This window comes from Alnus glutinosa, chromosome 2 (assembly GCF_958979055.1).
Source record: "Alnus glutinosa chromosome 2, dhAlnGlut1.1, whole genome shotgun sequence".
NCBI classification, from domain to species: Eukaryota; Viridiplantae; Streptophyta; class Magnoliopsida; order Fagales; family Betulaceae; genus Alnus; species Alnus glutinosa.
The window spans coordinates 19,991,819-20,063,907 of NC_084887.1; the positions used below are offsets into that span (position 1 = coordinate 19,991,819).

Sequence of the window (72,089 nt, forward strand, 5' to 3'; positions counted from 1 at the left end):
CCTATAAATAGAGGCCCCTGTGCTTGAGAATTGCAAGAATTCGGTATTGAATTCCACTATTGCTTAGAGAGTTATTTTGTGAGGTTATTGAGCTGAATTGTTCTCTCTAAAGCCGTTGATGTGTGTGATGTTGCTGCGCTTAAACTGAAGTCTATCTTAGGGGTCGGCCGTAAGGTAAAGGATTCCATTGAAGACCTCTTCAGGTAGGAGACCTGGTTGGGAGGCGTTCGTGTTAGGCTACACGTTATAGTGCAAGGTACGACCACTGCATCAGAGGTATGTGAGTGCTACTATCTTATAACTAGTCTTGTCTTCTAAATAGTGGATATCTTGGGTTTGGCTGCCCCGGAGTGGTTTTTCTCATCTTGAGTTTCCACTTCATTAACAAAAATTCTTGTGTTATTTATTTTTCCGCATTGTAACTTTGTGCACACACTTGCCTTTATTTTAGAAGTCAATTTCATTTTTCAGAATAGTTTAATAAAAGCTAGAATAGATCGATCGACATAATAATCGATCGATTTTCTCATAGTCTTAATTAATCTTCAAAGTCGATCGAGCGACTTTATGCATATATCAGATTCTCATCTGAATACCTATATTTTGATATTTATCAAATATAATCATCATTTCATTTGATGATTCATAGTCCAGCTCCACATTTCTATAGGCATTGATCAATTCTTGATCAATCTTAGTCATTAAAACTTAATCACAAAGGATTTGGTTAGAAAACTATTTGATTTAGTTAGATGGAGATAAAGGATATTTTACGAGTAATGATTATTATTCATTTTGGATAAGAGATGAGTCACTCTTAGCTATAATTAATATTCCTTTTAGATGGGTGACTCACCTATGTTAAGTGAAGCCCTCTCCTACGCACATAACTCACTTCCTTTTATCTTCCTTTATCTTTTCTTGTGATGAGTCATAGATTAATCATTGATATTCCTTGAAGATAAGATGATATATTATCAAAACAATGATGATTATTCCTTGAGATAAGATGAGTCATCAAGGTTCAACCCCTCTTTTACGTTTCTCTTCTCTTCCTCTCACTATTGATTAATGACTCACCAAAATAGCTTATCTACTATCAACTTGTTCTCCAAGGTTGATTTACAGCCCTTGGATCAGTTTTGATCCAAGAGATCTTGACCATCCAATTCAGTATAAAAGGAGCAGCCTTCATTCATATGTACATTTCTTCTTCTCCTTTGTTTTCTCTCTGCTTCTCTCTTATTTTTGCAACATTCTCTTCTTCTCTTTTGGTTCGGTTCCATCAAGAGAAATGAAGAAGCTCTCTAGCTCTTCCTCTAGTCCTCTTTAATTGGAATTACAAAAAGCAGTTCTCCCTCTGATTTTCGCAGCAGAACTCGCTGGTTTCGTGACCTTGGTTGTCTCTAGCAAGAGAGGAACCCTAGAGGGGGTTAGAGGAGTCATTTTACATGGGTTTCTAACCCTAATTTCCTTCTATAAAGCCATAGTCATGCTTCCTTGTTGGGGAGAGTTCTAAGAGCAGTAACTAGGTTTAATTTTGTGCATTTTGTAGTTTATTTCAGTAGATCTTTTCTTTAGACATTTGTCTTTGTAAAGCTTTTCTTCCATTTTCATGTTTGTTCTTCAAGTTTTTGTGGTGTTCTTAGTCATTGGAGGCTAGAACTCTCAACTAAGGTTGAGGATGAAACCTCTCCATTGATGACACTCACACTCTTGTAGTCCTACTTGCACATTTAATGCTATATCATTATGTTGTTCAAGTTCCATTCATTTAATGCTTTATCTTTTGCAATGAATGTGGTTGGTGGTAGAAATAGGACATTTAATGTGTTTCAACCGATGGATACATTGTTTTATCGGTTTGAAAGATGATATCCATTGTGATTTATTCTTTGAATGGATACAATGGATGATTTGATTTCAAATGGGTACTCTTTGTGATCTATCTTTGAGTTGGATTCATTTAATGGTTCTAAGGTTTATAGTTGAGAAACTTAAATGACACCCTAAGCTTAATGTTCTTTGGGTGTTCAAGTGGAAACCAAGAGTGTGAGTTGTTGGATTTGGTTTGGTGAATTCCTTAGCCTTAGTCCCTTTTTACATATTTCATTTCTTCCTCTTTAACTTAGCATTTTTGGTGCATGTTTAACCCTCAAACTCTTGGAACTAGGTTAGAATGAGGTTGATTAAGCAAAACACTAACTTTTGACCATTTTCCTGTGGATTCGACTTCGCACTTGCATAACGCTATATTGCAAACGATTTGTGCGCTTGCGAGTACTCTTTAAAACTCACAACAAACCACAAGAAGAATAAGTTCATTTCTTCTCCCTCTTGGTTTGTATGTGACAGCAGGGAAGGATCAATCTTCCTCTCTTTGTGCTTTTGGTTGTTTAAATCTCTTCCTAACTCCCTCTTTTCTCTCTCATGTGTTTGTGTGTTCAGTGGGGTTGAAGAAAGGAAGGAAAACATGAAATAGGATCCTCCCCATCACATTCATCCGGATCTGGTGTGTGGGAGTGTTGTGTATTTCATAAGATATCCTAGGGATATTTGGAGGTAAGTTTCTAAAGCCCTTAAGTTGGTTTTTTATGTCATAAGTGGTAGAACGGAATAAGAAAAGATTAAGAGAAAATGAATATTGCTTTTAGTAAGTTTTACAAAATATTTCAAAAGATATTTTGAAATATTTTACAAAATATCCCAGGAGATATTTTACAAGAATATCCTAAAGATATTTTGGAAAGATTTCTATTAGTTTTAAATCTTATATTGTTATAAGGATATTAGTATTCTGATGTTTTTAAAACAGGGCTTTTCGTATGGCGTAAAAAGTTTATAAATTATGCTGTTGTAATGCCTGAATGAAAAGGAAATATTTTATTAATAAGCAGTTATGCTGCTCGAATAATTTTAAAATGTTATTAGGCATTTAATATAAATATGCCATTACTTTTCTCAATTAGACTTATTTTATAAGTGTATACTAATTGTTACATCTACTATGATGTATTATGTTTTAAAAGTGAAAAGAATCATTTTTATGGAAAATGGTATTTTGGTAATTTAATAATAAACAGAGTTATAATGCCCACATAAAATATGTGGCATTATAGTTGAAGGATTTTATATGCCGTTACTTTGTCAAAATAATAATAGGATTAAGAAATCAGAAATGAGTATAGGGTTAAAATATATGTTTAGTGAATTATACTAATTCACTATTTGCTTGTATTATATATATATGAACATTTTCTGAAGCCAGAAGAACTATTGTGAGTATGCCACTCACTGAGCACGATACTGAGTCTTTTAATATGATGATATATGGGTTTGTTTGATGATATGTGAAAAATAAATGTCTTCTAATATAAACAAGTGTGTGCAAAAATATGTGCAACAAAATATTAAAATTCGAAATTAAAGGAGACAGATATTTTATTGACGAAGTGGAAACTCAGTTAAGAGAAAAATTACTTCGGGGCAGCCAAACCCAGGATATCCATTATTCAGAAGACATGACTAGTTACAAAGTAGCAGCACTCACATAACCTTATGCAGTGGTCGTACCTTGAACTCTGACGTGTAACCCAACACGAGCGTTTCCCAACCAAGTCTCCTACTTGAAGGGATTTTCAACGGAATCATTTACCTTAGGGCCAATCCCTAAGATAGACTTCAAATCAGCACAGCAACAACACACAATGGCAATGGCTTGAGAGAGATCAACTCAGCACAACAACTTCAAAATATAACTCTCTAAGCACTACGAAATTCAATACCGAATTCTTACAATTCTCAAGCCTAGGGGCCTCTATTTATAGGTTGTAGGTTCAAATGAGCGTCTGGCTTGAAATACCTAGGCACCATCCAGACGGTAGACATAAGGCGTCCAGACGGACAACTGTGCGATTAGCTTTTCAAACTTCACATAAATTCTTTCTTGAATTGAGCCGCGTTCAGATGGTGTTGCCTTGTCTTCCGAACGGTCGCACTTTAGCTGCACTCAATTTCCATATCAAGGCTTGGCATGTCCGGACCATGACATCTGTCGACCGAACGTCTGAATTTTGAATGCGCGACTTGCCTTATGGATGAGCGCGTCCGAACGGGAATCCACATCGTTCGGACGGTTGCAGTTGTCTTCCCATATCTGTGTTTTGGAAAGAAATCCCATAGCTGATTGAACACTGAGTGGCATCCGGACATGCTGCTGAAACGTCCAGACAGATGCAAGCTAGAGCAGTTTGAAGCTTCTCGACAAAGGGGAAGGTCCAGACGGAAAGTTCTCGTCGTCCGGACGAAGATGCTTTTGACAATTGGGCATCCGGACGGTATATCACGTCGTCCGGACGGCTGCAAGGGATCAGATTTCACTGACTTGTAGACTGTGCAGAATCTTCTAGAAGAACTCGGAATAGCTGAATCCTTGTTAAAATGCATCATTACATAGAAGTGATTTTGTTCAATAGAATGTAGCCAATCACAAACTAACAATATGCAATTGTTTTGGCATATGTGTAGGTAAGTATTTTCTAGAATACTTACTAGGAACGTGGTTTGTTTGATTATGGAATGATGTTGATTATATTGTGGTTGGTATGTGATATAAATGGCATTGCATATTATATTGTCATGAGATATGAATCTGTTCATAAGAAGAATTGAAGGTTAAAGTCCTAAGGAATGAATGAAAGAATCAAAATGATGGTTGAAGTCCACGGTAACAAAAGGAGGGTTAAAGTCCACGGTAACAAAAGGAGGGTTAAAGTCCCTGGTATCAAAAGGAGGGCTAAAGTCCCCGGTGTTCGATAAAGGAAACAGGATGGTTACAGTCCACGGTATGAATATAGGAGTGATAAAAAGACTATGCATATGAATCCATCATACATCATGTTATAGTATTGTGTATTGTTAAATGTATCAATATGTCGTTATATTATGGGATGTTGACTCACTGTTTCGACAGTATGGGATTGTGGTGATAACCACGATTACATGCAAGTTTGTGCAGGTCAGGACGAAGGACGGAGTCACTAGGATTATTATGTTTAAGGATGAGACATTTGTATTATTATTAAGTGCCGCATGTGGCACATATAGTATATTTGATTGTATTTATTGTATTAGAACTAATGGTTTGTATTTTAATATAATGAGGTAATTCAGTCAGCTCTGACGTGTAATATTTCCTAAGTTTTTATAGAAAAAAAAAAATATATTCCGCTATCAATTATTTAACTCTGATGACGTGATGACGTCGTAATGACATACGAAAATCAAAATTTTCACTTACGGCTTTTTGTAAAAAGCGAGTCGTTACATTACGTTTCCGCAACATATTAATTTCAATAAGTGATTTTTACTCATACATTTGATGTGATCAATTAAGTTTGAAAAAATTTTCTCGTTATATCCATTTCACACAGGTTGATGTGGAGTGTTTGAAGTGGCTTCCGATTTCAGCCATGCTAGTCAGTGTGAAGTTGGTGTGATAAATGAATTTGAAGAGTAGCATTACTTTTTTAAGTTTTCTCTGGATTGTCTTAATAGTTAAGGAGTTACAAATGGTATCGGAGTAGAGGTTATAAGGTTTCGTAGACTCTTAGGAGCCAAAGCACTAGGTTACAATTCGATGGGAAATGAGAAGTCACATTCTAGCCTAGTAGAGTCTGTTTTACAGTCGAGTCAGAGTGTTAGGGTAGTATTCCCAAGTTTGGTTCTAAAGTGCACGATTTTGGTTGAAGATGGCACCAAACACATGTAACAACGTTGTTTGTAATAAAGCTAAGAGCTCTACCAACAACAGAATTGCAAGGAACCAAGCCTGGAACCCTGCTCGGAACCTGGAATGAAACTTGGAGGCCTTGACAACTTTAGCAACACAGCTAGTAGTAGTAGATTTACTAGCAATTGGTGCCAATGACAACCGATGTAATGGGAAGAACAATGAAAAATGAGGCTCCACGTTCGAGCAACTTAACCATCAGCACCTTTCAACGTTTGAGGGCCGACGCTATAGCGTCGAAGACTTGGATCATGAAAATGGAAAAGTTTATAGAGATGATGAAATGCTTTGATGAGGAGATGGCACGCTATGCCTTTCAAGTTAGTAGTAGAAATGGAACGTTGGTGGGTAGCTAAGAGAGATCACTTGCAACAGCCATGGGAGAAGACATTCCTATTACACAAGAGGACTTGAAGAAGGCCTTCATGGATCAGTTCTTTCCTCAATCGGTTAGGTTGTATAAGGCCCAAGAATTCACGAATCTCACCTCAAGGTCTATGTTGGTGGGGAAGCACGCCGAAAATTTGTGGAGTTATCTCGATTCACATTGTACCTTCTACCTACGGAAGAGCTAAAAGCTATAAAGTTTGAGAAAGACCTTCATCAGTGAATCATGGATCGAGTGGCGGGCTTCTAGCTAATTAATTTGGTTGACTTGATAAAAAATTCATCAGTGGTGTAAAGAACATTGAAGGTCAACACCAAATACTTCAACCAAAATAAGAGAATCGCACAGTAGGGCAACCAACATGGGGGACAACAAAACCACCCTAATAAAAAGAAGGGTAACTAACCAGCTAGTCAGAACCTAGAACCCCTACAACACAACAACTAAGGAGGCAAACAACGCCTGGTATGCCAGAGATGTGGAAGGTAGCATGTTGAGAATTGCCTGTTCAGGCAGGGAGTCTACTATAGATACGGGAAGTTGGGTCAGCTATCTCAAGATTACAGAGCACATGACAACAATAAAAATAGCGAAGGCTAACCTAAAGGACAAAGGAATACTACACTAGGCTGAGTATATACTTTGACGCCTCGATATGCTGATGTGTCCAATGAAGTGGTTACAAAAACATCTTGATTTTATCTTGTAAACCTATTGTACTGTTCAACTTGAGGGGCAACACATTCTTTTGTATCATGCTTTTTCACTTATAATTTATTGTTTTTCCTCTTGAAACAGTGTTTTCAATGCTTTCATGCCCTTTCGGAAACCTACATTAACCTTCGCGCCTTAAATGCTTCCATAAGCATTCTACTAATCATTCCCCTTTAGTTACCACATATCTTATTTGGATTTATAAAAATTACACCCAATTTCACGTTTTAATCCATGATTTTGAAAGGGGGGGGGGGGGGGTTACAATATGGTATGTACAATTTGATGTTTAAATGATGTTTTACATTAGCATGTTATAATTGTTTTGCACATTTCATATTATGGGGTATGAAATGATATATTTAATAAAGAGAACAGAAAGAAAATTAAAAGGATTTTTATATATACTTATAAACTTTTCTATGCGAGTGATTATTTTATTAGTTATAATATTTTGGTGGAAAATTCTGTTTTGGAAACTTCGTAAAACTAATAGTTGTTATTATAAACAACAGTTAGATGTATTTTTTTAAAAAGAGCTCATATTAAATAGTCAATTTGCTTGTACTTGTTGAGCCGTGGAGTCACACTTTAACCTGCAAACTTTATTTATAGTTATAGGCCAGACCAACATGAAACGACATGACATCAAAGACAATATCAAGAGCAAGATAACAATAATAAACCTAAAGATATAATTCATGATATGATTGTGAGCAAGCATTATGATGTATAGTTTATTAGTGTGATATTCATTATGTAATGCTCATAGTAATGTACATATGTTAGAGCTCTGGTAAATCATATTTCATGCAAGGTGGTTGTTAAAGTTTCAAAGAAAAGAACATATAGCATATTTCACTGTGTTATTATAAGCTAATAGTATTATTGGCGTGTGATAAGTGCGCTAGAATGCACTTATTAACTCGGGGTGATACAATAACATCCACAAATATATTAACAACACAACTATGTTACCAAAGTATTATCATCGCATCAACATCAACAACAACAACACAATTATAACACCCTCCATTAAACTTGACAACAACAAAAATGCCAACAAAACCGTTGACACATTCAAACCTCCATTTTCAATAACCCAAAGTAAACTAACACAATCAATAAACATTAAAACTCAAGCTAAACAACCCAAATATAACAATTTCAACATATCAAAATCAAGCCTTTAGAGAAAGCAAGCTCACCTTCTTCCTCTTTCTTGTCTTCAAGCTCTCTCTCTCTCTCTGACAAGGGGGAGGAAAAAACCAAATAAATGTTCCTCCACTTCGTTTTTTCCCATTTTATAGTGGCTTCTATTGCATGACATAAATCATGTTCGATTGATTGAATTCCATTTCGACTCATCGAAATGTGTTAGCTTGGATTAAATGCACGTTGAATCTCACATTCTCGCATGCTTATTCCCCTTTTTAATTGATATAACCGTACCTTGATTGATCGACATCTAACAAATATATTTACAACCATTTGATCTCACCTACCCACATGCGTGATTCTGTCACGACAATATTCCATTTTGATTGTTCGAAGCATAGGTTCAATCGATCGAAGTCACCCAAACTTGTCTTAATTAATTAAAAACAACACCCAATGTCAACCATCCTACCGTTCAAACGTCTACGGGTTCAATTTCTCATTATTGTTGACATCATGAATTCTTATTTGTTTTATTACACTATATTTTCTATATTTTATTTCTTTTTGTACTTTTCTTAAGAGAGTTTACAAAAACATTGTTACACACACACACACACATATATATATTTATATATTATTTAATAGATTTGTTGCTACAAAAGAAAATGCTAGAACTATGGATACTCATCCTCTGCCTTCACATCCTGATCCACATACTACAAGTGTGAGCATCTATAGTTTGTTTGTCCATTTGTTGTCAACATAGCTAAGTAGTGAGTATTTGTTTTTTTAGTCAAAAAGTGTTGGTGCAAGGCAAGGTAAATCTGCAGTACCATATATTGTTGCTAGTGCAAAGAGTAGGCATGTAGATGAGTCGAGCTCGGGCGAGTAGTGGTTGCTCGAGCTCGGCCCGTTTAGAATGTTCATGAGCTCAAGCTCGTGACGGTATTGAATATTGAGCTCGGCTTGGCTCGCCAAGAGTAAATTCTTGTTCGTGCTCGAGCTCGAGCTCAGTTTTTTGACGAGCCGAGTGCCTTATTGGGCACTTGGCTCGCCCGACTCGTGAGGAAATATCAAATTTTAATAATCAAAATAAAAATATCAATTATTTTAATTAAATTATCTGTTAGTTTTTTTGGCTTTATTCTGTTAACAAAATTACTATCACGTAATGTTGCTGTCTTAACAAGGATACTGTATTATTCCAGAAGTCTTCAGATATTTAGAGTTTATTTATCTAATATGGAAATGACCTTATTATGATAAGTTTTAGTGTCACAAGCTTCAAGAAGGCAATTTCAGAGTTTCAGAAAGATTCAGCAAAGTTTCTAACTCAGCAAAAGTTGGATCCCTTATTCTTGTCCAGACAATCCAGTGAAGCATTCGGACACCCTCCTCTGTCTAGAAGATTCTGACAACGCAGCGTACATCCGTCTGGACGTCAGGGCAATACCATCTGGATGCTCTTCAGTGTTTAAGAAGAATCCAGAATTCCTTTGCAGACACAGATTGGGAAAGACAACTTGCAACCGTCTAGACACTAGGGCAACATCGCCCGGACACGGCCTTAATAAGGAAACGCGTGAAGCGCGTTATGGAAAGGTGGTTGCAATGTTCACCGTATGGATGCTCTTTACCTCCGTCCTGACGTCGCCTAGAGAAATCTGAACAATGGCGATTTAGGTCTTCTAAGCCTGTAAATAGAGGCCTCTATGCATGTATTATTTACAGAATTCGGTATTGAATTCTCTAAAGCTTAGATATGGTTTATAGGTAGAAATTGTGAAGATTTGCTAGCTCTCTATGTGCTACCCGGTGTATGGTTCTTGTTCGTGTGAAGTATAGCTTAGGGAGGATCCCTAAGCTAAAGGAATCCACTGAAGACCCCTTCAGGTAGGAGACTTGGTTGGGAAGAGTTCACGTTGGGTTACGTGTCAGAGTGCAAAGTATGATCGCTACATCGGGGTATGTGAGTGTTACTGCTTTGTTACTAGCTTTGTCTTCTGAATAGTGGAATTCCTGGGTTTGGCTACCCCGTTCTGATTTTTCTCTTAATTAAGTTTCCACTTCGTTAACAAAATATCTGTCTTATTTAAATTCCGCACTTTGATATTTTGTTACACATTATTCACACACACACACCATAAATTAGAAGTCTTTATTATTTTTCATTATCTAAAAAGGAATTACAACTTACAAAACATTTTTTTACAATTACAAACAAAATTATACATAAACAAATTAAACAATCACAAATCAAATACAAATGATCAAATGCAATTACAAATCAAAATTATCAATAACTTCTCTATATTCTCTAGTTGTGCTGAATTGCTAGAGTCAGCAAGACTATCTTCAGAAACTATCCTAATGGCTAATGGTTTTAGAGTTCATAACATAAAAAATAAAAAACAACAACACCAACACCAAAAGTAGCAACATTGCAACAATTTTTAGGCCAAATGAATCTCTCATCCTGCAAATACTTTTGAGTCCTTAACGATTTTTCTTGCAAGAAGATTTCATACACCCATGAGCAGAACGGCCGTCTCTGAACCCCATCAACCAAAGAATTCAAATACTCTTCTCTAATTGTAGCTCAGGAATTTATAATAAAACTATCAGATCTTAGAGGGGTGATATAATAATCCAAACAAGTATGGGTTTCTTGTATGAAGATGTCAAAGCGAAAAAGTAAAAGAATGATGATGGTCCCATGTCCCTAGTTCAACTCCTGAATCTGAGTTCTCAATAATAACACTTCAATAGCAAATAAGATGTGAAAGTTGGAGAAATACATGAGACAAGCATTTTTGTACAATGTCTTAGCTTCTAAAACCCAGAATATGATAAAAATCTAGCAATTTGCAAAAGTAGCAAACTTCATGCTCAAAGGTGAAAATTAAAGGTGACTTCTAATTTACCAAGTGTGTGCAATAGCCTTCAACAAAATATCACAATGCAAAAATTTAAGAGACATATATTTTGTTGACAAAGTGGGAACTCAATTAAGAGAAAAACCACTCGAGGGTAGCCAAACCCAGGATATCCACTATTTAGAAGACAAAGCTAGTTACAAAGTAGTAGCACTCACATAACCTTATGTAATGGTCGTACCCTGAACTCTGACGTGTAACCCAACACGAATGCCTTACAACCAAGTCACCTACTTGAAGGGGTCTTCAATGGAATCATTTAACTTAGGGCCAACCCCTAAGATAGACTTCAGTTCAGCACAGCAACAACACTTGCCAACTGCTTGAGAGTGAGCGGATCAGCACAATAACTTCTAAATTAAAACTCTCTAAGCACTACCAAATTCTTACAAATTACATGCCTAGGAGCCTCTATTTATTGGCTACAAAAAACTAAAATCGAGTCTGATACGATTTTCCTAGGCGGCGTCCGGACGGTAGCTAAGCGCGTCCAGACGGACAACTATGCAATCATCTTTCCAAATTTGCTTGAAATTCTTTCCTAAATAGAGCCGCGTCTAAACGGTATTGCCTTAACGTCCGGACGGTTGTACTTCAGCTGCACGCAATTTCCATATTAAGGCTTGAGCGTCCGGAGCATGGAGGTTGACGTCCGGATAGTTGAACTTCTGCGGCACACTATTTCCATATTAAGGCTTGAGCGTCTGGACCATGGAGACTGACGTTCGGACGATTTGAACTTTGTATGCACGACTTACCTTATTAAGGATAGCGTCCGAATGGGAATACTCATCGTTCAGACGGTTGCAGCTGTCTCCCCATATCTGTGTTTTAATTTGGAACGAAATCCTTTTCCTTGTTGAACACTGAAAGGCGTCCGACCGTGTTGCTGAGACGTCGGGACGGATGCAACCTAGAGCAGTTCGAAGCTTCTCGACATAAAGGAAGGTCCGGACAAAAAGTTCTCGTCGTTCAGACGGATGATACTTTGACAGTTGAACATCCGGACAAAATATTACATCGTCCGAACGGATGTAAGGGATCCAATTGCTCTTACTTGGAATCTATGCAGAATCTTCTAGAAACATAGTTCTGAAATGAAGACTCTGAAATAACTGAATCGCTGATAAAAAGCATCATTACATAGAAGTGATTTTGTCTAACAGAATGCAGCCAATCTCAAACTAACAAACTCTCCTTTTGGCCATTCTGGGACAAAAATCACTTGACCGGTTTAAAATACAATCCCAGTCCAAATTAAAAAATACTCCATCTTTTTGTCTCAAAAGGACAAAGGGTAAAACAGAGTATAGGAAAGACCACAGTAATAAAATACTCCCCCTTGATGTCTCAATAGGACAAGGGTAAACAGAGTATATAAAATCCACAGACAAAAATGTTCTAAAATCCAAAACAATAGGAAAATAGAGAAGAGTCTACAAGTGGCCCAAAAGAGAGGAATAAAAATCTTCCAAGTACCAAATCCTGTTGATCCCTGAAATCAAGTAATGGAGTGAAAACTGTACAAAAGGCTGGATTTGTACTACTTTGGCTTCTAGCTTTGGAAGGCGGGAACCATGGACTGAAAAACCATCAGTCGCTTGATTTTACAAAGCCTGAACCTGGTTATCTGTAAATTGACATCCTCTAAGCAACTGATTTGCAAGATAAAAGATGAGATTCACCACTGAACCTCTAACTGATACAGATCTGAGGGAGATGCTATGGAAGGCTCTGCATGAGCGAGGGGAAGAGCTCATTTAAAACCTGAGACCTTTGGAAATATGAACATATGACTTCAACAACAGTTTATTTTTCAAAAGATCCATCTGTCAAACACTATGCTGGGAGCCGCTGGATGATATATTCCAGAACCAAGATTAAATAGAAATATCTCCAAAATATACCATTACCAAGAAAAATTAGATCTTGTTAGTTCCAAAAACCATGTGGTATTTATAACGGCCATTAAATGGATGCCAAAGAAAAATATAAGCTATGCAGCAATTCATAAGGCATAAATATATCAAGATCAACCCAACACATAGACAAAATAGGTTTTTCATGCACAATATCTCAAGAAAATATCCCAATCAACAAATATTCCAATATTCTAAAAGAACAAAAACTTAAAAGAACAAATGAAGACATAAAGAAGATCATGGAATGAAATTTAACCATACTTTATTAATATTTAAAGTTTTATCATGTTTGAAGAGAAATATCAATTTTATGTTGTCTATTCATTTAGGTTTATTATTATTGATTATAGAAATGAAAGATAGGATGCTTTCAAGAAATAATGTTTTCATAATTTAAAAGATGGCTCGTTTCATATGCTTCTTAAGAATTGATGTTTACTTATTGAGTTGTTGGCTCACCTTGTACCTGTAAATGTTATTTACAAAGAAAACAAAGAGAGGTATCCAACAACATAAGTAGAGATGGCAAGAGATTGGAATTTCAAGTTAGTGTAATAGCTAATTGTAAGTTACATGTAATTTGAAATGATATAGAACGTTTATAGTTTATATTGTATGGGAACAAAAGTATTATAAACTAATCTAAGTTATAGGTAACACTATGAGAATGGGCAGGTTGTATGTAAACAAAAATGTTATGTAATAGCTAAATGAAATTTATATGTAAGGTTTCAGTATTTATGAGAAATTTAAGAAATGCTAATTTTTATGAGAATTTAGAGGTCTTGTAGTATATTTGTATTTGTTATAATGGGAAAAAAGGCTTAAATATTCCGCTACTTTGGCTTTTGTAAATGTATATTATGGTTGTATTTATGATGCGTAGTCAAGAATTAGCATGATTAAAGATTAAATAAGCAAGTTAGTAGCGCTCCATAAGATTATATGATGTATAATTATTTAGGAGTGTTAACATTGGCATGTTGGGGGTTGTCGCAACCACCCTAAGTAGGGATGTAATCGAACTGAGCCGAGTCGAGTTTGAAGATTTCAAGACTGGCTCGTTTATGAGTCGAGCCTAAATAGTCGAGCTCGAATTCGAGCCGAGCTATAAATTTCATTTTCAAGTTCGGCTCGTTTAAAACTCAAGCAAGATCGAGTTCGTTGAAAATGACATTCGAGCTGAGTCGGATTACTCAACAAGCTCAGTTCAACTAGATCTCAAGGTAGACTATTAAATTTTTCAATGAGTGATCAAAGCAGAATTCAAGCCCAAGTTTATGAACAACCTCTATGCATTTATTAATAACATAAATATATAATATGTAACTATATAAGGCATATTATAAAATATAGTACATAATTATAGTTTATAAGTAACAAATTAATAATATGTTATTATGTATAACTAAAGAGTATAAACTATGGTGTATGTATAATGTGAACAAATAGTAAGTCTAATATATTCTATATAACTAAGTAACTATAATATAAGTATAACATATAATTATTATTAACCATGTGTGATGTGATATATGTGTTTACAATACATATACTTATATGCTAACTATTTAATATTGTTATATACTAATTATTAATAACTTAATATGTTAATTTAACATACTAAATATTGTTATCAAAGTATTATAATTAATATGCAACACTATATATATTATACTATATTTACTAATATATATGAAAGATATGAATGAGCTAACGAGTCGAACTAACGAGCCGGGCGAGCGATTCGGTCGAGTTTTAAATGAGTTGAGCTCACGAGCCCCTATCGAGTTTTGTTGAGCGAGTCGGGTATGTATCATTTACTAATTGAGCGAGTTTCTACAGTAACGATCGAGTTTCTACAGTATCGAGCTCGAGTTCGGATTGGGCTAAACCAAGTGGGTTATCGAACGGGCTGGTTTATTTACATCCCTAACCCTAAGCTATGGGGTGGTCACACCACCCCTACAAGTTCAGTTGGGGTCGCCAACCACGTCGTCCCATAGGGACATCATACCGAAAATGATGAATTATTTTTTAAGATATTGTCTTTAGAGCTATTCCATTCTTGGAGAATACCTATTCCATACATTTTTTACATAAACAACTATTATTTAACTTAAGGGAATAACTATTTTTCATTTTAAGAGAATATATATTCCTAAGGAATAATTATTTTCACAATGGTGGCACCACCAAATAACAAAATAGGTATTCTACCTATTCTAATCTCAGTCTATTACTGCATACCAAATGTGGCATAAAAATTAACATAGATGACGTGAAAAAAAAAAAAGAAAAAAAAAAGGAAAAATACATATACCCCTTTCAAACTATTAGGCAATTTGTAATGTCTCCCAAAACTTTCAATTGAAGCAATTTCCCCCTCCCAAACTACTAAAAAATTGCAATGTATCCAATTTGTACCAAAAATGACAAAAATACCCTTATAAAAATTAAGAAAAATACAAAAAAAAAAAAAAAAAAAAAAAAAAAAAAAACTAATGATCCACGGCCACTGTGGGTTTTTTGTTTTTTTTTTTTTTTGAATTTATAAGGGTATTTTTTTTTATAGAATTTTTAGGGGTATTTTTGTAGGACAAAAATGGTACATTACAATTTTTGGTAGTTTTGGGGACATTGCAAATTGTCTTGTAGTTCGAGGGGGTGTACTTTTTCAAAAATAAAAATAAGAAAAAGCTACATACCCTATTCGAACTACTACTCGATTGTCAATGTTCTCTCCAAACTAAAAATTGATTCAACGTCTTCCCCAAACCACCAAAAATGGTTAATGTCCACCAAATGACAAAAATATCCTTAATAAAAATTGTTAAATACCTTTTTGTCTCTTGGTTTTAACAACTTTATTTTTTCCCACATCGGTTTCACTTTGGATAACAAGTGATACCTCGCTTATGAGCATATACCCAAATGGTACCACCGTCCATTTACCGTCAAGAAAACTAACGAAAATCCATGTCACAGCCACACTGCCCTATAAAAAAGCAACACCTATCCTCAATGCTACGTAATTTGCTCAACTAATTGACTGCTATTACGTGTAATTTACACGACTTGGCCACGTCATTCTTTTTTATCCATGCCAGACATTAAAGCAGTAACTCATCGTCTTCATCTTTATCGATTCCCCATTTGATGCCTAAATCACATGAACCCTAGGCTCTAATTTTTTGTCTTTCTCCCAAATAGCTCGAAGATCTTGAAGCAGACAAAGTGGACTACCATCGTATAGTGATTATCATCCTAAAACTCGCACGATAGAAGGCAACCATGACAACAACAAACCATATTGTCCTCAAAACCCTAATGGTAATATATAACCAAATTATATTGAGTCACAAAATACACATAACAGGAGTAAAGCCAACATAATTCAGAATCTATATCCCTACTGAGCGGCCTTTACTTAGCTTGGTTGTGTTTTTCTTTTCATTTTGTCCAATGGTTGTGAAGCTCCAAACTGCACCAAAATCATAAACATGTGTTTAAAAGCCATTTAAGTAAACCATAAGATGACAATTATTGCCACTACACCCAAATTGAGGAACTCACCCTTGGCTGTGTGCTAGTGGGTTGCATTGGTTGTGAGACTTCTCCCTATCACGTCATATCAACATACATACACATAAGTATACTAAAAATTATATTGAGTTACAAACTTATGAAAATCATAGGAAACAATTTCAAAGTTTTGTTTACAACTCACTTGAAATTCAGTGTTTGGCTTCGTATGCATGAATCCATACCTTTTATCACTGACAAATAGTGCTGGAATTGTAATTCGTTAGCTACTCGAGCTGCACCCCACAATGCATCCTTGAAGGCCTTGCCCTTATATCCTTTGCATTGAATTTTGCATGCAAATGTTTGACACAAAATCTGTCAAATACTCTAAGGCCTCAAGTAGCCCTTGCGTAGTAATGACATTTAACAAATGTTAGCAAAAACATAAGAATATATATACTTATAAATATTGAAATATTCATACAATTGCATTAGAAAATACCTTTTGTTTATCGGACATAAATGATCACATGTGTTGTCTTGGATACCCAGTATCATCCAACAAAATACTCAAAAACTATGTCCATATTTGTAACGCCCCGCTTTTACAAAAAGCGTAAGTGAAATTTTTTTGAATTTCCACAAGACATTACTAACTTATCAGAGGTAATTATTGGCAACAAAATAAATGTAATATGAATTGGGAATAGGTTGACACCTCGGAGCTACTACTGAAATACCTCAAAATATATAATAAGTCAGTCAGCATAATTATACAAACAGTAATACCAGTCATGCCTCATAGGGCTAGATAATTATACAAGCCAAATATCTACATATAACTGGAGAATTATAAGTGCTGTCTTAAGTTAGGCTAATGAACTACAACAGGGTAGTCCCAAAAGGTAGGCTATCCAGCCTTACAAAAACTGAACTAGGAACCATCTATGTGTCGGGATAGTCCTGATAATCATCTTCTTCTTCATAGCCTAAACCATTACAAATACCATACAAAGAGAAGAAAACAACATAAACACTAAAGTGAGTCCGCTGTTTCCAATAATAATGTGAGTGCTGATTTATTTAATTAATGCAACACAATGCAATGGTCATATAATCACATGTATATACAAAATATAATCTATGATCGCGAATCATAGACATAAAGTGAACATAAACGTAATCATAAGGCAATGACAGTTTTAAGTGTAGAGTTTTAGGTATTTCCCTTTTTCCACTACTCTGTTGGCCTTGGCACGGTTAACGTGTTATTTGAAACCTTGGTTTCCTCACTTAACTTTTAATTATAATCTTTGGGAGCCTTGGCTCCTGGAAACCTTGGTTTCCCTGGTGACCTTGGTACACCAGTTTTTGTATTTATTATTCTTTTCAGGTACCTCCTCATTCACTGAGAACCTTGGAACTCATGTGAAGCCTCGCATACCCACTGTGGATCTTGATCCAACAGCTTGTTATTAGACAGGTTATTAGAAATAATAAAATATGCAAAACCACATGCGCAAACAAGTGAATAAAACAGTAAACATAATATTATAGGAAAAGTCAACCAGCTTCGTCCTTAGTAAGTATGGAGATACTTACTAGTTTCTGCTCCAAAAGTCTTTCTCTATAACTGCATAATTCCAATCATATAGTAATACTAAATTAGTGAAAAGATGCTACAATATGTTTACTATATTTATCCTTAAAGTATCATTTTAACCGTTGTCCTAATACTTCCGTTTTTTGGTTCTCTTAATCAAGATATTGAATGCCATCTTAGGTTATTGAATAATGAAACTAAGACATCCTCTTTTACTAGCCATTAACTCCAACTAGTATGTTGATATATATATAACTCCCATTTATACCCATATGTAGCCAAAATAATACTTTCTACACACACACACACATTAGCCATATACCCATATACACTTACTTACTAAGTTTATACTTTAATATTCTCATTCATGCAGGGAATTCCAGCATACAACACACACACACATTCCTTTTCATTAATCAAAACTCCTATATTTCAGCAACTCATTCCCACACAAAAGTATTAAAGCAAAGCTACTATCTTGCTTGTTTAAAGCTTCATGAGTGTAATTCTTTTAAGAGGAGAAACTAAACATGATCCTAGGGAACACATACTGAATTTTAGAGAGTAGAAAGGAAGATTTACTTACCAAAATTCACACCCAACAGGTTGGATAGAAGGAAGGGGTCTAACTCCAAAACAAAGTGCTTGAAATGAGTTGGAAGTTGCTGGTTTTTGAGCTAGAATCAGAGAGAGATTTCAGATGCTGATTTCTGGTGTTTTGTTGAGAAACAAGAGGAGATTTAAGGCTTCATTTCTAGCTATAAGTGCTGGCTTTCACAGAAGAATGAGAGAGATTTTCCATGGGAGATTCAGCACCAAAACAATGAAGGGAAGAAGAGCTTACGTGAGTGTTATGGGGAGAGCTTAGGCTGGTTTTTGATGTCCCATGCATGCTATATATAATAACTTCGAATGGCTGAGATCAATCCAGCACAAATTCTTCCAATGGTCGGATCTTTGACAGCAAGAGAGAGAAATATCCATGCAAGATCATCTAATATCCAAGATTAGATTTTCTTCCATATCTAGTGTCATGATTAAATTGTACCACCATATCTAGTTCAATTTCAACCAAACTAAGCTAACTTAGGCTAACTAAATAAGTTTCAATCATTTGGAACCGTCCATAAGCAATGGGTTCAAAATCAAAGGTAGAAAATCACTTCTCTGCTGTTTACCCGTAAGCTGCGTCGTACTGGATAAAATCGCTCGATCGAAACTTAGTCGATCGATCGACATCGACATCGACTTATAATCGCTCGATCGACCAGAAAGTCGCTCGATCGATTTCAACTTTACTGATCTATTTCTTTACATACTTAAATACATAATTTTTATTAGACTATATAGCAATTCTTAAGCCTTGTACTCATGCACATATCTTAATAACTTAAGTATGGTGTCTTTCCCGGGTATTACAATATTTCTCTAGTTTCAGCCTCACATACAACATAGGCTATTGGGAAGATGTCGTTGTTTGCATCCCGAGCAATAGCAAAATGGAGCTGGCCACCATGGGGGCCTTTCAAAAAACATGCATTTACAGAAATCACTACATCCATCCAAAAAGCCCCGCTTACAACCAATCAGTAAAACATACATCATTCAGAAGAATACTCTATCCCTTTGTATGAAAGACAATCTACCAGAGTTCCACTTCATTATTGCATTGGCGTACTCTCTTGTGTATTTGTATTGCTCATCATGTTTCCCACCCAACAAGTCCAATGCCATTTTCTTAGCACGGCGGCAACTCAACAAAGTCATATGCACGTTGTCATCCCTTCTAATCATTTCTTTTAGAGCATTAGATTTCCAATCAGGTTGGTCCCGAAAGCTTTCCAAGTATCGATTTGCGGCCCACTGGATTGTTGCTCTTTTGTTGTAGTAATGACTCACACAATTATGGACTTGATCTGGAAATGCATCTTATCAAGAGTTCACTATGCATGTACTCTCCAACCACAAATTTTCTTACAAAATGCAGATACCCACTTCTTCTTGTTGTGTATGTACTTGAAGTCAAAATAATTTTGTATGCATACAACTTAAGTGTCTCCTTAAACTGATAGGGTTCCCTAAAATTCAACCCAATACTAATTCAACCTTGTCTTTCACATGTGTTGTAATTCTTTCCACTCCAGATACCTCCTTTTAACGTGTCTGGGTGACCCTTCACCATCATCTTCACTGTCCAAGCTTACCAAGTTGTCACTGTTAACACCCTTTTCATCTGACTTTTCTGATGTAGTCTTAGGAGGATTGTCCTCACCCTTCTCCTTGTTAGAGGATGATGCTCCACCCCATGGCTGTAACCAATTGGTTATAGCCTGCCTAATAGCTCATAAAGCTTCTTCACATTTACCAATGTAAATGTCCTCTCATCACCATTTGTGACTTCAAAGTCACTCAAGGGAATCTCCTCCTCATCCTCATACTCGTCCTCAAACCCAACAGGTTGTTGTGCATGTACTTGAGGCTGCTGCTGCGGCGGAGAATGCTGATGTGCATGCTGCTAATGCTACCTAACAAGCTACTGTGGAGGCTACTGATGCTCTTGAGTAGGCTAGTGTGGAGGCTAGTGGCTACTGCAGTGCATGTTGCTGATTCTCTCGAGTAGGCTATTGTGGAGAAGGCTGCTGATGCTCTTGAGTAGGCTGTTGTTGTGCATGCTGCTTGGGCACCTCCTCTCCTTTCTCATCATGGAGTTGTGTACTCTGCACTTTATAATCATTAATTTCCACATCAGCAGGCGATTGAGGTAAATACAACAATGGAGGCATTACTTGAATCGGGAAATGTTTCAACTATCTCATCGTGTACAAATATGTGCAATTTCTTTACCCTATACTTAACCGACAAGAGCATGTGCATTGGAGGCCCAGAATCACATATTTGAGTTCTTTTGTGGCAGGGGGGGGGGAATTTGCGAGAAGACAAAAGGTTTGGATGATTATGGCGGATTTTGAAAACTTATGGCGAAATGTCACCAAGGGAAAGGAAAAAAAAAAAAGGGGAAAATCAAGGTATTTTTTTTCCCTCTCAAATTTTAATGTTTGGCGTGGATAAAAAAAATGACGTAGCCAAGTCGTGTAAATTACACGTAATACCAGTCAATTGGTGGAGCAAATTATGTGGCATCGAGGACAAATGTCGTTTTTTTATAAGGGCATCGTGGCTATGATGTAGATTTCCGCTAGTTTTCTTGACGGCAAATGAACGGAGGTACTATTTGGATATATGCCCATAAGAAAGGTATCACCAATGATCGAAAGTGAAACCGAGGTAGGAAAATATAAAGTTGTTAAAACCCAAATGGCAAAAAGGTATTTAACCCTAATAAAAATTTAAAAAAGTTATAAAAAATAAACAAAAAATTAAAAAAGAGAGGCTTATACAGGGGGTCGCCAAACCACTACGCCACCCCCTCTGGACGGCTTGGGGTGGCTGAACCACTCCTTGCCATTTGTGGGTGGTTCAGCCATTCGACTATATCTTGGCCACCCTTATATGGCCAAAGAGGATGGCCATACCACATTTTTTCTTTTCTTTTTAATATCTATTGTTAGTATTTTGGCCTCATTCTGTGTTTGGACAAAATCACTTATATGTAATGATGCTGCAAACAGGGATTCCACTGCTCAGAGTGAAGTCAGAAGAATTTCAAAGTTCCCTGTTAGCCGTTCGGACGATGTGTCATCCCGTCCGGACTCCCATCTGTCTACTGTTCCATCCGTCCGGATGACGTGTTTCTTCTGTCCGGACACCTACGTCATATCGAGAAGCTTCTGTGCCAGCTTGCTCCGTCCGGACGTTTCAGCAGCACGTCTGGACGCCTATTAGTTATCGGACGGTTCACTGATTCTTTCCAAGTTCAAGAAAGGGAAGATCAATCAACCGTCCGGACGATGTGGTATCCCTTTCGGACGCGTATCTCCGTAAGGCAAGAATCGCAGTTCAAAATGAACCGTCCAGACATCTGACAGTTGTGGTCCGGACGCTGGTGCATCGTATATGGTAACTGACGATTCGACTTCAACCGTCCGGACGTCTCCCCCTTATGGTTCGGACGCACGCGTATCAGATATGGAAATTGCGTGTTGAAGTTTAGCCGTTCGGACACTCCTGCCCCATGGTCCGGACGCGTGAAGCCTGTTATGGAAATTACTTGCAGCGGACGTGCGTCCGTCCGGACGATCGAGCCATCCCGTCTGGACGATGTTCTTATACAAGAAAGATTTCTCTGCGAAAATTTCAGAAAATCCTGTCACACAGTTGTCCGTCCGGACGGTCATGGTCCACTGTCCGGACGGCTCACAGACTTATTTTGCCTGACGCCCATTCTGACCCACAGCCTATAAATAGGGGCCTCTGGGCACTTAGAGCTGCAAGAATTCGGTGTGAATTCCATTAGAGCTCAGAGACGTGATATCTCCTCTGAAGCCGTTTTTCAAGTGTGCTGTGCTGTAAACCGAAGTCTATCTTAGAGGTCGGCTCTAAGGTAATGAGTTCCATTGAAGACCCATTCAGGTAGGTGAACCTGGTTGGGAAGCGTTCGTGTTGGGTTACACGTCAGAGATCAAGGTACGACCACTGCATCGGTACATGTGAGTGTTACTGTCTTGTATCTAGTTTTGTCTTCTGAATAGTGGAATTCCTGTGCCCCGGAGTGGTTTTTCTCTTAACTGAGTTTTCACTTCGTCAACAAAAATCTCTGTGTCATTTAATTTCCGTTGTGCTTTAATTTTTGTTGACACTTGTTGCACACACTTTAATTTTAGAAGTCATTTCAATTTTTCATATATCATTTTTAATTTTTAGTATCTTTTATTTCTTTTATTCTGTTTTTTTTTTCTTGAATTTGTAGAGGTATTTTTGTTTTGTTAGAAAAAATTTAGGATTATTTTTGTCTTTTTACTTGTATTGGGGGGACATTGATAATTTTTAAAAGTTTGAGAAGATGTTAACCTAATTTTTAGTTTAAAGAAGAGATTAACAATTGGGTAGTAAGAGCACTAGAAGTAGATACCCTAGAGCTTGTTTCATTCCCTAAATATAGGAAAAATCACAAAAAAAAAAAAACTACAAAAAGCCACCTCCACCAGATACCCTAAACCATTGGGTAGCTAGAATGCTACCCAATGTATTATGTAGTATTGTAGCTACCCAATGCTTTTTATAATCATAAAAAATAGCACGCTCTCTCACCTCTCACGCGTTCCTCACTTCCTCCAAATCTCCATGCTGTCACTTCCACTCTCCATCCACCCCTCTCCCTCATGACTTTTTTTTTTGCTTCCATTTGGTTTACCCATTGGAGTAGCAAATCAAGGGTTGGGCCTTGGATGATGGTTTGCTCACCATTTCCAAGTCACTCACATCCACGAAGGACGAGTTGGAGGAGATCGTGTGGATCCCACCATAGAGGGCACGGGAGGCCACCACATGGCCGCTGTTGCCGGCATCACCTTTGGCTGGTGCATGGTGGTAGGGGTGAAAATGCGGGCGGGTAATAACCGTTTGCATTCGCTATCTACGCTTAATTGCTATCTGTATATGCAGATGCGGTTAGCAAAAACCAATATTAGCATATGCGAATGCAGATAACAGTTTTAAGGAATGCGGATGCGGTTATTAACTGCATCCACATTCGCTTTATATATATATGTAAAATTAAATTCACAAAAACAACATTGTTTTGAATTTGGTAAGTTTAGGACCTTTACGTTATGTCTGGTTTTTTCACTATCATCTCAAAGTCATACCTCATTACATTTATATTTTATTTGGTAATCCAAATCACAATTACTCTATGAGATAATGACCCTCTATGCCTGATAATCGCGAATTGTGTAACAAGTTAAATCTTAATTTATTTAAGATTGCATATAGTAATAACTATATTATTTAATCTTGTATGTAGATTTAGATAGTAATCTAAAATGTTTATTACCTCATATGTGGATAGCGAATAATAACCGCATTAACCGCGTGGATGCGGATAGTAATTATATAATACGGATGCGGATATTTAAAAGTGATAAACACATTTTGAAGACGCGGATGTAGATATTGCTAATAATCGCATATGCATTTTTACCCTTACTTGATGGTAAATTTTTGCAGAGAGAGTGAGGGGAGAGAGTTTTTGGAGATGGTGTGAGGCAGCAGCTATGATTGATGGCTTTGAATTTGGATGTTGAGGTGGGTTTTGTGGTTGTGTTGCATGATTTTACAGCCATGGATGGGGTTGATGATATTTTGTGGGTTGATTTTGGTAGTGTATGGAGTTTATGTATGGTTCTTCAACTAGAGGGGAGAGTGTCGTCATAAGTGAAAGGCTAGAGGAGAGAGTTTTTGCGTTATTGGAGAGAGTGAGATTAGGAGGTGAGAAAAAGGAAAATATTAAAAAAGAGTAAAAAAATAATATTTTAATGATATAGGAAAATACTAAGGAAAGTTATTGTTGAGTATATTTGGATAGATAAGTAAAAAGTATTTTTATTTTCTAAATTTAAGAAAAATAGTTGGGTATATGCCGCTAGTGGTAAGAGGGTGTACCGTGACATTTTAGTAAAGATTAAAGGGTTAAATATGTTACAACCCTTTGTGGTTTCAAATTTTTATTTTTTTTGTCCCCCGTGCTTCATTTTTTATCACATATGGTACCTGTGTTATGGGAAAAGACAGAGATGATACCTCAATCCAACTTTCCATCCAAAACTAACGGATTGCCACGTTATCTAACACGTGTCTGCGTAATATAGCGACACATGTCCATGCCCCCCCCCACAAACACACAAACACACACACACATACATATATATTTATTTTTATTTTTTTTTTAAAAAAAAAATCGTAGGAGTGGGCCCCTAAGACTAGTTTAGGGGATGACTGAATCACTTCCAAGGCTCTTGGGAGTGGCCGAAACCACTCCTAGCCGACCGGTCTGGGGGTGGCTCCAAGGTTTTTGGGGGTGATTTTGGCCACCCCCAAGTGCCATCTGGGTGGTTTGGCCACTCCAAAACTGGCCCCCCTTTGCCAAAATAGGGTGGCTGTCCACCCCACTTTTTTTTTTTTTTTTTTTTTTTTTTTTTATATTTTTTTTAAAGCCTTAAAAACAATTATATATAGCAGTTACGTTTGTGCTGAAGTGGCGACTTACGTAGCATCTAGGGACATGTGTCTCGTTTTAAAGTGTGTCATGTATTACTAACATGAAAAACCGTTAGTTTTGGATGAAAAAAATGGACAGAGATACCATATTCGTCTTTTCTTATAATTCAGGTATCATCTGTGATAAAAAAATGTAGCACGAGGCAAAAAAAGAAAAAAGAAAAAAGAAAAAAAAAAGAAATAAATAAAAACTTGAAATCACATTGGGCAAAATGGTACTTAAAAAAAAAAAAAAAAGATCAAAAAAGGGGTAGAGAGTTTGCCAATGAAACGAGGAAGCATCAAAAAGAATATGCTTAGGGCTGAAGACGCAAAAGCCGACTCTTAAAACACAACCACAGTCGTGTCTTGCTGCTTTGTAATTGTACTCTTCCATTATTCTCCGGGGTCTGGTACCTTCCCATCTATTTAGATTCAGCAAAGATGGCAAAGAAGAAGAAACAGAGGAAAGGAGACCAAAACGGCAACATGGATGAAGCAACAAGGCTGATCATTGCCGAAGCTACGACTATTAGCATATCCCAACAACTGCAAAAGTTCCATGAATCAAAAGATGAAGGTATTAATAAATTTTTAATATAATTGCTCATTTTTGGTTTCGGAGCGAAGAAATAATACGTGGGTATTTGTTGGTTATGTATTTTTGGTTCTGGGTTGAGTATAATTGATGGTGGGTCTGGGTTTTAGTGCTGCTTTCGAAGTCTTTTTGTGAGTTGATGGAGATATTTGGCATTCTCATAACTAAAGACTATATTGCGGTGTACTTGTAGAGGGGCTGTTTATTTGATATTATAAGAGAATTGAAATAACAAATGGGTTTTGTTTTGGAAGAAGAAATATTATGCGGGCTTTGAGTGGCTATGGGCTTAGTGTATTTGATCGTGGGTGTGGCTTTTGGTTGGTCATTATGGTGTTTTTCTTGAAGCACATTTCTTTGTTCATAATGATATGTGAAATGTTTGTAAACGAGTGTATATGTGCTGGATTTTTTCCGTCAAATTAAAATAATAATAAAGAAAACGGGTATGTGTTGCTTTTTTGTTCTAAATTCAATTTGATTAGTCTGGTGGTTGTGGGGTTTCATTAGGGCATTAAAAGATATAAAATGGGGATTTGGTAGAGTTGAGTTCATTATGTTGTTTTCTGAAGGTTCTTTTTCAGTTAGTTAAATGAAGGTATGAAAGGCTCAGAAACTTTTTTCCCTCTTGATTTTGTTGTTTGGTGCATTGGACTTTGTTTAATTGCTTTGAAAATGGAAGAAAGGAAAAGAAGATAAAAGTTTGTGGAGTGGAAGTACACTTTTAGAATGCTCCTCTATCGATGGCTCGTGTAGGTGCATGCCAACGTTTTTCTTCTTCTGTGTTACTCTAGGTTACTGGTGTTTTTGTAGTTCTCGTTTTAGTATTTTTTTAATGGGATTCTTGAGTTGGTTTTATGTTGAGGCCAAAGCCTTCGAGCTTTTGGTAGAAGAAGGGTTGTCAATTTACGTTTCTCTGAAAGGAGCAAAGGGATATCTCGAGCTGTGTACATGGGTAAGGTGAGTGTCGCATGGCTATCAGCCATTATGGAGGCGTTTGTCCTAGGAGTAGAGTTGACAGAGTTTTTTAAATCATCAAGGGTTGGGAGCAAGGCTTTTATAGCACAATGGTGTTCTAATAGGCATGGCTGGTATCTGGCGTTGGCGGAATATAGGGGTGGTGGACAAAGGTATTCTATCCTCTGAGGTGGATGGGTGTGATGTGGGTAGTGTGAAAGTGTTCAAAAAGGTATTCTATCCTCCGAGGTGGATGGGTGTGATATGGGTAGTGTGAAAGTGTTCAGTCCTCATGATAAGGTAATCTCGCCTTGTATGGATATGCAATTGTTCTATGGGGAAGAGCCCATTCTATTGAGCTTTTACCCCTGGGTGGTGAATCAGAAATGTGCAGGGTTAGAAGAGTCTTCTGCTTGGGTTTTGCAGAAAGTGAAGGAAACCTGTTTATCGTGTGAGGGCTTCAAAGAGGAGCTTAAGGTCTTGCTTACGGCCATTGAAGTGAGGCGCTTCCAAAAAGAAAGTAGAGAATTAAAAAGATTAGCCTGCTATCTTGGGATGTGAGAGTGTTGAATGATGGGACAGACACCTTATAGTTAGAAACTTCCTAAGACAATGGTAGGCAAATGTTATTTGTTTGCAAGAAACTAAAGTGGAGTACATATCTTTTTTTTTTGTTTTGATAAGTAAGAAACCAATCTCATAAAAAAAGCGTAAGGCACCCCTTTATTACACTAAGTGGATTACATATCTAGTAATGTTGTGAGTAGTTTGTGGGGATATCAACATGTGGATTGGTGTTATTTAGATTTGAGGGGCCTCTGGGCTGTTATTTGGAAATTCATTTATGCATAAAGTATATGCTGTTGCTCCTATTGCAAATGTTCTAATTCTTATCCGTCTTCTATTGGAAAAATTGTCTACCAAGTTTTTTACACTTATTTGTGGACTTTTGGATGTTACATGCAGTTTACAAGTTTGAAGAAAACTTGTCAAACCACGAACGTGCAGTAGTGCATGTATTATGCAGGAAAATGGGTATGACTTCCAAGAGTACAGGGTAAGTGCTCTTAGTTATGTGTTGACTTTATTTGACAGTGATGATTGTAACATTTAAATTTCAAAAGAACCTTACCTGCTGCTAGATTTCTAGCTTTGTTCTTCCAAAGAAAAGTTGATGCCTTTACATCTTTAGGTCTAGCTTGAGTTAACCACTTGCTGATTTAGTTTCTTACAAAATTCGGGTAGGCGTGGGATCCAACGGCGTGTTTCCGTGTACAAAACTAAAAAGAAGATTGATAACGCCAAGGGTTTGGACAGTCTCACTTATTTGACATTTTCGGAAGAGGGAAAGGTGGTTTTACAGGATTTGTTTACTCGATACCCACCTGATGATGGAGAGGTGGACAATGAAATGGTTGGGAAGAAAACTGAAAAAATTGATAAAATACGACAAAAGAAAGATGATATTTTCTGCAAGCCTTCAATGAGCAGAGCAGAAATTGCGAAGAAAGTGGAGTCACTTTCTTCAAAAATGGAAAAGATTGCATATTTGAAGCAGGTGTTTCTTACTTAATGAACTCATTAACGTCTTATGAAAATTGTTGGATGCTTTGCATTTTTATAGTTTTCTTATGAAATATTTCTCTGATCTTATGCATGCAGGTCACTGAAGTGAGGTCTAAGCTTCCAATTACATCCTTCAGGGATGTCATTACATCGACAATTGAATCTCACCAGGTTATTTAAAAATTTACATATCTTAGAAATGTCTGGTAGTTACCAATTTGCAAATTGCATTATGCATGACTTTACTGCTGATACTCCTCATATAAGCCAAATATGTCCTTGTACCAACGTATTTGGATATTGTGCGCTGGAAATTGTGTTTTTCCTACTATATTGAGCTGTAGTTTGGATAATTGGACTTCAGGCTCATTACGGAATACTTACTGGTTTTTCCGTGTTTCAAAGCAGGTTGTTCTCATATCTGGTGAGACTGGGTGTGGAAAGACCACGCAGGTTACCAATTCTTTGCTTTGTCTTCTTTGTGGTATACTTATCACAACTTGTCTGAAACTCGGCATTTAAGTTAGTCCTTTTTGATTATGTTGTTTTTCTTAATAGTTCATATGCCCCGATTTCTATACTTAATTGTGCATCATGTGTGAAGTATTTGATTGGGTGGTACACCTTTTTTCTTTGCATTTATTTTTTTGAAAAAAATGATATTAGAATCCAATAGTGATGTAGGACAGAGTAAATATGATTCTTCTGCTGATTAGGGCTATTTCTAGTTGGCTAAAGGGTGGTAAATTGTTAGGGTTTAGGGTTTGAAAGATGCAAGAAAAGGGTTAGGATTTGGGTTTACAATAAAGGGAAGGGAGCCAAAAGTCAGGGCTGTTCTGAGGCTGTGAAAAGTGCAGATGAACATTGTTTGGGTGGCTGGTTGCGTATCTTTGTAATTAGGTTTTGATGAGTTGAAAGGAGAAAAGAGCAGAGCTTAGTAAATAGTTGTTGAGGATATAAAAGGGATTATTTCTAGACCTCGTTAGGGAATTAAGAGCTTTAATTAGTACAAAAAATAGAAGGAATGAAGTAGAGAAAGAGACGAAGCAGCTAGAAATCATTCCTGGGGTTCCTTAGGCATCATAGCTTGTTTGAATTGCATCACACAATCATACATAAAAGTATTTTTATAGGCTATTCCCACTCCTCTTACAATGGCTAGGATTCCTAAATAAAACAAAAGATAATTAAAGAACTTCTAAAGCAAGTAGGAAACTATTAAAAGGGGACTGATAGGCCTCTGGTACAGCCAACTCCAGCAAATCTAGATATTGATATAACCCAGTTTACTCCAGCTGTCTTTAATTGAACTTAATTTTAATTTTAATTTTTTCAGAGCAACAACGACTTGATTAGAAACTGAAGAAAATACCAAATAATACTACTAACATAAATTAAAAAAAATGGAAATAAGCCTAATAGTAACTAAAGTTGCCTAGGAAGGGTGACAATTAGGCCCCATATAAAAACTATACCGTATTTTTTTTTTTTTTGATAAGTAACTATACCCTATTTTTTAACTACTTTGTTCTTGTTATTCCAAGAGCTTTTTGTTGCTGCAACAAACAGTAAGCAAAATTTTAAGTGGATGCAACTTCTAACCAGTTTGGAATATTGAGGTAACTTTAAAGAAGAAGGAAAACCTATCATAATGCTCAATATGCTCTTCGGTAAATATGAATTAACACCATCTTTAGAATGCACAAGTAGTTTTTGTGGTGATTATTAAATTATATTCTGTCTACCAATTACAAAACTCAACAGTGCGTATACTGTAAGGGATTAGGAGTGCCTTGTATCACTTGCAATTTGTCTATTCGTATGAGTTGATTTTTAGTACTGGTCATAACGTGTGTACATTAGCTAGCAGTTGCTGGTGAAAATAATGCAGGCTAAAACAGCCAACTTAACTGAGGGTTTGCAGTTGAAATATTATAGAACCAAAAAAAAAAAAAAAAAAAATAGAAAAAAGAAAAGAATCAGAGTTGCTGTCCATGGGTCTTCGAATGGTGACATGAACAGTACTGTGATCAGTAACTTGGAAGTTTTTTTTAACTTATTTATGTTTATTGATAGTGGGATATGTTAGGGTTATAAAATAGGATTTTATGGGTTGGTTGCGGTTGTAAGAGGTTTTGATGTGGTAAAAAATTAAAGAAAAAGTAGAAAGTAAAGAAGAAAGAATTAGGAAACCTTGGGTCTCTCCAAGGCCTTCTAGGATTCTCACCTAGAAAATTATAATGGAGTCTCATGATAAAAAAGAGAGGTAAGTTGAAAATTTCAGTCATCAAGTTCTAACAATGCTTGTATAGTAGCTGAGTCCTAGCTTAATATGGAAAAGTTAAAAGCTCCTGTTAGAAAAGGAAAAGAATTTTAGAAAAGAATTTTACATACTTTTTTTTTGATAAGTAAAAGAATTTTACTCACTAAATATGACTCATTCTCCTACTAGGAAAAGGAAACCTGAAAACCTGAAACCTAACAAAAAGAGAAATAAATTGGTCGAATCTCAAACAAATACGACGAACTTCAAATCCAAACAATTCAGATTTGATAATGTACCAAAAAACCCCTGCTATGACTTTTTTCCTTAATTAAGGAAGGTTGAAAATACGTTTAGAAATCATGGTAGTGCTTATTTTGGCAGCACATTGCTTTACAAACTTTTAGGATCCCAGTCTTTATCATGTCCGTTGGTGTGTGTTGCTTGCCAATGAGATAGTTTTAGTAAACAAAACCGAATTTAAGTTTAATTTCTAGTGTCACCATGGAGACATGCTTTAGAATATAAAGATTTGGATAAAGTTTTTCTCCAAATTGTTCCTCCAACCCATCATATTAAACTAACATGTGTCAAAAATGTATGTGATTTTCACATGCATTTTTAGTAGAGCATGTGGGAATCACATTCATTTTGGATACAAGTCAATTTGATAAACTAGGTCATTCCTCCAACCCAGTTTGGAGGAAAAATTTGTCCTAAAGATTTTAGGTTAAGTAGGACTAAGATATGAATGTCATTTTAACAAAATTAGGAAGAGAATGTGTATAATCCGGACATTGACGGCCAAGAAGTCTTTAAAGTTAAGTTGAGATGGACGTGGACATAAGATGTGGAATTAGAACAGCATATATGAAGTGGAGAAGTGCATTGTGGAGGTATACATATATTAGAAGTTCCTTTTGGTTGCCAAGAGATACACGTATTTTTATACTTAATCCTAGTTATAATTTCTGATTTTCCAGATAAAAAGGCATTCTTGGATCCAATCATGGTAATCTTTGTCTCACTATTTTTTTTTTTAAAAATTCGGATTATTATATGCATGATCATATAATTATATGTATGTAGATTATGACTAATAAACTCACATTGTGTTTCTCGAGTTTCAAAATCCAAGCGTAATATGAAATTTTGATCTTAGCCCAACCCCCATTGACTTTTATGAATGGATTTTTATCAAGAATGAAGTGTTACCAATCGTCAATACCAACAAAAGAATAGAGCTGTGGACACTAGAGGCTATGATTAAATATGTTCTTAATATATATTGCAAAACTGGGGAATGGATCAAATATTAGTTTTTGGCAAGATTGGTGGTGTGGGGATAGATCCTTGAAGCAATGCTTTCCAGCTCTTTTTAGTATAGCAAGGTATAAAGACGCGACGGTAGAAGATAATTTGGTGCTTCATAATGGTGCTATTCAGTGGAATGTTCTATTCACGCGACAAATCCAGGATTGGGAGTTGGATATGGTCCTTTCTTTCTTCGATCGTCTATACTCCAGTTCGGCTCGACATGGGGAGGGTGACAGGTTAGTGTGGAATCCCTCTAAAAAAGGTTTATTTGAGGTGAGATCCTTCTATAAAGAGCTTATTAGGAAAGATGACCCTTTTGTCCCGTGTTTCCCTTGGAAGAATATTTGGCGTGTTAAGGCTCCAACTAGGGTGACCTTCTTCGTTTGGTCAGCTGCTTTGGGCAAAATATTGACGCATGATAACTTACGTAAGAGGAAAGTGATAGTAATTGAGTGGTGTTGTTTATGTAAGAAGAGTGGGGAGTCTATTGATCACTTGTTGCTTCACTGCAAGGTCACCCAGGCTCTTTGGAGCTATGTCCTTACTTTATTTGGGGTTGAGTGGTTATGCCACGTACGGTGTTGGAGTTGCTGAATAGTTGGGGGGCGGCGCTGGGGGGTGGTCATGCTATAGAGGCTTGGCGGTTAGCTCCTTTATGCTTGCTGTGGTGTATTTGGAGGGAGCGGAATGCTAGGCTGTTTGAAGATGTAGAGACATCCATGGTGGAGCTACGGAAGCGGTTGCTCAATACTTTATATTTTTGGATAGCGCCCCATCATTGTTTTAGCTCTTTTACTTATGTTGAATTTTTAAATTTATTCTCTATTCGTCCCTTTTAGGGGTTCTCTTGTATACTTCCCGTGTATAAGGGTTGCGCCCCTTTGCGCTTTTTTATATTATTGCAATTACTTATAAAAAAAAATATATATTGCAATGTATATTATTTAAAGAATAGAGCAATTGTCATTCTCTAATGAAGAAACATACAAATCTTGATCTGCTGTATGATGTGCTAACTATTTTTTTGATAAGTAATAAAATGGTCTTATTAAAAGCATAAGACGCCCCTAAGCATACCTGAAGTATACAAGAGGAAGCACCTAATTAGAAAGCAAAAAACAAACAAGAAAATCGCCAAAATTAAGCGACAAAAGGGACAAAAACTACCATCCAAAGATATAAAGTATGAAAAAATGAAGCTAAAATAACTTTTCTTATGATATACTTTTGTTTGGCTTTTGGTCAGTTATCGAGAACATTTTCAGCTTGTGACATATCATGATTTTGGCTAGCAAATAGTTAGATCGCTGTATGTAGCGAAACACACTCATATGTACACATCTACGTACTTCTATATTTTTAAGCATTTTTTTGGTGTTAGTTTTACTAATATTCATGTCAAATATGGTTCAGGTCCCTCAATTTCTTCTAGATTACATGTGGAGTAAGGGTGAGGCTTGTAAAATTGTGTGTACTCAACCTCGACGTATCTCAGCGACCTCAGGTGTGCACTCATTGCCATGATCGCCAAATTTATTATTTTTCTAATAATATAAGTTATAATTTGTTGCCTCTTAAGATGCACAAAATTTTGAAACTGAGTATTTTTTTTAGTTGCTGAGAGAATCTGTTATGAAAGAGGAGGGAATGTTGGAGATGATATTGGATACAAGGTAATGTTCACTATTTGTCTTATGATGCCTGCTATCATGTATACTGAATAAATGCAACATTTTTAGAAACATTTGTTCAAAATTGTGGTAATTAACTGTTCTTTTCTGGACCACACGCTAGTGACATTGGTGAAGGAAATTTTTTTTTTTTTTTTTCTTACCCCAGGAGTTGGGGAAGGAACTTGTTAACAGGAAAACGTATCTTATAGACTTTGTGAGTTAGTGCTAAGTTTCAAACAATTTGAACAAATTATATACTACTTGTATAAGAATTATGTGAGATTAAATTGCTCAAAAAGGAATTAAGGTAGGGAAAATACCGACCACCATCCTCGAATCATGGCTTCCAAAAAGTAAGCTAAATCATTTGCTCCTCAGGAAAGAAAAAGACCCCTTTTGAACAGGCCGAAAAATCCCAAAATCTTGAGGCATTTTCTCCCCAGGTCTATTGTATTGAAAGTCCTGGGGTTAGACGTGCGGTAAACAAAGAAAAATATCCCGCCAAAGGGTTGGGGGCACTACTGAAAGCCTTTTATAGGTTGTGTAATAGGGAGGTGTAAGCCCCGGAAGCCTTTAGTGCTTCGGTAGGGCGAGCAGCCCTTAAACCAAAAAAAAAGAAAGTTTTGGAATCCTTCCCCTATTTCTGCATTTCATTCTCTATTCGGCTCACCTCAAACAAAATGAGAAAAAAAGGAGAGGCTTGTTGATTAGTGTTACTATGAAAGGGTCTGTCAATAGCATAGCTCTTTTTTTCCCCGGTCTCCTATCTTATATAGACTTTGCACGTTAGTGCTTTGCAATCTAAGAATTTGAACAAATTATAGACTACTTGTTATAGAATTATGTTTTGTTTAATTTTTCGAAAAAGAATAATGTTGGGATATACTCCTGCTATGAGCTTTTTCACACTAATTTGCTATTGTTTCTTCCTTTGAAATAATATTATAATTTGTATGTAATTTGGTAATTTAGCTTAATGAAGCCATAGTAATGGAGTATTTAGCTTAATTTGTTCTTGAATCTCTCTCTCTCTCTCTCTCTCTCTCTCTCTCTCTCTCTCTCTCGCGTGTGAGGGCGTGTCTCGTTTCTTCTTTGTGTTGGTGTGTTGGATTTCTTCTTTTTTTGTCTTCTTTAGTTCTTGGTTGGTTGCTTGGGTGTCTTGGGATGATGTTATTGACGATGTATGAAGAGCTTGATGTGTGGGCACTGTTTTGTTGAGTTTGTATGAGGAGGCTACATGGGGAGGTTTTTTCTCTTCGTAGAAGCGAAATCTTTCGAGTTGAATATCGAGCCAGGGGGAAAACTCCTTCAGGTTAAGAATAGTAGAAGAATGAGGGAAGGGATCTCTGTTTGATTTTTTGAGGAGAGATGGAGCTTTTTGGTTTCTCTTGACAGTTGAAGTTGTGGCTAGAGTGGAAAATAGTGTGGGTTTCATACCTATAAAAAAAAAAAAAATAGTGTGGGTTTCATTCGAAAGTTCAAAGATTCTCAGAGCGCCTTCTTTGTTCAGCACTGTAATCTCCATGGGAGTTACATGGCCATTGAAGAGTTCATTGGCGGTAGCCGGAGGGGATTTGTTCTCATTCCCAAAGGAAAGAAGAAAAGAGGTTGGTGCAGGTTCACGGAGTTGCTGCTGTATTTACTATCCTCGTATATGTCTAAGAAAAGCGCACCTCCGGTTGTTGTTTGACCCTCACCGGTGTCTCAGTTTGTTCTTGCGAATCGCTCTTTTTCTCAGGTGGTAGCCAAAAAGGATGGCCCAACCATTTCTATTGGTGGTGCGCTCTGTCGTGGCTCACGAGAAGGTTCAGCCCTTTAGGAAAGCTTTTGAGTGCAATAGTGCAGCTGCCCAACATGGCCAACACTGTTGTCCCTCCTGTTGTTTGAATACTGCCAAAACAAGACTAATATTAGGGGCGGTAAGGCGGGTGCACTATATTTTCCTTCGTGGAAGCTACACAAATCCAAAAGAGTACATTTCCAGTACTCTTTAGGATGGTTCGACACTAGCTAAGGTCCTCGACTCAGTATCTGCGTGTATGATAAAGGAAAGCGCCACGTCAATTGGGTAAAAGGTAAGGTGGCTTCCTCGTGGGTACCACACATGAATAAGCCCCACAAGACCCTAGAGTAGGTTGGGCCTCAGGGAATATCATGCAATACTTCTTTTGGTGTTTTGGGCCCTATAATCTCCATAGGCCCATGTGTTTTGATCATCTTCTCATCCATTGCGAGTATACCGTTGATTTTTGGCACTTAGTTCTTAATAGCTTCGGAGTCTCTCGGGTCATGCCTAGTAACATCCTTCAACTTCTACATTGTTGGAAATATCTAGGGCAGGGACATCCCAACGAGGCTATCTGGAAAGTTATTTCTGCTCTTTTAATGTGGATCATTGGAGAAAGGAATCGTCGACTCTTTGAGAATAGCGAGACTAATGTCCTTTTCCTTAAATCCTCATTTTTGAGATCTCTTTTGGATTGGGCTATTGTATATGTTTTCAATTTTCCCTCAGGGAATCTGGTACATCTGATTTGTTTTCTAGATTTTAATAGAAGCTAATGCCTCAACTCTCTTGTATACTCTTCGTATACGAGGGATTTGCCTTTTTTTTTTTTAAAAAAAATTATTATTCATAAAAAAAAAAATCTCTGTAGGCCCATTTTATTTGAGGCCATCTAGGTCTAAGGCAATTGTTGCAGCATCATGCTCTACTTTAGGCTCACAACCCATTTCAACCCTCTTGTAACTGGAGGGCCTCCATAATTTTATTATTGAATGAGCTTCATCTCTTTGTCAACCTTTGTTTGTTAACATGTTATGATTCGGGTCGATTTTCATTTTCTGGCGAGTGGTCCATTTGAACCATTTGTGGGGTAGCTTTGCTCGCCTTCTCGCCACACTACTTGACGGAAGTTGAATCGTTGATGATTGTCGGTGCAAGGTTGGAATTAAAGCATCAGAATTCGACAGTGAGCATGGCTATAGTCTCATCGATGGCTAGGTTTTCTCCATTGGTGAAGAACTTCGAGGTTTGCTCCCTTCGCCGCAACTTCCCCCTTTCATCTCGTCCAGATGCGTTCTCTCACCTAGTTGACGATAGTAGGATTCTCCCAAAATTTGCATTTTCTAGGGGGGACCCCAGCGAATCTGAGAGTAGTTAATGTTTGCCTTTTGCAAGAGAATCTACTTGACTCTATGTATGATTCCGGTAGAGAAATGCTCAATTTTTTTTGAGAGTACTATCATAGCAGATCCTGAGCGCACTAGTCCTGTTTCTATGGTTCCTTCTTCTTGCTATAGGGTACCCTTTGTATCGCTCCTGAGATTTCCTCTCTCTGTACGCAACAATTTGAGAGTTTAGCCTAGGTCAAGAGATGTATTTATGGTCTAGAAAAATTCTTGGGGATTTCACATGAAGGTTTTCAACAAGACGTTTTAGATTTGTTCTTGGCTATTGAATCTAGCTGCAAGGGTTACAGCGGATTGTGGGGCTCTATCAAAAAAGAGATAGGGAGCGGGGTTAAAGAAGCTAGGGAGCTTCTAAATTTGTCTTGCTTAATGAACTTCGGCTCTGAGAGGACTCCACTCAAACCTCATCCCATTATGAATTTGAAATTATTAGTTTGGAATGTTTGAGCACTTAACGATGTAGGGAAAGGGTTCAACATTAGCAGCTTGTTGAAAATTTGGAAGCCTAATGTAGTGTGTTTTCAAGAAACAAAAATGGAGAAGATTTAGCCGGTATTGTTTTGGGCTTGTGGAGTGGACCTTCACGGGTTGGTCTATTCTGGTAGCTGGAGAAGCCTCAGGGGGTATTCTCTTAATGTGGGATAAACGAGTAGTAGAATGCATTGAAGAGGCCGTGGGAACTTTCCATATCTCATGCAAAATTCAAATCTGTTTTGGACTAGTTTGATTAGTCTTTTTTTGGGAGTTTATGTCCCAATGCAGTTTCCAAAAGACATTATATATTAGAATAGTTATCAGGGGTAGAGTTCAATGTTTCATGCTTCCCGAATGAAAGGTTTGGTGCAACTCGATTAATCTCTGCCATGAGGGAATTTTTTAGATTTCATTTTAGAGCAGGGGTTGATGGGTATTTTGTTGGCTGGAGGGTCTTTAAATTGGTATAATAACCAAGCCCCCCAATTTATCTCTAGATTTGGAAGATCATTTCTCAGACTTGGTCCAACACCATCTTCCTCAACCCTTATCAGATCATTTTCGCATTTTGCTTGACAACGAAGGTCTGTCTAGAGGTCGCACTCATTTAAATTTGAGAACATGTGGCTGAAAGCAAAGAATTTGTAGACATGGTGAAATATTGGTGGGATTCGAATCAGTTCCTCAATACTCCTTGTTTTTTTTGGCTAATAAACTAAAATTATTGAAACTTGTTTAAAACATTGGAACAAGGAGGTATTCGAAAATGCAAAGGAGAGGAATAAATCCTTAATGAAGGAGATCCAATCTCTTGATTTTTTTGAAGAGAAGTCTTTTGTAGGATGAGTTAGAAGGGCTATGATGAAAACGGATTTGGAGAATGTTGCTCTTATGCAAGAAGTTAGTTGGAGGCAGATTGGTTAAAAGAAGGGGATCATAATATGAGAATTTTTTACCACCTTGCCAACTCACAGGAGAAACAACTTTATCTCCAGTCTTAGCATCGATGGAACTGTTACCTCTGATCGAGAGTCGATCAATGATACCGTCATTCAGTATTACAAGAATCTCTTCAATGAAACAATTCATTGGCGTCCCAAATTAGCTGGTTTGTAGTTTCCCTTTTTGTCTGTGTAGAAGCCTATTGGTTGGAGAGTGTTTCAAGAGGAGGAAGTTCTTCAAGTTTTGTTTACTATGGATGGCGACAAAGTGCTGAGCTTGGATGATTCACTATTGCTTTTTTTTGGTCATGCTAGGTTGTAGTGAAGGATGATCTTATGCGTGTCTTCCATAACTTTCATGAGCATAAGTTGTTCAAGAAGAGTCTTCATGCTATTTTCATTGCCTTCATCCTTGAGAGGATCTGACAGTTGGAAGTAAAGAATTTCAGACCTATCAGCCTAGTGGGGAGTGTCTATAAAATTTTGGCTAAAGTCCTTGCTATCAGAATGAAACAGGTGCTAGGATCGTACATATCGAACAATCAGAACGCCTTTACGGGGGAGACAAATCTAAACTCAGTTCTTATAGGAAATGAGTGTTTGGACAATAGTTTGAAATTGGGAATTCTTGGGGTTATTTACAAGTTGGACTTAGAGAAAGCCTACGACGATGTCAATTGAGAGTTTCTCCTCTATCTCTTTAGGCGTCTTGGCTTTGGTACTAAATGGAGGAAATGGATGTCTACTTGTATATCCATGGCCCATTTCTTTATTCGATCAGTGGTAGGTAGGGTTTCTTTGGTAGCTCTCGGGGCCTTCGCCAAAAGGGACTCTCTCTCGCCTATCCTATTTGTGATTGTCATGGAGGCTTTCAGTAGGATGCTCTCCAGAGCTCTAGCTTCGAATTATTTATCTAAATTTCGGGTAGACATCCAAAATGTTGCCCCGTTAGAAATTTCCCACCCTTTTGCAAATGATACATTTTATTATGTGATGCAGATCGAAATCAAATCTATAATTTGGGTAACATTCTCCTGTTTTTAAGGCCATTTTGGCTTGAGGGTCAATCTTTGGAAATTTGAATTAGCTGCAGTGAGGGGGAGGTATCGCATCAAGAAGAGTTGACCGATATTCTTAGTTGTAGTATCTCATCTTTGCCTTTGAAATATTGGGTCTTCCACTGGGTGCTTCTTTTAAGTCAAAAGCACTTGGGATGGGGGTAGTTGAGAAAATGGGAAGAAGATCTACTTGTCTCGGGGTGGTCGTCTAACTCTAATCTAGAGTACGTTATCCAGTTCACCCACGTACTTTTTGTCCCTTTTTTTCTTTACCAGCCGATATAGCTAGAAGATTAGAGCATCTTCAAAGGAACTTTCTATGGGATGGAATAGGTGGTGAGATAATTTTCATCTGGCGAACTGGAAGGCTATTTGCTCCTTAGTTCGTAGAGGAGGGTTGGGCGTTAAAAAGCTCATGCTATTCAATAAAACTTTACTCGGTAAATGGTTTGGAGATTCATGCAAGAGGAGAAATCTCTGCAAATATAGGTGATTGTTGAGAAGTATGGGATCCATAGAGGGGGTTGGTGTTTAGAGGAAACTCAAGGGCCCTATAGGGTGTGCCTTTGGAGGAAGATTAGGAATGGGTTGAGGAATTTGTCCAACTACATCTCCTTCAAGGTTGGGGATGGGTCCCACATTTGTTTTTGGCTGGATGTTTGGTGCGGAGACGTGGCTCTCAAGTTTTCATTCCCGTAACTATATTTAATAGCTTGTGGCAAAGAGGCCTTGGTGTATGATTACTTGGATTCTTCCAACACTTATATCAATTGGAATCTGAGTTTCATTAGGGTAGTCCATGATTGAGACTTAGAATCTCTTGACTCTTTCCTCAATATGTTATACTCTGAAAATCCATCCGGGGTGGGCGGATAGAATGAATGTTGTGGATCCAAGCTAGCAATCATGGCTTTGAAGTGAAGTGCTATTATAACACTTTTCAGTTTGGAGAGCCTTGTCTTTTCCCCTAGAAAGTGTTTGGAAGGTTAAGGCCCCACTCCGCATAGCTCTCTTTACATGGATAACAACTTTGGTGTTGCCTATGCAAAAAGAATGAGGAGACGGTAAATCACCTATTCATCCATTGTGCGTACGCTAGTGATCTTTGATACTTGGTTCTCAACTTATTAGAGTTTCGTGGGCTTTGCCTAGCAATATCCAACAATTGCTACATTGTTGGAGGACTCAAGAGCGGAGACATTCTAAAGAGGCTATCTAGAAAGTTATTCTTGCTTTCTTAATGTGGAGCATTTGGAGAGAAAGAAATTGGCACCTTTGAGGATTGCGAGTCCAATGTGCTCTGTTTAAATTCCGTTTTTTTTTTTTTTTTTGAGATCTCTCTTAGATTGGGTTGTAGACTATGGTACTAATTTCTCATTTTCGAATCTTTAGATTTTGTTAACTTTTTAGATTTTAGACGCCTTTAGGGTGTTTTGTCTCCCCCGTGTACTTTTTGTGTACGAGGGCTTTTGTCTTTTTCTTTTAATAAATTTTATTCATAAAAAAGTAATGGGGTATTTACTTGGGAAGCGTCAACATAATTTGCTCATTTTTCAATGTGAAGCATTAGCACTTACCCTGGGTTTGCACGACAATAGTCTGAATTTGTAACTTTATTGCTAAAGTTTACTTATTCATATATGGCAGTACAAGGAATATCTAGTTTGAATTCATCTTCTATATTTTATTTGTTTATCTTTATACATTGAGCTCTTGCAGTATAACTAACTTATATCTTTCTCTCCTTGTTAGATACGGTTGGAAAGCAAGGGTGGAAGGAACTCATCAATTGTGTTTTGCACAAATGGGATTCTATTGAGGGTGTTAATTTCTAGTGGTGCTGGTAGGTCAAAGAGAGAAGCTGGAATGAAAACTGGAAAACAAGATTTTCCAGACATAACTCACATTATTGTGGTAGGTGTTCTTGTTTACCTAGTAGATTCTCTCAATTTCTTCCCTTATACTAGGGTAAGATCACTTTTTGCTATGTAGATGTCATGATTGATGTTCTCACTTTCATTCATTAACGAAAAGTTCTTTTCGACAAGTGGGGGAAACAGTTAATGTCAGTAAAAAATGTGGGAATGATCAAGTGAAGTCACTGGTCTACTTGCTTGGAGTTGTGTCATACTCTATTAGTATCATTGCCAAGTTGTATCATAGAGCAAGTTCATAATTTAACTTTATGTTTTTCCTAGATTTTTAAGGGACCACACCTAAGCCCGGCTTTAGTCTATCATTGTGTCAATCAGAGCTAGATATATAAGTAGAAATTAATTATTGCATTTTTTTTCCTCCGATCTTTAGATTTTTATTTAGGTAAACATAAGAATCATCTTTAACTAGATGTGTGAAAATACCATAATGATGAATCAGAAACACATGGACTTGAATGCTGGAGAAGGGAGAGTAACATTTTCTATCAATAACTGTAACCAGGATGACATGCTTGGATAAAAGAGAGAACTCTCTTTCAAAAAGAAATTTGGGGTAGCTTTAATCAGTTTTAATTTTTGGGACAGTGAATTATATTGGTGGCACAAGTGTAGATAAGACCAATGATATGGAAGACTCTTCTGATAAATTATAAGAAGTAATGAAAAGAGGGGTGAAGGATTTATAGGGGTTGATTAAGGGGATAAAAACTTAGGTGAAGGTGTTTCTTCCTACCTTTTGTGTACAATGATGACAAGAGTGAGGGCGAATAAGATTAGTAATATCAGAACAAATCCTTTTTCTCCATATTATGTTATTGAATTGTGGCCTTGGAATGGTTCGGAGTTTTGCATGATGAAAGTCACCGACAACATTTTTTATTTTCTGCTGCTTTCTTTTGAGAGAAAAAGACACCGAGGTTGCAAAAATCTTGACCCTTGGCTTCCTTCAAGAAAAAAAATATGGCTATTGCCTTTTTTTTTTAACAAATATACGCCTGGCAAAAATTAGAAATATTTAGAATCATGGTTGAAGCTTTTGTCTTTATTAGAATTATGGAATGTTTCTGAAGTACATGATGTTTCTACAGCACATGATGTGAAATATCTTGAAATAACAGTTGCTGTGAACCTCCCGTTTCCTTAGAATAAGAGCTGCCTCTATCTTTTCCCTAGCGGTGGCGAGTGTATGTGCGTCTTGCTAGATCTTAGCCTGGTTCTCCTTATCTCATGGAGAGCTGAGTTCAGGTGAGCCTTGAGATGGAAAGGAGGTTCTTAGTGGAGTCGAAATCTTTTGTGCTCTCGGTCTTGGATGGGGCGTCGGTGCTGCGGGTGGAAGAAAAGAGGAAAGGCTTCTTTGGTGAGGTCATCCTAAGCAACCAGTGCACTGTTTGGCTAGCGTCGACGATTGAGGTTCTTTTGGGTTTCCTTCGAGATAAAGAGTTTGTTAAATCTTTTAGGGAGGGGACCAAGGTTCTGATCGTGCGTAGAGGTGGGAACAAAGAAAGCCTGTTTTTAGAGGCGGCAGCTTACGGGATGGGCGGACGGAGAGGGATTCTAATGATCCCTGAGGGTCGGGGAGGGTGGGGCTGGCACAAATTTGCCGGTGAGCTAAGAAAGGCAAAAGACTTCCTTTTTGCTATGGTGGGGTATGGGAGTGGGTCTTCGTTTTCGGCGGAGAACAAGGGTGGGAAGGAGGAGGGGCCAAGCTGGGAATGGTTTTGAATAGGTCGGGACCCTCGTTTACGGAGGTGGTGAGGTTGGACTCGTGCCCTGACATGACGGTGAAGCCCATCGTGGGTGGTTTTCCATTGTTGTTTGTGGAGGTGGTGCGGTCGGAGTTGTTATGTCATTCCAGGTTGTGGGCTCCGTTGGCAGAGCTGTGTGCTATTGATTTCCTTCCGGCGGTGAGGTCTAAAGACTTTGAGGTTTTGAGATCAGCGGTGGATTGCTCTGTGTTGGAGAAACCTCCACTTGATCTGATGGTCAAGGAGAAGCTGCTGCATTCGTCTCTGCTTGATCCGTTGGTCAAGGAGAAGCTGCTCTGTCCGTTGGGTAAGAAGAATCTCAAAGCTGGTCTCTCTGTTTGAGGCTCGGCAGGCTCTGCAAGGATGACAAATTCAAGTTTGAATTTGCGTATGTGGAGTAAGTTGCTTGTCAGGTTCGGGTCGATTTGTTGGGTTCGGTCTAGGCCATAAGATCAAAGGATTTCGTTTAGGCCGGTTCTTGCCTAAACTCAGATTCAAAGAGATGTTAGAAGTTTCTGAGTTCAAGGGTTCTGTGTCGAACCCTGAAGCGGGTCTTGTTTCTGCGAAGTGTCCAACGGTTGCCCATGGGAGTTCTCACTGGCTGGAGACGACTTCAGCGGCTGTTTCTAGGGTGGAGATAGGTCTGTCGACTTTCGGGGGTGGGTGTGTTTCGGATCTGGAAGTCTGCCAGAGTGGGTCTTCTCAGGTGAGGTCTGCTTTTGCCGGTTGTTTTGCTTTGGTGGTCGCAAAAGAAACCTTCATGGTGGTGGCGGTGTAGTACATAGCTCCTCCAAGGTTTGTCTTTCCTCCCTTCCCGACTTCCTCTCCTGATCCTTTGATTGTTGCTGCTGGGTTCTTTGCTACGGCAAAGGGGATGTTGTCTTTAGTGTCTCTGGAAGATTCTCTCAGGTCTGAGGGGCCATCTCTGGGACCGGTTAGCAATGGTGTTGGGTCTGCTGAGCTATGGAATCAGCCCACCCTCACCAGGCAGAACTCGCTTTTATTTGGAGACATTTGCTCAGGGGCAACAGAGTTGGGAGAAAGGATACGTCTCTCTATTCTAGCATTGTCGGTTTCTAAGCCTTTCCAAAGTTAGTTGTAGAGTCTGTGGCGGCAATGACGATAGATATTGACGGTGAGACTAAGTTTCTACAGCGCTCAAAGGGGGTGGATCCTCTGTCTGTCGAGGAATCCTCGGTGGCTGTGGCCCAGTCATTGCTGGATTCTGGTGGAGGGGCAGCTTCCTTGAAGGTTGTTAAGCATTTTGCATTAGGAAGAGCTGTCCAATATTCTCAACTATAACATCTCTTCTCTACACATGAAATACTTGGGACTTCCTCTGGGAAATCAAAAGCTATTTGGGAATAGAGAAAAGATTGGTTAGTTGGAAAAAGAGTTATTTGTCTCGGGGAGATCATCTAACTCTCATCAAGAGTACATTATCCAGTTTACTTTCATACTAAATACATGGGACTTTCTCTGGGAAATCAAAAGCTATTTGGGATGGGGTCGCCGAGAGAATAGAGAAAAGATTGGTTAGTTGGAAAAAGAGTTATTTGTGTCGGGGAGATCATCTAATTCTCATCAAGAGTACATTATCCAGTTTACTTACGTACTTTTTGTCCCGTTTTCTTTTGCCAACTGGTATCACTAGGAGATTGGAATGCCTTCAAAGAGATTTTCTTTGGGATGGAATGGGTTGTGAGCCCAAGTTTCATTTGGTGAACATGAAGACTATCTGCTCCTCACTTCCTAGAGGAGGCTTGGGAGTTAGAAGATTGTGTTCAATAAAGCTTTACTCGATAAATGGCTTTGGCAATATGTGTAAGAGGAGACTCCTCTTTGGAGAAATGTGATTGATGAGAAATATGGGGTCCGAAGACGTGGTTGGTGCTCAGATGTAGCTCAAGGGCCCTACAGGGCGTCTCTTTGGAGGAATATAAAATATTACTAGGGGAATTTCTCCAACTGTCTCCTTCATGGTTGGGGATGGGTCCCCCATTCGCTTTTGGCATGATGTTTGCTGCAGAGAAGCTGCTCTCAAGAGTATATTCCCAGACCTTTATTCGATAGCTCACGACAAAGAGGCCATGGTGTTGGACTATTTGGATTCTTCGGGCATTTCTTTCCATTGGAATCCAAGATTTACATGGGCAGTTTAGGATTGGGAGATGAATCTTTAGATTCTTTCCTCAATCTGTTATATTCTTTGAGAACTCATCTAGGGGAAGCAAATAGAATGTTGTGGACTCCAGCTAGTAGTCACGACTTTGATGTGAAGAACTAGTATAAAATTTTACAAGCTGGAGACCCTTGCCCTTTTCCTTGGAAAAGTGTTTGGTGGGTTAAGGCTCCACCCCGTATAGCTTTCTTTATATGGACGGCAGCATTGGGTAGAAGCATCATGGTTGACAATATTCAAGGCGTGGTTTTACTCTGGTTTATTGGTGTTGCTTATGCAAAAAGAATGAGGAGACTATGAATCACCTCCTCATCCACTGTGAGTACACGAGTTATCTTTTGTACATGGTTCTCAACTTATTCAGAGTTTGTGGACTATGCCTAATAACTTCTTACAGATTCTGCATTATTGGAAGAATCAAGGGCGTGGACATTCCAAAGAGGGAATCTGGAAAGTTATTGTTTCGTTCTTGATGTGGAACATTTGGAGAGAAATCGTCGCCCCTTTGTGAGGATTGCATGACTCTTGTGCTTTCTTTAAAATCAACTTTTTTGAGATCCCGCTTAGATTGGGTTATTGTCTATGTTTCTTCTTTCTCCTCTTCGAATCTCTTAGATCTTGTTAACTTTTTAGATTTTTGACATATTTAGTGTAGCAGTCTCTTTGGTATACATTTCGTGTAGGAGATCTTTGCCTGTTTTATTTTCAATAAATTATTATTTATCCAAAAAAAATGGGTAATTATCTTTTCCCCCCATGAATTATCAGTCATTGTCAACATGCCACCACGAACTGACACCTCGACCAAAAGAGAGCATAAAACTATAATTTTTTGTACCTTTACCCCTATTCTATTAGGGAATCTCGTTAAATTGGACGGAATATTCGATTTTTAGATGTTAAATTTTGTTTAAAGACAGAAATACCCTCAAACAGTAATTTAATAAAAAAATATTTTTTTTATTAGAAAGAAAGGAAAAATAGAGGGGGTGGCTGATGGGTTTTTTTTTTTTTTTTTTAATTGTTTAATTTTAATGTATTATATGTAAATTTGAAATTTGAGTTAGGGTATTTAAGTCTTTTCACGAATTTGACTGATGGAATGGGGTAATTGTTTAATTCTAAAAATCAAATATTCCGTCCAATTTAACGAGATTCCCTAATAGAATAGGGGTAAAGGTACAAAAATGGTAGTTGCATGCTCTCTTTTGGTCAAGGTGTCAGTTCATAGTGGCATGTTGACAATAGCCTGTAATTCATGAAGGGAAAATGTAATTATAAAAAAAAAAAATTATTCGATAATTCTGAGTGGACATGTTTTGCCTATCCCTTCGCTCTTTCTCTAACAGTTACCTTCTTGTTTTGTCCATTCTTTTTTGGCTCCCCACCCTCCCTCGGTATTGGTATCTAACCATATATATGTTCTGCTCATCATTGATGATGCTACCCATTGGCTTACTTGCGGTGGCTATATTACTTGTGTAGTCAGCTGCCTTGAATGTGAAAAAGAAATTAAATGGAAAATATCAGTATGATGCTTTTGAATATTTGGATGCCTTAATTCTGAAAAGTTTAGGGTTTAATGAGATTTATGTTAAATTGAAAACATCAGAATAGATAACTTAGAGAACCTATAAAGTTTTGTGAAGGATGATATGATCAGCATTGGAAACAAAAGTCTAGCGCTTTTTATCTATACATGGATTTTCCTTGGTCCGTAGATTTGACTGTTAAGAAAACATTTATGTGATAACATATACATGGTGGTATGTCTGCAAATGTTGTTAAATCCAAAAATCTATTCTCCATGAGTTGATTGTTGAACCATGAGTGCGATATCAATTATGATGCTAGGAGTCTTGGTTCTACTCAGGGAAAAAGCAAGAGGGCTGCTGTGATGTAATGTTATAGAGGGTTTTTGCGTATTTTTTAGGGTGCTTTGGGTTTTCTACTGTGGTTGGGTCTTTGTTGGTATTTTTTTTTCTTGATTCTCGTCTTTTTTGCTCTTTCTGTTTTTGTGTCCTTTTGTATACTCTCTGTATACTCAGGAGAGTGTTCACCTTTTATAAAATTTCTCTTAGAAAAATAAAATAAAAAACTGTTACGCTGTAGCTCATTTATTCTATATTTTTGGATGGTCATGGGGAAACTAACTTAATCTAGTGGTTGTTGGATGGTCATGTGGGCTCGTCCATATATATCTATTATTTATTAATTTGTAAAATACAATATTCCTCCATACAGGACTGCTCCTTACTGATGGATAACTCTTCTAATATTTTTTTTTTATAAGTAAGAATTCATTAAAAAGCGCAGAGGGGCGCAACCCTATTTAAGTTCAGATATATTAGAAGAGTCACCCACTGACTCTTCTAATATATCTGAACTTAAATAGTTAATGTAACGTTTGCAATGACCTTGATTTTACTTTTCAGGATGAAATTCATGAAAGGGATCGCTACTCTGATTTCATGTTGGCAATTCTCAGGTATTTCATAAGAGAGACTTGCTTCAAGTAAACATGGATTTGTGTCTTGTAATATGAATATGGGTATGATTGGAATGTTTTAAAATGCATTTCTTTTTGGTTATTGAACTTTTAAAATGTCAGAAAAGCTACTCCTAGAAATGTGGCATCAAGACATTATTATTTGACAGAGTCAATTATTCATCGACTCAGCATTTCTGTGTGTTTGCATTCATTTATTTTAATATTTTCTTCTTTGATTGGTATGTAACTGACACGCCCCATCTCACTTGAACCAATTACCTCACCCATCCTTATCAGGTTTTGGAAGTGCCCTTGAGTAGAAGCATTGGTGCGTGTTTGAGTTCATTTTTTTTTTTGTCGTCATTAAGACGTATTCTCAAAATACCTATATCTACAGTTGTGGCAATAGGCGCGTGATTGGGTAATATGCCAATTTGTCCACTATTAGTAGATAAAATGATTTCTTTAACTTCGGAATCCCAAACAATTCGATTCGGGGTCAATACACAAAGATTTAAGGTCATTTCTTCAATTTGCTCTCCATTTCTAAGCTAAGTTTGTAGCCTAGAAAGCTTACCTCTTTTTGAACTGCCTATAGAACATGACAAGCGTACAGCTTGTAGGCATAGTTGTCAGTTAGCTTTCAATTATTAATCAATTTGGATATTTCTTTTGGTTTTCATTAAGTTCACTGGTGTCTTTTTTCTTATTTGCAGAGACATGCTTCATTCATGTCCTCATCTGCGTTTGGTTAGTTCTAATCTTTATTGTTTTATTATTTATCATTATCATTATGATCTTTTATATTTGATGTTTTCCTATTCTGGATCTCTGCTTACCGAGAAGTGGGCTTTTCTTATGTTTTGAAAACCAACAGATACTTATGAGTGCTACTATTGATGCTGAACGATTTTCACAATATTTTGGTGGCTGCCCAATCATCCGTGTCCCTGGGTTCACTTATCCTGTAAAACCTCTGTGAGATTATTAGTTTTCAATTATCTTTGTTGATTTCAGTTTTAATATCCTAGCAATTTCCCCCCCTCTTTTGCAGGTTAAAACTTATTATTTGGAGGACATACTTTCTATCCTGAAATCGAAGGAATACAATCATCTCGATAATACTATATCCAGTCTCCCTACTGAGGACACTGAGTTAACAGAGGAAGATAAGCTTGCTTTAGATGAAGCTATTTATCTGGCTTGGACTGATGATGAGTTTGATCCACTCCTAGAATTAGTTTCTTCTGAGGGAACCCAAAAAGTGTTCAATTACCAGCATTCATTGACTTGGGTTACACCATTGATGGTATTTGCTGGAAAGGGTAGGGTGGCTGATGTTTGCATGCTCCTATCTTTTGGGGCGGACTGCCATTTACAGGCCAAGGATGGATCTACTGCACTGGTCTGGGCTGAACGGGCAAACCAACTGGAAACTGCTGAAATAATTAAAAAACACTTGGGAAGTGCCATTTCCAACTCCATTGAAGAACAACAATTACTTGATAAGTATCTAGGAACAGTCAATCCTGAACTTATTGATGTTGTTCTTATAGTGCAGTTAATAAGGAAAATATGTATTGATTCACAAGATGGAGCTATACTTGTTTTCCTGCCAGGATGGGAGGATATAAATAAAACCAGGGAGAAATTAATTGCGTTGCCGTTTTTTAAAAATTCTTCCAAGTATATGGTAATATGTCTTCATTCTATGATTCCATCTGCAGAACAAAAGAAGGTTTTTAAACGTCCACCTCCTGGTTGCCGCAAAATTGTTCTTGCAACCAATATTGCTGAAACTGCCATTACCATTGATGATGTTGTGTATGTTGTTGACAGCGGTCGTATGAAGGAAAAAAGTTATGATCCTTATAATAATGTTTCAACTCTTCAATCTTCTTGGGTCTCAAAAGCAAGTGCCAAGCAAAGAGAAGGACGTGCAGGCCGCTGTCAACCTGGAATATGTTATCATCTCTTGTCAAAACTCCGAGCGGCTTCTTTGCCAGAATTTCAAGTTCCTGAAATTAAGAGAATTCCAATTGAGGAACTATGTCTGCAGGTACTTTACTCTCCTAATGACATTGTTTCTGAGCCAAAGCTGTCAGGGTAATCCAGATCGTGTAAACCCATTTGTGATGCATTTCCTATCTTTATTGCTAAATCAGTGTGCAGAAGCAATTTTTTGGCTGAAAACCAATTCAGGAAAAAAAAAATAAAAAATCATGTTTTTGACCTATTATAAAAGGAAAGAAAAAATGAATCAGAAGATTACAGTAATAAACCAACACCATTTTTGGTGCACGTGTTTTGCGTTTATCAAACAATTATTTTAAGATATATTCACATGCTGATAGCATGCTGGGAATTTTGATTAAAGAGATGAATAATTCGTCTTGTGCTTATGAGTTTTCACTCTCTCTCTTTCTCACTCTTCCATGGAAAATGTTTGTTTCTGTTCTGGAATAAAAGAAATGCCTGTTCCTCCACTTTTTCAAATAATGAACTTTGGGAATTGAAACAGTATTTGTTCTGAATAACAGTAATATTTGTGTTGTTTCATTTTTAAAATTGTTTCTCATTTACAGGTAAAATTGCTTGATCCAAATTGCAAGATAGAAGATTTCTTGCAGAAGACATTAGATCCTCCAGTTTTCGAGACCATACGAAATGCAGTTTTAGTTCTTCAAGATATTGGGGCTTTGTCAGTTGATGAAAAGCTGACTGAACTTGGGGAAAAGCTAGGTTCTCTGCCTGTCCATCCATTGACAAGCAAGATGCTTTTCTTTGCTATATTAATGAATTGCCTTGACCCAGCCTTGACTCTGGCATGTGCCTCTGACTATAGAAATCCATTTACACTTCCCATGTTACCAAAAGACAAGAAGAGAGCTGATGCTGCTAAATCTGAGCTTGCCTCATTGTATGGTGGGCACAGTGATCAGCTAGCCGTAATAGCTGCATTTGAGTGCTGGAAGAATGCTAGGCAAAGGGGTCAAGAGGCACGGTTCTGTTCGGAGTATTTTGTCTCCAAAAGCACTATGAATATGTTGTCTGGCATGCGTAAGCAGCTCCAAAATGAACTAATCCGGAATGGGTTTATTCTTGATGATATTTCAAGTTGTAGCTTGAATGCACGTGACCCAGGTATACTCCATGCAGTGCTTGTGGCTGGTTTGTATCCAATGGTGGGGAGATTGCGTCCGCCGCATAAAAGTGGAAAACGACTTATAGAGACTGCTGGTGGTGATAAAGTTCGTTTGCACCCTCATTCCACTAATTATAGGCTGTCATCAAGGAAAAGTGATGATTGTCCTTTGATTATATATGATGAGATAACCCGCGGGGATGGAGGTATGGTCATAAGGAACTGTACTGTGGCTGGGCCGCTTCCACTATTATTGCTTGCAACAGAGATTGCTGTTGCTCCAGCAAAAGATGATGACAATGATGATGAAGACTATGGTGATGATGGTAGTGATGATGGTGCCGATGAAGATGAAAGTGATGAAGATGGTATGGAGATCTCAGGTGGAGTGCGCGAAGAGAAGATTATGTCGTATCCTGATAATTCAGTTACAGTCATTGTGGATCGGTGGCTTTTCTTTGGGTCAACAGCACTTGATGTTGCTCAAATTTACTGCTTGAGAGAGCGATTAGCTGCAGCAATCTTATTCAAAGTAAGTACTTCCATTGTTCTTACTTGTGGGTGTTAGTGAAGTATGCGTTGCACTTTTGACTAATGCACGCAAGTTTCTCGCCTAATCGTTAATCGCTTGGTCTTACCGTTTGATTATATTTTGTAGGTAACACATCCAAAGACCATTCTTCCTCCTGTTTTAGGGGCATCTATACATGCTATGGCCTGCATTCTATCATCAGATGGGCTATCCGGAATTTCAGTGCCATTAGGGGCAGTGGACACATTGACTTCAATGGTAAATGCTACTGAGATTGACAAGTCTGCCCCAGGGAGGAGAAAAGGGGTGGTACAGAATTCAAATGGGTTCCTTAGATCGCTTATGAGCCATGGCACACTCCAGAAATCCCCTTCCCATCATCACAATACTAGATTACCTGCACCAATGGGAACAGCCTATTTGGGCGATCCTTCAAGTCATAAAGTTCGGCCGCCACTTAATCCAGCTGGCATGAACCAGTGTCAGAGACCTGCATCATGGGTTCCCGGTCCCAGTTTAGATGGTGATGGTTTGGGAATGTTTGGCCCGCATGATCCAAGGGGAGACTCTCTTAAGCGGCAGCGGGGGAATTGGTCTAGATAATGAAAGCTAATTGTATGTTGTGGACATGACGATGAATGGAGGGACTTGATTCTTCTATAAAAAAAAAAAAATGAAAAGGTTAAGAGAACTCTTTTAAGGGTAGTGCAATTGGTTTGGGATTATTTCTCATGAAGCGGAGAAGATGACTGGTTTGAATCTTCCCTTCCCTCTTCCCCTTGAGGCTAAACTCACTTGTGACTAAATCCGGCTAAAAAATTGCTAGAGATAAGTAGGTATACTGGAACTGGATGTTTTGTGATGAGTCTTTTAATTATCATAAATACTCCTTTTTAACTTTTTTGGTTAAATTATATTTTACAGATTTACTCGTTAACCATTACAGTTTTTAAGTTTTAATTTTGCCCTTGAAGGTTTTTAATTTCGATTAATACACTTCTTTTGTGGACCAAATTGATAAGTCTGTTATAGCGATAGGTTATGTACTTTTCTGAACATTTGCCATGTCATTAATTAATTGTTTTCAGAGTTATTATCAATTTGAATGGAAGGATTAGTAATCTAAATCAAAATTTATTTCTACTAATTAATGCAGTTCAATGTTAAAAGGTGGAGTGAGTGGAGAGTACAGCAAAGACGGTGTATATAATACAAGCTTATTACTTATTTATAATAAATAAATAATAATAATATTAATAATATTACAAGCTTATTACTAAATTGTATTTTTGGTGCAGATTTCGTATATATATATTAAGGGGTGCTTTACACTTTTTTAATTAAATATTTCTTACTTATAATAATAACTTTATGCAGTGGTCGTACCTTGAACTCTAACATGTAACCCAACACGAACGCCTCCCAACTAAGTCTCCTACTTGAATGGGTCTTTAATGGAATCATTTACCTTATGACCAACCTCTAAGATAGACTTCAGTTTCAGCGCAGTAACATCACTTGGCAACGACTTGAGAGTGAGCAGATCAGCTCTGTAACTCTAAAATATAACTCTCTAAGCACAACGAAATTCAATACCGAATTCTTACAATTCTCAAGCCTAGGGACTTCTATTTATAGGCTGTAGGTTCAAATGAACGTCTGGCTTGAAAAACCTAGGAGCCATTCGGACGGGAGACATAAGGCGTTCGGACGGACAACTGTGAGATCGGCTTTCCAAATTTCGTAGAAATTCTTTTCTGAATTGAGCTGCGTCCGGACGGTGTTGCCTTGTCGTCCGGACAGTTGCACTTTAGCTGCTTGTAATTTTCATATCAAGACTTACTGCGTCCAGACCATCACATCTGTCGTCCGGATAGTGAATCTGATGCACGCAATTTCCATATATGAAGCTCGCGCGTCCGGACCATGAAGACCGTCGTCTGAACGTCTGAATTTTGAATGCACGACTTGCCTTATGGATGTGCGCGTTCGGACGAGAATCCACATTGTCCGGACTGTTGCAGTTGTCTTCCCATATCTATGTTTTGGAAAGAAATCCCATAGCTGATCGAACACTTAGTGGCGTCTGGACATGCTGCTGAAACGTCCAGACAGATGCAAGTTGGAACGGTTCAAAGCTTCTCGACACAGAGGAAGGTCCAGACGGAAAGTTCTCGTCATCCGGACGGATGATGCTTGGATAGTTGAGAGTCCGAACGGAATATCACGTCGTCCGGACGGATGCAAGAGATCCGATTTCTTTGACTTGGAATCTGTGCAAAATCTTCTAGAAACATATCTCTGAAGAAGACTTTTAAAAACTTACTGAACCCCTGATTAAAAGCATCATGGTTTATGTTACTGACTGATGAGTGTCCAGGCGTTTCACTAGGCCATTCGAACAATAAACTCGGGATCCGACTTTTGCTGAGCTGTAGACTTTGCAGAGTCTTCTTGGAGTCTGGACATTCCTTCTTGACGCTTGTGACACTGATCTTGTCATAATGAGGCACTTTCCATATCAGAGAAATAAACTCTGAATATTTGAAGACTCTGAACTGATACGACATCCCTGTGAAATCAGCAACAGTACATGATAGTGATTTTGTCCAACAGAATGTAGCCAACACAAAATTAACAAATTTGGACTAAAATTATATACATACAGAAAATAAATAAAGGAAGAAAGAAAAACCCAAACCCTTCTTGATCTAGCCTCCAATTCCTCTCCCAAAGCTTGTGTGTTTTTTCTTTAATGTTTAAAGGCATATTTATAGGGATTAGGAGAAACCTAGAAACCTTAAAAATCCTAGAAAAATCAAAAGTCAGTCTCCTAGTCCAAGTAGGAGACTGAAAACCCAATCAAAGAAGGAAAATGATTCCAAATTCGTCCATATTTTCGGTCCTATATTCGGGGCAATTTTGCATAGTAAACATCCGAATTAGGAAAAACCTATTTCAAAAATATTTGTTGCCTTTTGTATTAGCTATCCAACTCTACTAATTTCACTGCAATCTGATACTTGAGCAGAAAGTTATAATTAAAATACAAAGACGTGCTCATTCTGGAATCTTTCCAAAAATACCAGATTTTGCCAATTTTTCTTTTTCCGTAGCAAACAAGTCCAAAATTAAATTGGATTCGGATCTTTCCAAGAATGAGTCTACTAACTTTAGCTTCTTGCAAACTTTGTTCTAAGCTTGAAACTTGTTAAATTTTAAGTGTTTTTCTTCCAAAACCTGCAAAATACAAAAACAACACAAAATATCAAACTATAACAAAAATAAGAGATTAATATATGTGAATTAAGGGGCTTGAATATGTAACATTTAGCACTTATCAAATATTAACATCTTCTAACTATTCTGCACAAACCTGACTACATGAGCCATTCCTTTGGCATCTTCATCCCAAAGAAAGACTCAACCTAACAGCCCATCGAATTCGCTAATGTGCAATACACCAAGGTGTGTTTCCAAGTGAAAAAGTAACTGTGTAAGTCCACGACTTAGTAAGTAAATTGTTATAGAACTTGTTATGCAATGAGCCTTTGGTAACAAATCACATTCCTAAAATTGTAATAGCTAACAATGTCATGGGTTTCGCAAAATGGATCAGTGTTGCCTCTGTTACTATGCTAATATGGAAAATTTGCTTACTTTGAAGTAGAGCGAACATAGTCCCAAGGACAATAACATTATTTAAATTCCAAAATCATGCTGGTGGAAATCTTAGACGAAAATATACATAGTCATAGCTTTCCTCCGTATGGTCTATTCGAGCCTTTAACCCTTTATCGATAGGGTTGGATCTGTCCCGAGGGGCCTGTAGTACAACATCGGTGCCCCAATGTTGCCGCATGCTATCATCGTTGGTGGCTCGAGCGGATTTAAACCCTGAGTGATCCACACACCATTAACGATGTCGTAATTGTGACCCCATTCATACATGGTGCGTCGGTCACTTATAAAACTATTGGATTAAAAGCCAAACAGAAAAATAAATCTCTTTGACTATAAAGTCAAGCCTATATATAAACATGTGCCCATCATCCATAAATGACGATCCACACCATATGTTCGAGTTTACAACATTTAATAAGTAAATATCTATTTGAAGCATTTACAAACATTTGATAAATTTAGTAGGCTCATGAAATAATTTCTTATTGAAACATGGGATAATAGTATGCTCAATTTGTTAGCATATGCATATTGCATAGTGAGATAGAATAGTCCCATAATCATTTACTTACCTCAATTGCTAATTCTTAACCCTAGACATCTTAGCCTGCATATCACTGCAAATTGTACTCTAATATTAGGCATAAAGCATACTAGAAACCCTAATCTTACATGTAAAACCTTAACCAAGCATTCAAAACCTTAATCGATTATTAAAAACCCTAATTATACCTTGTTGTCAACATCAAACATTCGGCCTTCGAGGATCGAACATTCGTTTCTCTATGACAGCAACTATGAACCTCGAAATTAAGACATGAAACCCTAATCTTATGCAATAACCCACCTCTTAGTTACCACAAAAAACCCTAATACACATAATATAACATACACACACATAGCAATTGAATCTATACTCATACCTCATTTCCAAAACATCGAAGGAGGTAGCTTTTATTTTCCATAATCAAGCCCATTAAGAAAGCATCATGCAAAAGGCTTTAAAATGATGAACATAATTACATAGCTACTTTTTTAACTCAAAAATGTCTTCCACCGTTTAAATCTCATATCCCTCTACAAAGATTAACTTCGTTAAGACAAACCATCAATTGAAACATATGAGTTTTGAAATAATAACAAAACATGGATAAATACGAATTTAAATAGTAAAGCATGCATGAAAAACAAAGGGTTAAAGTTTGGATTACCCCAAGGAAGAAGCCCTCCAAGGTTGAGAAGTAAAAACCTCCAATAGAAGTCTTATCTCTTTCCCTCTCCCTTTAGGTCTAGGGCCTCTGAACATGGCAAAAATGGGTCTAGGACCTATCCTTGGCCCTTATATAGGACATCCAACGCAACTGGGTTTAAAATGTTTTCTTTTAAAAACCTGGTTGGAGAACCGAACGTTCAATAGAAACTTCAAATGTTTTGTTCCAAGTTCGAACGTTCGATGGAAACTTCAAACCTTCGTGACCTTGAACACTCGATGGAAAGTTTGAATGTTCGTGACCTCGAACACTCGATGGAAACTTTGATCGTTTGATTGTCAAAACATTTAATAATTTAAAGACTTTTTCAAATTGATTCAAGGAATTGGTACATACACGTTATTATTATTTTTAAGAGGAAAGATATATATATATATATATATATATATATATATATATATATATATATTTTAAAAAAAAAGTCTTAATGGGGTTGGCCAGCCACCCTCGATCACGTCACGTAAAGAGGCGGCAGATCTGTAGGTCCGGTTTCTAGCAAGCGGTGGGCAGGTAGACAAAGAGGTGACAGAGCATTTGGATTTCTCTTGTAGCTCCAGCAGACTTCTGTTCTCGGTAGCCTCGATGAGATCTCTGGTGGTTCAAACAAGCAGTACTTAATAGATTTACAGACAAAAGCTATAGAGTATTTAGTCAAACTTATGTTTTTAGCAACTCAATCTTTGTCTGGTTTTCAGATTTTCCGTGTTGATGAAGCAACGGTTTTCAGATTTCGGTTTTTTTTTTTCTTTTTAAGAAAAAAAAAATATTGGAAGGAAATAGAAAATAATGAATGGTTTTTCCTTGAAAATGTAGTGCATTCCTTTAGGAATAGTTATTCCTCTTATTTTTGAAAGGAATAGGTATTCCTCTTCGTAAGGGAATAGTTATTCCAAATAATAGGTCTCTACCAAACAAAAGAATGACTATTCCTATGGAATAGTCATTCCATTCCAGGGTCTATTCTGCGAACCAAACGAGGCCTAAGAACTTTATTTGATGATCCGATAGTTATATTAAATTAATTAACTTGTTAATTATGCGGGTATTATAGATCCTGGGTGATCCACACAACTAATGATGCCGTATGGCGTGACCGCCATGCGTGGATGATTGCAACGGTTACTTTAGACCTTGGATCTAGAGCAGAGAACATTAAAAATAACATGGGCTATAGGGTCAAGCCTATATAAGTAATATGCACATGCTCTAGACATTTCACTTATTTTTCCTATAATAGTCATGCCATGTAACGACTGAAGGAAAAAAAGCTAGCCACATCTGCGCTATTACCTCAAAATGACGAATCAATTTGGAGCTTCTTTAGAATTACTTAAAAAGCCTTTTCACTTAGTAAGTAAGAAATGTGGGACTTGCCACCCATGAGCATCTCTTATAAACCATACACTCTCTACGTGGCCTACTCATCTTCTTAAAATGGGACCAGAGTGCTACAAACTCTCCCTTAAACCCTTGGTGTCCTCGTCAAGCATACGTCATGAGGTGCTAACAGTACCACATGGCATTATTAAGTGGCTTTGATACCATTTGTAATGACCCAAGAAAAAGCATTGTGCTATCACCCCAAAATGACTAATCAATTTGAAAATTTTCTAGAATCACTTATAAAGCCTAGTTTCACTTAGTAATTAAGCAATGTGAGACTTAACGTCTCTGAAATCTCTTATAAACCACACACTCTCTGTAATGTCCAAGAAATTAATTAGGCATTAAAAACATGAACTAGACTAATTAAGCGAGAAATTAGGAGAAAATATGAGAAAAATACTTAGAAAATGCTCAAAGGAGATTTTCTGAGTAGCGTGTCCGGACGGACCAAGAAGTGTGTCCGGACAGACTTGGCAGTGGGTCCGTGTCCAGATAGGCCAATGGACGGGACTTCCAGTAAGCCTCGACCTTCACACGTGTCCGGACGAGCCTTACAAAAACTTCATGTTTGCGATTCCTCATGCGCATGTTCGAACAGGCCTCTGTTAAAGTTGTTGAACAACGATTTTTAGCTCATTTTCTCTGGATTTCATCTCTTTCACACGATTCCTCTCATTTTCTCTTAGGGTTTCAGCTTAAAATCCTAGATCTTAGTCGATTGAAGCCTCCAATCTCAAATATGACTTCGAAAACGTGATCCTTGAGGTAAGGTCTACGTTTTTCCACTGATTAGTTTGAGGCAAATCCAAATATTCTAGTCTCTCTAGATTTGGTGTAAATTTTGAGAGTTTAAGTTTTATATTTCAATTTTCTTTAGGTTGTGTGTGTTTCGGTGTATCCTAAACCATCTCCAAGCTTTGGGTTTCATTTTGGTGAGAAATCAAGGTAAATCCCTAAACCCTAGTTTTTGTCAAAGTAGTCTAAGTTATGATTTTTAGTGTCTAACTCTAAGATAATCTTATGGGTTAGTATTGTTAGTTGATGGGTTGTCAAATGGAGCCTTAGAAACTCTATTGGATTTTCCATGGGTTTAGTCCTTGAGCAATTTAAGAGCTATTTGAGAGTTTAGAGTTAGAAATATTAATGTATCATGCAATGTTCTAATGCAAAAGTACATTGCAAGGTTTTCGTTGAGGATTCATCCTTAAGTCACATACCGAGCAGCCAAAGTGAGTATTTTACTCACTGAGAACTTGTTGTGTTTTATGATAAGAAATTAATATGAATTGATAGTTTTGAGCCAATGTTATTTTAGATGAATATATGCTTGTGGATGATTTCAATACTTTCAATTATGATAAGAAATGCTTTGATGATGATTATGTATGTGAAGAGTATGATACTACTAAATATGAAAGATTATGAAAATCATGAGATGAAATGAAATGATTTGCATGTGTGATAACATGGATGTTGTGCAAATTTTAATGTACTCGCAAGTGCACGAATCGTTTGCAATATAGCGTTTTGCAAGTGCGAGGTCGATCCCATAGGGAATTGAGTTGCAAAAATTAATCTCTATTCAAACTAATCCTATTTTAAACTAGTTCCAAATTTAGGGTTTTTAACAAAAAATGAAAATAAAGAGGTCTAGGGTTTTGGAATCCACACTCACCAAATCACAACAACCTAATCTCATGCTCATCACACATATTTCGAATTCTTTCAAACCAATCTTAGGTATGTTCTACTTTTGCTTCAAAAATAGTTTAAATCATTCAATGAATCCATTCTTCCACAAATCAAAAAAGATATCTAGTTTCAACTAAATTATCAAATGTATCCATAGAATGAAACACAATGAATATTCAACATACATGAAAACCCAAGCCATCAATTTAATAAAACTATATCAAATCATCACTTGTATCCGGAAATCACAAGAGATATCCAAAAATAATCTCAAAAACCGAAGTAGAACAATGAGAAATCAAAACCATGAACTCAAATAGCATACACAAGCATGGAAACTCGGTTTCTCTTCAATGGTGAGGTTTCATCATCAACCCAAGACGAAAGTTTAGTTATACATCACTAAAGAAAACGTAAATGAACAAGAAGAATCTATAAAAACATAAATAAACTTACAAAGGAAGGTGGTTCTAGGTGAAAATCACCCAAGAACCCTAAGCTAGGTCAAAATCGGCCCTTTGGGGCTCCCAGATGGTCTCTGCCGCGGCTCCTTGTGTTGAGAAAATGAGAAAAAGACGTATTTATAGAGTTAGCTAGGGTTTCTGTCCTGCAAAAATTCGATCGATCGATTTTAAAATCGATTGATCTACTTTTCGATCGATCTACTTTATATTCGATCGATCTACTTTTTCAGCACTTCCGAAAATCCAGCTTTTCTATGTATTTTTGCCTTGAAAATTGTCATTTTTCTCTTATTGCCCTGCAAAACGAAAAAACACTAAAACTAACCAAAACATCAGAAAGTAACAAAGCTAAAGGTTTAACTAATGTAAATTAAGGGGTCCAAATATACACTTTTTGGCACTCATCAATGGACACAGAACACAGATAGTGTTGATGCACTAGCATAACGAAATCATGAATACTGAACAAGCCCTAAGGTTGATGCCTCATAGGTAGAGCAAGTGTAAGGCCAGAGAGTTGATGCTCCTAGAAACAGAAACAATAAGACCAAAGAGTTGATGCTCTTGGTATCAGAAACAGTAAGATCAGAGAGTTGATGCTGCTGACTTCAGAGACAATAAGGCCAGAGAGTTGATGCTCCTAACTTCAGAAACAAGTCCTGGGGTTGATGCCTTGTAGGCAAAGAAACAAGAAAACAGAATAAGACTATGAATAGCATGAAGATGTGTGGCTTGATTTGGAAAATGATTTCATCTTAGACGTATTAATATGCCTATGAGTCTTAATGGAAAAGAACATAAGTATATTTCTATTCGACTAGATTGCATATGATTGAAGTGATGTCTAGTTTGGATGTGCCTGTATACGTATATTCTCCGGAGTTGTGGAATATCTGTATACTTGTATGACCAGGTTATGATGTTAATGATTTTCATGCTTAGAAATACTTGTATGCTTGTGTTTCCCCGAAGTTGTGAAATGCTTATATACGAGTATAACTGAGTCACTTGATATATTTGTATGAGTGTATAATGTAGTAAGACTCCTCCTGTTTATGTGTACATGTGTTTACCCTTATTAGCTACAAAACAATTTTAAAACAAAAGCATCATGTTGATAGTAGCTGTTATTGTAAACACACGGTAGAAATAAAAAAGATTGGCTCATTGTGAAAACCAGTGTGTATTGCACTACTGGTGAACTCATACTTTCACATATGCGAACGTGGCTACCACTACAATCGTGTAGATACTGATGCTTTGGCTGCAGGTATCATAGACGTCGACGAGGACTCTTGTGGCACTATACTTGGGATATTACGCTAAGGCTCTTCGCATTGGTCGTAGGTGTGTCGGACTCGGATAGTCCATCTTTTGTACATATATTTTGAATATGACTTATATCGCATGTGACACGTGTTTTGTATAGCCATTCTTGATGTGTAATTAATGTTTTGACTAAGCTTTAAACAAATAGACAAATGTATGGCTCTGATGATGTAATTAACACTAATTAAGCTTATGAATTCAATTTCCGCTGCATAGTTGTTGTCTCTAATATATCAGGTACATATTATGGAATGTGTACTATAAGTTGGCTTAATGACTAATCGTCATGCCACAGTGGTGATTCCATTTTGTATATAAAAATAAAAAATAAAAAAAAAATAAAAAAAATGAGTCGTCATAGCTTAAGGTATCAGAGTAGTTGGTTTTGTGGGTCATTAGGAAAGTAGAGTCGTAGGGTCTAAAGTTGTGTTAGAATTTAAGTGTAACACCAGAGCCTTAGGATTCTAAAAGCTTTCTCGAACCATAACCACATCTCCTCTATCCCTTACAGGAAATCTACCCTTGTAATCTGCGAAGCAAAAACACCAAACGAAGGGAGCAGGGCCAATGGCCAAGGCGAGATGTCTTTACTTCATCATTACATGTACACTTATGATGGAGTTTGCAAGATTCAAAATCTTGAACCTCTCTCCACTTACTTGATATTTTAAAAACATATGGGTTTTAAAACAATTGTAATCCTATTACAATTGACACCTTGCCTTTTGTGTTTCTAAAAGAAAACACAATTCCTAATCACATTAAAAACCTCTACCATCCATCATGACTTCTTTATATTAAAAGATCAATTTTCAATCATTTTAATACCATTGAAATTTGTAAATTAAAACTTGGTAGTCTTTTGTACCAATTTCATAAAGAGACACATCTTGTTTATAGTTTACAAAGACAACAATCCATCATTGAATCTAATTCATGGTTGGTATGCCCAAAGTACCGTAATTATGTGTCCAATACAAAATTAACCTTTCTTTTCTATTAATGATCAAAATAAAATTTTAAGGTCATCTATCACCAACAAAAGAAAAAATAATACTTTGCATAATTTCATGCTTTTATGCCTAGACTTGAAAACCGTTTTCAAAAATAGCAAAACTTCATGAAATACATCTTATAAAATATTTCTTTTGTGTTTATCAATACATTGTACTTATTTACAACATATTCCATAATCAAACCTTTTAGAATATTTGATTATAACACAAAATTGAATTTTACTACTTTAAACATTCTACAGGGTTTCTGAATTCCAGATCTATCGACTAATGTTGAATGTATCATAATTCTTTCGATAAAAATTGAAACACAAATCCATTCAATCCATAACGCCAACCATGATTTTTACATGCAAAAACAAGTGTCAAAACATTTTTAGCACTTGTCTATAAACATCCATAAAAAATCATATTCCACACAGGCTTGTAGTAAAATACAGCAACAGATGTTTCTAAAACAAAAGATAATTCAAATACCAAACAACCTCCAAACGACTTCAAATTTTTCAGTATAGATTCTGACATGTTAAAGAACATCTTCTAGGTCTTGGAACAATTTTACATTCTTTGGATATCCACAGAAAAAATCCAAATTTCACAAAAGAAAAACAGCCAAACAGATTTCTATGAACTACTTTCTTCACCATGTTTTCTTTAAAGTTAACTCTAATACGACTTGTTGGGAATTGGATTGCAAAAATTATATTGAGTAGCGAAAATATAAAATTCTTAAATCCGGGAACGAACTTTATGAAGAATAGGGGAAGAACAATGCTATTTTAAAAATAAACTGCAAATAAAAAACACTTACTTGAACGTGTTTAAAATTAAACAGCCACTCCTTGGCTATATAAGTAAGATTAAGCTCCTTGCTTCTCGATAAAAAACGTGTTATGAACCTTCATATCTTCTCACCAATGACTGATGATAACCAAGAGAGTGGGCTCTCAACTTAATCTTCACAATTTAATCTTATTCTTAAGAGTTAACTCAAGAATAATAATTCTTATTAAAAACTAAAGAACTGTAGCAAAATAGCTTATTTTTTAAGAGCTACTAGTATGTCTATTTAAAGGCTTAGAATAATAGGAGATTGAAAGATTTAAGCAATGTGAGACAAGTTGTAGTTGAAGTTCTATATAAACTAGAAACTTCCTATAATAGTAGAAGGCTAGGGCTAGGAAAAACTCTAGCCTTCCACCCTTGTAGTTGACCCATTGAGCCAAGGAAAAATTCATTGGCCCATGTGTCAACTGCACTACTAGTGGGATTGGGTTTTATTCCAAAGCTCAATCTACCCCCTGCATCTGATGCACAGTTTCTCTCTAACCCATATTTTTAAATAATAAAAACAACTAGCCCAATAAATAAAAAGTCTCATCTGATTGAATTAAATCAGCTTGGTGAGGGACCTAAAGGAAAAATAAAAACTAACCAAAATAGTTCCGACTCTTCCAGTCACTATTTAATTACAATTGATTTCACTAAACAATTGTAATTGCACTCTAATTTATATTTTTTTTTATTAAAAACAATTAATCCTTTAAATTTACTTAATTTTGACTTTTGATTCCTTCATGAAATCTTCCGTAGCAGAATTAAAGCCAAGATACTATCATTTAATTCTCTACCTCTTTTTCCTTGAGTCCCCTGATTTTATATATTATTCTCGTACTCGTGAAAGACTTATTACATGTACTTTGTATTTCAGTATCTCATACCAAAATGCTTTGGCAAAGACTTAGAATAATCCAATCTATAAAATCAATCTCAAGAGGAAATTTCTTATCCTTTTAATAAAAGACTTGGATTCCATCTTGAGAAAAGTTTTCTCACAATGTTAATTGCGATAATCCAACGCACCGAGTTTGTTGACCATCATTTTGATCTCACCCATAAATGCATCAAAGTAATCTACCTTTCACATCAGAGTACACAATCTTTAGGATTTAGAATCAATATCATAAGTAATATTGGGAGTATGAGATTTTCCTTTTGACAATATTTTCATGGAAAAACAACTTTCAAGTCCATTTAGTGCATAACACCTACACATCAACCCGAAGCCTGCAACTTCGCTTGATCAAGATAAATCACAAAGATTTGATGTGTAATAGTCTTCGCAAAAAAATGGAATGCCCAATTCCATTTCCGATTGCAAACTTTTCATTAGTTTAAGACTACAAAGATTATGAACTAAGATCTTGTGTGATAACTCTTTCCTCACACCATAGACCATATTCAATGTAATCCAAGGGCATTTCACATACAAAATATATATAGAACAATATTAAGCATGTAAAAATAACATATGCCATATACTCCAAAATAGATCAGTGAATAACAACTTTATTCATAATAAACTTATATGTCAACAGTACATTGAGATTTAGGGCATAAACCCCAACAGCTCCATCTGTAACTTAACCACAAAGCCGCAACCCATTCGATCCCACAGTCGAATTGGGTTCGATCCTATACTTGATGTGGTGGCTGTCTCTAATACCAAATGATACAAATCTTGGGTATAACATATCTTTGAAAACTGACTTGCAATTAGAGGGTTATCAAGAGCTTATATACACATTAGTATCCAAGTAAGTAAACACTTGAAAACTTTCAACAAATGCATTCAACTAAATTAAAGATATTTTTATGAATGTCGGGAAATTTAATAAACTTACCGCTCCGTGGGTTTCCATTTTTGCAAGATACAAGGAAGCGAAGCTAAATACTCTAAATGGTGCATGCATTTTTAATACTTCTTTCCTCAGTTTAGAAATCACGATGAATGACACATTTTCATGTCATGCTATGCCGGCAGCTCTCTTGTGGCCAGTGGATTCAACTTACAATGGTTCTTCGGGACAAGCCAACCTGCCCTACTCAAGGTTTAAGAAATGTGGAAATGGCACTAGGAGTAGAGAGGTTAGACTCATGAAGGGTGGTAGAAGGATCAGCAAGTGGGCCAGGTGCATTGGAGCTAGCCATCATGAGTGTTAGTTTTATTGGCTGCATTCTATTGACAAAATCACTATCATGTAATGTTGTTGTCTTAAACCGGGTTACCGTATTATTCAAAATCTCCAGTTTATCAGAGTTCATTTCTCTAAAGATGGAAAGAGCCTTATTATGACAAGTTCAATGTCACAAGCATCAAGAAGGCAATTTCAGAAGTTTCAAGAAGATTCTGCACGGTTGACAACTCAGTAAAAGTTGGATCCCTTGATCCAGTCTGGACGGCCCAGTGATGCGTCTGGACGCCCTCCAGTGTCTAGAAGATTCTAACAAGCTCAGCGTTGCATTCATCCGGACGTCAGGGCAACACATCCAGACACTTTTCAGTATTCGAGAAGAATCCAGTTTTCCTTTGCAAACACGAATCGGGAAAGACAGCTTGCAACCATCCAGACGCTAGGGCAACATCGTCCAGACACGACCTTAATATGGATATGCGTGAAGCACATTATGGAAAGGCGGTTGCACAGTTCACAATCTGGATGCTCTATGCTTTTGTCCAGATGCCGCCTAGAGATATCCGAATCAGTGGCGATTTAGGTTTTCTAAGCCTATAAATAGAGGCCTCTAGGCATGTATTATTTACAGAATTCAGTATTGAATTCTCTATAGCTTAGAGAGGGTGTTTAAGGAGATATTGTGAATGTTAGTTTGTGATCGCCTACATTTTGTTTGACAAAATCACTTTTATATAATGTTGCTACATAATCAGAGATGCCATTTATTTCAGAGTCTTCATTTCAGAAAAGTGGTTTAAGATGCTCAAAAGAAGATTCTATGCAGATTCCAAGTCAGAGAAGTTGGATCCTAAGATTTCGTCCAGATGCCCATCGGTGTCTAGAATATTCGAATAGTTCAAGGTTGCATCCATCCAAACGTCATGGCAACATGTCCGGATGCTCATCAGAGTTCGACACATATATGGGAAGACAGCTGCATCTGTCTGGACGACAAGGCAACACCATCCTAACGCTATGCTTGATAAGGCAAGACATGGAAAAGAATTGCAACCGTCTGGACGTCAAGGCAACCGTCCGGACGTGGTCCTTATTATGGTATTTGCATGCAGCAGAAGTGCATCCGTCCGGATGCTAGGGAAACACTGTCCGGACGTGGCCCTGATATGGTATTGCGTGAAGCACGTTATGGAAAGCCAGTTGCACAATTGTTCGTCCGAATGGCCTTAACTTGCGTTCAGATGCCGCCTAGAGAAAACCGAATCAATGTCAATTTAGATCTTCTGTAACCTATAAATAGAGGTCTCTAGGCATGTATTATTTACAAATTCGGTATTGAATTTTTTAGAGCATAGAGAGAATTTGTGAAGATCCGCTAGCTCTCAAGCCCTTGCCGTTGTGTGCTGTTATTGTGCTTATCATTGAAGTCTATCTTAAGGAGGAGCCCTAAGGTAAATGAATCTATAGAAGACCCCTTAAAGTAGGAGACTTGGTTGGGAGGCAGTCACTTTGGGTTACTTGTCAGAGTGCTAGATACGATCGTTGCATCGGGTATGTTAGTGTTATTGTCTTGTACTAGCTTTGTCTTCTAATAATGAATTTCCTGGGTTTGGCTGCTCTGGAGTGGTTTTTCTCTAGATTGAGTTTCCACTTCGTTAACAAAATATTTGTGTTCTTTAAATTCCGCATTTACAATACTTTGTTACACATTGTGCACACACACACGATTAGAAGTCTCTTAATGTTTCAGTGAAGATCTGCTAGCTCTCTAGCTATTGCAGGTGTGTGGCTAATTTCTTCGTGTCAAGTCTACCTTAGGGAGGAGCCCTAAGCTAAAGGAATCCATTGAAGACCCCTTCAAGTAGGAGACTTGGTTGGAAGGTGTTCATGTTGGGTTACGTGTCAGAGTGCAAAATACGATCGCTGCATAAGGGTATGTGAGTGTTACTGTCTTGTTACTAGCTTTGTCTTCTGAATAGTAGAATTCTTGGGTTTGGCTGCCTCGGAGTGGTTTTTCTATTAATTGAGTTTTCACTTCTTTAACAAAATATCTGTCTCATTTAAATTTCGCACTTATGATATTTTGTTACACATTGTTCACACACACACACACCATAAATTAGAAGTCTCATTTATTTTTCAATTGGTATCAGAGCAGGTACACTCGTGTTTGGAATAATTTCCTGAGTGTGATCCATAATTTTGTTGACTTCTTTTATCATGAATTCTTCTATGTTATCTGAAGAGAATTTTGATAATGGGCTTCTTGAGGATTGTTTTTTAATTCACTACATTCTGGATAAACAAAAACACTTTATGTAATGGTTGCAATTTAATAGGATGGTCGGTTCTCAAAATAAGAATCTTCATGTATTCAGACAATGTTCAAATCAAAGCTGTGACTGATCACAAGCATCTTGAAGATATTCATGAAGATTCCTTGCAAGTTCCAAGGTAAATCAACCGGTTCTTGTGCAACCATCTATACGGGCCTTTAAAGGCATCCGGACACCCCTCAGTGTCCAGTAGTCTTATGTTGAAGACGTGCGGACGACAGAGCAACATCGTCCAGACCCTAGGTCAATCAGTATTCAACAAGGAGTTGGATTTCCGAAGTCAACACTGTTAGGGAGGCTCTGCAAGCCATTCGGACGATGTGGCAACACGTCCGGACGCTGTCCAGCATTTCAGAATATTCCAGTATTCAGTTCGAACGCTACAAGGAGTTATACCGAAGACCGTCCGGACGCTTGGTCAAGCCTTCCGAATGTGGACCTGATAAAGATAGAATTACGCCTTTCTGAAAGAATATCGCAGAAACCATCTGGAAGTGGCTAACTTGCGTCCGAACGCTCGACAGCCGGAGCTCGAATCTCAGCAATTTTAGGTTTCTTGTAAGCCTATAAATAAAGGGCCCTAGGCTTGTATTTTATACAAAATTTGACAGTAAATTCCATAGTGCTTTGAGAGGGTGTTTAGGGTGAATCGAAGATCAGCTTGCTCTCAAGCCGTTGCTGGTGCGTGCTCCCCCATTCGTGTGAAGTCTATCTTAGGGGTCGGCCCTAAGGTAAATGAATCCATTAAAAACCCATTCAGGTGGAAGATCTGGTTGGAAAGCGTTCATGATAGGCTTCGTGTCAGAGCTAAAGGTATGACTACTGCATAAGGGTATGTGACTACGAGTGTCTTGTAACTAGCTTTGTTTTTGGATAGTGGATTTTTTTTTTTTTTTATGAATAAGAAAATTTATTATACACAAAAGAATGAGTTTGTACAACCAAAACCACCCAAACCCACATTACAGACAAAGAATATCTCTGAAAAAACACCCAAAACACTCAAACCAGCCAAAACAAAACACAGCATCAACAAAGAAGAACTAAACTAGAGCATGAACATCAATATTCCAGCTTTGGCAAAGCCAAATGTTCTCCATATTCTTCTGAAACTTCCCTTTCCCAGAAACTCGATATCGAATCTCCCAAAAAATAATCTTCAAAATCTGCTCTTCTGTTTTAGGCTGGCCCCCAAACTTTATCTCATTTCTCTCCCTCTATATACTATAAACCGTAGAGCTGAGGATTAGGCGACAAATAGTCCCTAACAAAGTTTTCTCCTTCCAATCAGTACAACCTACTGAAATCATATCTTCCCAACTAGTAGGGGAATTCAAAATATTACACCTTTGCATGCAACTCTTCCAGATTCTGGAGCTAAAACCACATGAGAAGAATAAATGGTCTCTACTTTCAATACTTCCACGGCAGAAACAAACAAAATTTATATTGCCCAAACAAGTGCACGGCTCTCCAATGATAAAAGCCCTCCATGTTCTATGTCAAGCACTTTCACCATCTGAATTCACAAGAATTTCAAATTGTGAAGTTGCTAAAGATGCATGGCAAATTCTAGAAACAACATATAAAGACACAAAACTGGTGAAATCTGCCAAGCTTCAAATGTTGATTTCTAAATTTGATGAAATTAAAATGCTAGAAGAAGAGACCTTTGGAGAGTTCTACACTAAGATTAGCGACCTAAGAAACTCAATGGTGAGTCTTGCAAAGCAAATTTGGGATGTAAAACTCATCCGAAAGATACTAAGATATTTGTCTGAGCGTTTTAGGATTAAGGTGACAACTATAGAAGAAAGCAAAGATCTGGAGGAGATGAAGATTGAAGAGCTGGTAGGATCTCTTCAAACATATGAATACTCTTTACCTCCAGTCAGAAAGGCAAAGACAATTGCCCTCAAGGCATCTAAGGCATCCCAGAAGAAATCCAAAGTCTCATCTGCCAAAGACTCTAATATTGATGAAGATGCAGTGGCAATGTTAGCCAAGAACTTCGAGCAGTATATGAAGAATAACAAATTCAAGAAGAAGTTCTCTGACAGACTAAGAAAGGCTCCCCACACAACTGAGTCAGAAGAAGCAGAGAATAAAGATCCGAGGGGTCCCCAATGCTTTGAATGTTCAAGTTTCAATCACATCAGAACTGAATGTGCAAATCTGAAGAAATTAAAAGGAAAAGTCTTTAATGCAACTCTAAGCGATGAGTTTGAGAAGGAAGAAGAAACTCCTGGCCTTCGTGGCCCCACATGAAGAAAATGAGGGTTCTCAATCTTACTACTCTGAAAATAGTGAAGAAGAAGATATGCAGTCAGCCTATCAACTACAATATATAGAGTTCTTAAAGCTGAGGGAGAGATACAAGCAACAGGTACTAGAGCTAAACAGGCTCAGGACTGAGAAGACCTCTATGCTAATAAAGATCAATAATTTAGAAGAAAGGCTTCTAGAGACACATTTGCAACTGGAGAGAATCTCTGACGAAAAGCTAAATCACATGCTCTCTATTCAAAAGTGCCCAACAGACAAGACCAGACTCGGGTATGTTCATCCTTCTACTTCTGATATTCCTTCTACTTCACGGACTATTTTTGTGAAGCCGGTTATTTCCGAGTCTCCACCCTCAATCATGGATAAAGGAAAAACTATTATGGATGGGGAAGTACCTATCATCCCTCAGCCTCCGGCCAAGCTTCCTATCAGAAGAAAGCCTCTCACATGCCATCACTGTGGCGAGCCAGGGCACATCAGACCTAACTGTCCACATCGACAAGTTCAAAGGAAGAAAAAGTGGCAGGCTCCTAAAACTCCCATGTGTCACCAATGTAGAGTTAGCAGTCATGTCAGACCTAAGTGTTCTCCACTTAAGCCACCCAGGCAGTATAGATCTCCGCCTAGAAATCATGCTCCAAGGCATCAGCAGCTGCAGAAGCCTATTCAAGCAAAAAAGACTTGGGTTCCCAAAAAGCTGTATTTGGAAAAACAAAAGACTATAGAAAGCGAAATATGTTATGTAGGAAATTCTCCTGCCAGTTCTTTCATGCAAGATATGGTAAGATTTCTAACACTACAGCTAATGAAGGAAAGACAGGACAAATATGAGGACACCCATTCCCCGAGGGGGAGCAGACATATCTAGTAGGTAAGGTCACACATGCCTAGGATTTTGGTTCCTAAATCCTAGAGCATGACAGGTACACTTGCATAGTTTTTTTTTTTTTTTTTTTTTCCTTTCGTATAAAAACTTTGCATGTTGCTATGGAACCATCGTTTCTATACCTATATTCCCTCTTGTTTGTCTTGAGGAAATTCTGCAGGTGTTAAATAGGGATGATAGTAAAAGTACATTGAGCGGCTGTTTTTCTATCTTGTTACTTTCAAACCTCTCCCCCTGAGGTCAGGTTTGTTTCTACCTTACATGCTTGGTCAATACTATCCTCTTTATTGTGAAGCATGTTTGTTGTTTATTTTTTTAAAATCAAAAAAAATATATATAATAAAAAAAAAAGGAGGGGATGGGAGAAAGGATGCAGAGCTTTGTTGTTCCATTATATAGTTTTCAAATATCTTAAGTATGTTTAATTGATGTCTCAGTTTTTGATGCATTTTTTCTTTTGCCTTTATATAACTGAGAGTTTTTCCTTGATATCTGCAAAGTTTCCCAGTGGCATCCATATTAGATAGTTATTTTTCTCTTGCAATGAAAAATGTGCACTATCTAAGGCTCCCCTAAGGTATTTTTTTTTTCTCTCCTCTGACTTTTAGCTTCTAGATTTTTTTTAATAAGAGATATTTTTTTTTGCTAAAATAGTCAAATTGACCAACTCACTAGTTGAACCTAAAACCCATAAATTATGGCATTCTTTCTAGGTTACAGCACCAAGTGATAAAAAGCATTCAAAACTGAATAAATATGAATAAATTAAAAGATCCATTACTTGCTAAATATGTTCTTGATATTGTCCCTATAGAAACAGTTAGTGACCAAATCATTGTGAAAATAGACGGTCACTAAAGGACTTTATAAAAGAAAATGTGCTGCAACTTAGGGGGAGTGTATCAGATGAGGGTAGCTAGGCCCTAGTAAAATAATGTTTGAATTTTAACTGATCTAACATTTATTTTCTCTCTTCTCTAGAAAATTCAGGTGATTTAGGTCTTTTCAGTGAAATTCATACCTCTTGGAGAAAGCCTTCACATACACACGCATTGTTTGAGTTAAGTTTTCTATTGAAAAATGTCTTTCTGCAGGGAAATTTTTGTGCTTATTGAATCTTAACTCATAATTATATCTTGGGATATTTTTGATATGCTAATTAAACTGAGATATCAATGTTATATACATGCGTGCTCTGGAAATTATTTGGGAAATATTTTTCTGCTCTTTTTTCTCTCTTTTTTTTTTCAGATTTTTTTTTGTGTGAAGCGTCAAGACGGTATTTCGAGACGTCCAGACAGTGCTCTTGTATGTCCAGACGGTGATTCTGGTTGTCCGGACTATACGGTTAATTCGTCCGGACGAGCATGTTTGTGCTATCTCTTACGTGGCACTACATCCGGACGTCACTTAAGTTCCATCCGGACGATGAACCCTGTAGGGTTAAATCGCATTCTCCCTGGCGCCACACGTCACTATCTCCTTTCTTTTTGTT

General features: G+C 37.3%; 1 protein-coding gene across 2 annotated transcripts; it reads left to right on the top strand.

The window, feature by feature from the left end:
- The first annotated feature begins 25,480 nt into the window (after nucleotides 1–25,480).
- On the top strand, nucleotides 25,481–52,116 carry LOC133861574 (DExH-box ATP-dependent RNA helicase DExH6-like). 2 transcript variants are annotated; one of them, XM_062297366.1, is made up of 14 exons: nucleotides 25,481–25,778; nucleotides 27,720–27,810; nucleotides 27,999–28,311; nucleotides 28,416–28,490; nucleotides 28,728–28,772; nucleotides 33,313–33,403; nucleotides 33,514–33,572; nucleotides 40,990–41,151; nucleotides 47,537–47,589; nucleotides 48,309–48,342; nucleotides 48,470–48,559; nucleotides 48,647–49,651; nucleotides 50,178–51,269; nucleotides 51,396–52,116. In XM_062297366.1, exons 1-14 carry the CDS (start codon nucleotides 25,643–25,645, stop codon nucleotides 51,870–51,872), a joined length of 3,723 nt encoding a protein of 1,240 aa, XP_062153350.1. In that variant the 5' UTR covers nucleotides 25,481–25,642; the 3' UTR covers nucleotides 51,873–52,116. The 2 variants fall into 2 exon arrangements, with proteins under 2 accessions (XP_062153350.1, XP_062153351.1); XM_062297367.1 differs by lacking the exons at nucleotides 25,481–25,778; nucleotides 27,720–27,810 and having other exon boundaries at nucleotides 28,172–28,311; nucleotides 28,728–28,803.
- The last annotated feature ends 19,973 nt before the right edge of the window (nucleotides 52,117–72,089 follow it).

What these genes read in the sequence shown, in the direction of transcription:
- LOC133861574 (XM_062297366.1), top strand. Translation starts at nt 25,643, where the DNA reads ATGGCAAAGAAGAAGAAACAGAGGAAAGGAGACCAAAACGGCAACATG. An exon ending in CCATGAATCAAAAGATGAAG is followed by an intron (nt 25,779 to 27,719) that starts GTATTAATAAAT and finishes TGTTACATGCAG; the next exon opens with TTTACAAGTTTGAAGAAAAC. An exon ending in TTGAGGAACTATGTCTGCAG is followed by an intron (nt 49,652 to 50,177) that starts GTACTTTACTCT and finishes TCTCATTTACAG; the next exon opens with GTAAAATTGCTTGATCCAAA.